This window comes from Quercus suber, unplaced genomic scaffold (assembly GCF_002906115.3).
Source record: "Quercus suber isolate HL8 unplaced genomic scaffold, Cork oak 2.0 scaffold_550, whole genome shotgun sequence".
NCBI classification, from domain to species: Eukaryota; Viridiplantae; Streptophyta; class Magnoliopsida; order Fagales; family Fagaceae; genus Quercus; species Quercus suber.
In genome coordinates this window covers 278,310-340,287 of record NW_027069998.1, presented here as the reverse complement: position 1 = coordinate 340,287, position 61,978 = coordinate 278,310, and the positions used below count along the sequence as shown (strand labels likewise).

The window sequence follows — 61,978 nt, the reverse complement described above, 5'->3', positions numbered from 1 at the left end:
CAGGGGTAAGGGTGGCATTTTTAAATGTGTAAATAATATTGTTTGATTCAATTTTAAAGTTAATTTTATCAAATTTTGTATTTGTGAGTTTTGTAAACAATGCAGAAACCCATTATTTAATGCAGACATGAGTTTGAATTTCAATTATATTCAAACTCACGCTAAGTTTTTGTGTGTGTGAGTGTGTGTGTGTGTGTATATATATATATATATTGTGTTGAGAATCAACAAATAAAAAGGTTGATAGACTTGATACTTCTTAAAAAAAAAAAAAAAATTAAAAGTTTTATACCGAACTTAACCTGAATGAATTATTTGGTCCTTGATTAAAAATTAATAAATGAGTTATTGGTCCAGTTTGGCATATATTAATCACCAATATTCGTACATAATAAATAAATAAATAAAAGAAAAAAAAAAAAAAAAAAGAGCGGCTGGTTTTAGTGTTATACTATAGGCAACATGATCGATTCGAAGAATAATGATAAAATTATTCCCAAAAAAAAAAAAGGGGGGGGGGGGGGGAACAATTTTAGATGAAAGTTACAGATACGAGAGAATAAGCGAATTTTTGGTCATTTGGGCCCAAAAATGTTTATCTAATTGTTTGGGCTGTTGTCGACATCTATAAAAAAAAGGCCCAAAACAAGTTACACGAAAACTCATAATTTCAAATTGAAAATTAATGCGGATGTCATGGATTTAATCTGTACTACCATTTAAGGACTGCACTTATTTGGACCAGATTTTTTTTTTGCTTCAAAATACCCTTACACCCTTATATTCACGTAGAGATAAAACTAAAAGATAGTTCAGTAAAAATATATGTTTAACTTGCACTAAAATATTGCCTACAAAATAAAAAAACTCTTTCACTAATTAACTTCTTCAAACCAACTATATGTTTATTATTTTTTTAATAAAAAAATAGATAATAAATTATTACATCAATTAAATAGTTTTAACTATAATTTTTTTTTAAATCCACATCCGTCCACTTCTTCTTTTTTTTTTTTTTTTCTTTTTCTTTTTTTAATTCTAAAAAAAACACTCCCATCTTTTGTGCAAATTAAAAAAAAACAAAAATCAGGGACAAACACATATACAAATCCCAAAAATCTACCTCCCACTAACCAATGCATAAAAAAAAAAAAAAAAAAAAAAAAAAAAAAAACCTCCCACTAACTCACATACAATTCATCCGTTTCCTCTTGCGAAAAAAAACCTCCCAAGTACACTCCCATCTTGCGAAAGTAATCTTACATTTCAACTTGCTGCAACCCTTAAAGGCCACACAGATGGTATAACATCTTTAGTTGTTGGAGGCAACAGTCTGTACCTAGGTTCCAAGGACCATATAATAAGGGCTAGTTTTTTCTCTTTAAGATTTTTTTCCCTGTTGTTCTATCTTTTATGTTATGAGTAGTTAGAATTTGAAGGACTGTCAGTGGATGGTATCTCATTTAGACATGGTGCTAACCTTTTGTTTTAGTGATTCTGTATTGTTCTTGTAGAGACCGGGTTTGAGCACTTCTACGAGTTGAGAGAGTAGACCCAAGCCCAGCTTGCCCTTCAATGAATTTATAGAAAGCGGGCTCAAGAACTAGGCCCTAGTAAGGAATGCAACTGCCATGCATGGTTGCATGTGGGTTTATCAACCTAAACTTGAATTGGGATGCACAATAATGCTCCTCGGACTTGCCTTCCGGAGCTTGGAGTTCTTCTTATTTTTTTGAAGATTGATTACAAGGATTGAGAGAATACAAGTTGCTACAGTACTTCTTAATTCAAATTTTTCGTCCGCCTTCTAAGAGAGACTCCTTACATTATATACACCTCTCTCAACTGATCCTAACTCTACATTCGCTGATCAGCCAAGCCACCACTTGAGAGCCTGTCCCATCAGTCGCATTCTCATTCCTCCTGTGGGTTGCAGCACCCAAGACAGCACTGTTCAGGAGTCCTATCCTCATTAATGCGGCCAGGACGTTAGTTGAGGGCATTTAATGCGGAGGTCACAGCTCGCCTTAGACTTGCTCCTTCACCTCCCGTCGCTGACGCGTGGCGCTTGCCTTTTCCTCCTCGGACATTCAAGAAGATCCCTCTTTGGTGGAGTGGTGCTCGTGTACTTCCAAGGTCTCGGATGTCCGAGGACGGGGTCGTCCTCGGATATGTTCCTTGGGCCGGACACCGTACTTTTATCCTCAGACCCCGCATGCATCCTCGGCATGGGCCTCTGGGCCTGGTTTGAGGTGGGACGAGGCTGCCTGATTTTCTGGCCCCACAATAGCCCCTCAAAATCTTGCTGCACCCATCCTCGGGCGGGGAGAAGGATTTTGACATCCTCGGGCCTGCTCTGTGCCCAGTTGAGCCTTATCCCCTGTCAGTACTGGGGTCTATTCATCTGCCCAAGGTGCGTTGCTGACGTTTCGGAGCACGTAACGTGCCCTTCATTAAATTCAGGCGGCTCTGTACTCCCCACGTTCAACGAGGCGTTACCAATCTAATAGTGGGGATTCGCCTCGCATTTATGGGCGGGAAAACCCGCATGGTTCTTCGATTTGGGGTATAAATACCCATTCGAACTGCTTTTTCCTGTTTCTTATTTGCAATCAAGAATTCTCGCGCGCCTATCCTGAGTTCAACCAAACTCTCACTTACAACTCCAGCACAAAAAGCTTGTTCGAGGAGCTCTTCCCCTTTCCAGTAAGTCGCTCTATCCCTCTCTAAGCTCTCTTCCTCTTTACCCCTTCTTCTCTTTCATTTGTTCTTTCTTAGTTCCTTTAGGCGTCACTTGGGATGGGTAGATTTAAGAAATATGTCTACACTGAGGAGGCGATGGAGAAATTCATTGCCGACTATGGGATACCTAGTAATGTAGGCCTGAGGTATTGTGAGGATGGGGAGTGGCACTTTCAAAGACAGGAAAGCGAAGTGGTGATTCCCATTATCGTATTCCTCGAAGGGGGTATGAGGATCCCCATGGGGCCGGTGACGAGGGGCTACCTTACGCACTTCCGGATAGCCCCCACCCAGTGCGCAACAAATGTCTTCAGGATTTTGGGCTGTGTGGACGCCCTGAACGAGAAGATGGGGCTGAGGTTAACCCATCACGACGTGAACTGGTGTTACAACCTTCAGCTCCTTAAGGACAAGTCGTATTACCTGAAGACAAGGAATGACAGGGTACGGCTCATCCAGTGCCTCCCTGAGTCCAGCAAGGGGCTGAACGAGGATTTTCTTATCGTGTCCGGGGAGTGGCATGATGGCCTTCACTGCCCAACGATGGAGGGAATACCAGATGGGGCAGTGGGAATAGGATGGGGCTCAAGTTCTCTTTTTTTTTTTTTTTTTTTTTTTTTTTTTGCTTTGTTGGGTTACTAATGTGAAGGTGTTTTCTCCCTGCAGACCCGCACGCCTTTGAGCGCCACTTCCACCTGGTCAACAGGGAGGATTTGCAGAAAGTACTGAGGGCGCCAGTTTTTGTAAACGAGGACAACCATCAAGTTAGAGCCGCCCACAAAATCTTGGGCACACTCCTGTTCAGAAATCATTCCCGGTTCCGAAGCACGTGATCCGAGCGAACGATCCCTGGCTACAGAAAATTACTGTGACCGAGGACGGGTTTCTGTTCCCCAAGGAGCCCTCTGATCCAGAAGTTGTCACCTTAGCCGTCCCCTCTTCCTCCCATATATTCGCCGAGGCTACAGAGGAGGATCTAGAGTGGGAAGAGGAAAAGGCCGATTTTGGCCCCGCTGAGGAAGAGTTTGACATTTTCGAACAGTTCGATCAGTCCGAGGATCCTCCCGGAGACTTGGGTGACCCTTGTCTGACCGAAGCAGACCTTCTTACTTCAGAAACCCCTCCTCCGCCAATGATGGGTTACAAGAGAAGAACCCACACCAGCCTGTTGGACTTGATCGAAGGCCAACCAGAGAAGTCCCAACAAAGCTTCTCCCTCCTCCTCCCAAGACCAGTCTATTCAGACTAGGTCGACTTCTGCCCAGCAGAAGCTTCCCCTCCTCCTCCTCCTCAGACGAGCATGCCTTCTGGGTCCGTGCCCGCCGACCCCAAGAAGAAGAAGGACAAGGGTAAGAGGCTTATGGAGGATAAGCCAGTGTCCTCGCAAGATGAGGACAACACTCTGCGGCTTTCCAAGTAGATAAGGATAGGCGGTAATAGCCAGGATAGGCAGGTTGTCACCACCCCGTCTGAGGCTCAGGCCTGGCTCCCTGCCCAATGCTCCATGGGGAGCCCTTGAGGGACGACGCCTCCCTCAGAGACTTTAATGAGGGTGAAGGTGCGCACGTGGCCGACGCGCTGGAGAGATGCCTGCTGCTCTCGGTGGATATGGCCGAGCTGGATTCTTTGAGGAGCAAGCAGGTCCTCCTCAGCCTCAAGCGTTACCTGGTCCCTTGTGATTTTCTTGATTTCAACTCTTCCCTTTTTTCCCCCCTTCCTTTTTTGGAGTTGGGCTTATAGTGCATTGGTACTCTGGCAGGCTGTCCAGACTACCTATAGGTTGGAGGTGACGACCAACGACTAGGGGAAGGCCCTCGACCTAGAGCGTGAGAGGCGCTTTCAGGCCACCCGGACCCTCAAGACCTCCGAGGCTGACCTCGCACGGCCAGGGAGGAGTTGAAGGCGATGACCAGGGGCGGGACAGCATGAGTCGGGTCTCGCTGGTGCCCAGAACCAAGCCAGGGAGCAAACGAGGCGTCTGGGCGAGGCGGAAGACCGGCTGAGGATCGCGAAGGAGCTGATCGCAGATCTAAGGCTCCGGTGGCTGCTGCCGAGGGGCCCAGAGAGAGGCAGAGTGGGCCAAAAACGAGGCCTTGCAGGCTAAGGCCGAGGCAGATTGGCAGGAAGGAGGCCTTGGCTGCCAAGGAGGAAGCCGAGGCTGCAGTTTATGCTGAGGGGGTGGCCAGAGATAGAAGCTGCTTACAAAACTCAAGTTCCTGGGGTATGTAGGCACTATTGCTCCCAGGTCTGGGCTGAGGTCCTCAAACAAGCCGGGGTGGAGGCCTCGTCTGACCTGTGGAAGGCGGAGAGCGTATACTACCCCCTGCCATCTGTGAGGCCCCCCTGATGGGGCCAAGGTTGGGAGGTTGTTGAGGAGGTAGGGGCTGCTGAACCAAGGGAGACCCGAGCGAGGAGGCGCCCCAAGAGGTAGCGGACATCCCTTCTGATGCCCAGATCCCGCCACCGAGGAGCAGCCATATTTGTCATACCTCTGCAGCTATCCCCTCAGGCCAGAGCTCAGAGGACCCTGATTTGCCTCTATCCATGCCATCTACCGAGGGTGAGACTGAGTAAAAGGAATAGATTCCTTCGTCTCGGTCCAATTTGCCTTTACCATTTTTTTATCTTTTCCTCTCTTTTTGTTTTTTGTTGTTTTTGTTTTTTTTTTTTTTTTTTTTAATTTTTTTTATGTAATGTGGCTCTTGCCATGCAATTTCTATTGGACTTATTTATTTAATACGAGTTTTATTCCCCTGTTGCTGTTATCTTCATGTGTGTTCGAGGTTCCTCTCCCTCCTTACACTTGTCAAATAGATCACTTGAACCTCCCATACTCGCGTTTGATCAAACCTCTTCGGATCCGAGGACTCATGTCTGCTCGGACGTATGAGCATCTCCTCGGATGGTATACGTGTTCGTCTCCAGGCATCCCCCATTGGCGTGGGCTTCCGACTGAAGGCTTCATCTCCTCGGATGAAGAATGTTCCTCTTTTAGGGCCTTGGGCCGAATAAGCTGGGCTGGGTTTTTCTCCCCCCACAGTAATAATCTCAAATTATAATAGATACAAATTATTAAATTTTACCCCAAAAATAAAAGAGTTTCTGAGCACGCGCGTGAGCACATGCTCAGAGGTTAGTTTTAAATAATACAAAGCAAACAACAAAATCTATCAAATGATGCATCTCATGAATGTTTTCTGTTAAATTAGAGATTTGTAAAATATAAAACCTAATTAATTTTTTTTTTTTTGGGAAAAGATGAAAACTAATTTGATAAGAATTAGTCCGTTGGGTTATTTCTATGTAAAACAATGGTAAATTCTAATTAATTTAAACTATTACTCCTATACTTTAATAATACTTGTAAAACTAATGTTAAATTCTTTTTGTAGTTTATATTCGTTAATTAGTTAGATAAGAGTGTCTTAACTTTGAAGTAAGTAAAAGTTGAGTTTGATTTCATGACTTACTTATTTCAGATAATTCAAACGAGATTAAAATCAAGTCATATTTTGGGGAAAATTTTTGTATTAGCTGGATGTGCACGCGCTTTATAACACGACTTACTAGATACTTTCTCTGTGTTTTAGGCATCTATCTAAACATTTGACCCCGGACAATTCGAGAAACGTTAGAAAGAGAATCAAAATGGAAACAAGAAAAAGCCTCGTCGAATGGCTGAGAACCACACCCGAAAACAACAAATTCGGATCTTTTACGCGGTGTGTGTGTGTGCGTATGAGAGAGAGAGAGAGATAGTATGTTACTGGTCGGGTGGAGAACTCTGTTTAACGCATGAATCATGATAAGTGAAGTTACACTTCTCTATGCTTTACTTTTGTTTGGCTCAATATGTACCTAAAGACAGACTGACTTTATCAACAAAGGGCCCCAATTACGTATCATCGCCAATGATGAGTCACAGTGAGCAAGACAACAACCTGAACAAACAAAGAAACAGCAAGGCAATGAAGGCATAGACCCCGTCTTAGAGCATCTCCAAGCTAAACACAAAATCCTCCCTAGTATAGAGAGTAAATCCACAAAATAAGTTTTTAGACTTTCTATACCCGGAATTTTTTTTAGCTCATAAATAGCAGTTCATCAAGTTTGATGGGATACTGTTCATTCTTCAAATATTTTTTTTTCTATTATAATAATCAGGTATTGAATAAAAAAAATATTAGAAAATGTGTAATTGTTAAAAAAAGAATAAATAATGAATGAAGAGATAATATTTAAATGAGATAGAGAATTTGTTGGAAAATATATTTGAAAAAGTGAGTAGTTAAAAGGTAAAAGTTACCATTTATTTTCCAAACAGTACAAAAATGTGCTTGAAGATGCTCTTAGGGGTCTGAGAATCTGGTCATTGATAGAGACAAAACTAGTCCCCCCCCCAACCAAAAATTTTAATATATATATATATATATAGTAATAGTATACACATTTAATGAATAGTTTAACAATTGAGCCCAAAATAATTATTTTTGGCCCCCCTCCTCCCAATAAGTTACAAATTGGCCCATAAAAATGATAAAACCCAACTGGCAAACAACATACTACAACATCTGTGTTACTGTATTGGTTGTTTCTTACTCTTTCTTCTTAGATCCAAGCTATTTTTTTATGAGTGTTAAGATTGACTATTTGAATTTTTGTGAAAAAGATATGACTATTTTTGCTGAAAAGAAAAAAAAAGCGCAAAAAAGAAGAAGAAAGATAGACGAATACAAATTACAAACCAAGTTAATGTTCTTGTAGTGAGTGAGAGTGGGGTGCATGGGTGGCCATTAATCAGTGTGTGGGGTGGGATGGCAAGTGTGTTTGGCTATTAATTTTTAACTTAAACTATTTATGTATTTTTTTTATATTTTTACTTACTACTTACTAGTTGGTTGTTTATTAGTAAATTAGTTTAATTTTATGTGGGGTATTATAGAATTGAATAGTTGTGTTAATAAATTGGTGCTAATGTGTAGTGTACAGTCATTAGTATTACAAATTTTATTATATAAATTTTATAAATTCATGTATCATTAATCTAAAGAAAATTAGGATTGAAAGGGAGATTGTTGTAAAATTTAGTACAAAATCAACTATAGATGATTTTTGTTATTTAAAAGAATGTTGAATTCTATTTTTAAATTATTAATTTGAAATGTATTAATAAACGGTTATTTTGTTTCTCTCTTTTGTTGATATTTTCTTAACATAAAATATATGCTAATGTCTATTTTAAAGAATTTTTTTTTATTGAGGTTTTGGCCCCCCCTAAATTTTGATCCTAGTTCCATCCCTGGTCACTAACAATAAGGCATACATAGATTTCTCTTTCTACTTTCATCATCTCTCTCCTACACTTTGGCAACGATCAAGTCTCTATATGGGGACCATTCATGGATATACAAGTAGAAAATAAAGGAAAATTATGATTTTTTTCCCAAAAATACAAAAAAAAAAAAAGGAAAAAAAAATCTTTGCAGCATTTGTATGCATTTTTCCTAAGTTTGCATGAAAGACTCATTTGGTTAGGCATGTTGAGAACTTAAAAGCATGTATTTAAAACTCAAAATTCTGTTTCGTAACCTAACCCGTGGTAGCTTTTATACAAACATTCGTTTTAACCCAAAAACCCTATTTTGCAACAATTTATAAAAAAATTTTACTAATGTATGCTCTTAGGGTACACATTAATTTCTATTTTTGAAAAAAAAAATTTCTCGAGAATTAAAAAAAAAAATGACAGCTTTTTCAATTCCTAAGAAAATATTTTCAAAAATAAAAAGATTAATGTGTATTTTAAAGGCACATATTAACCGGACTCTTTATAAAAAGGCACCCTAAGTAGAACCTTTGAAACGCAGAGTGCATTATTTTATGAAAAGCATTAACTTGGTTATATGTTCAAGGAATAGTAGTGAAACAACGCATCATGAATCGGAGATTATTGGTTCAAGTTATAATATCTCCAGTCTTTTTCAGCTTAATTCCTCTCCTAAAAGAAAAGAATGAAAGGTTAATCGATGAGCTCCACAACGTGGCCTCACGATGGACATATACCACATGAATATTTGAGAAACAGTAATTATTCGTATGAAATCAATTTGATTTGCTTGTTCATGCTTATCACACACATCATTAATAATAATATCACCAAAGCCAATAATAAGGCTTTTTAGTCCGTAGACACCTATGCTTCTCATGTATCCCTAGCCTTCGACGAACACGACTTGCCTCCTCCCTCCCCCAGCAAAAATAAAATCACAAAAAAAACAGGTAAACTATACAAATCAACAAACTGTACACACTACCAACTACACTGAAACATGTATCATCATCTATTTGATTGTATCCTATTAAAAATCACCAAAGCTAATGTTGCCATTTACATGACCAAAGGACTAAACTATCATACTACAACATTAATGAGAAGCAAACTATCAACTATTTTCCCCGGAAAGAAAAGAAAAGAAAAAAAAAATCATAGAATCATATTGCAATCAAGGTATGAACAAAGCATTCCAACCAATCAAACTGTATACACATAGACCAATTTTGGTTGGCTCCAATTGATGACATTCTTTTTAGGAATAATTCTTCCCCAAAATGAAATTCTGACAGGTTCGAAACTCCTGTCTTTTTTTCCCAACAAGAAACGTTTCGAAACGTTATTATGATCACCGCCCATCTCTCTTCTCCGAACCCGAGTCAAAAGAATGGGAAACTTTGTTGCTCTTCATCCTCAAGAAACCGTACAATTTCCTAAACTCCCGACCCGTATGACCAACACCACTGCCACCGCTACCGGTATCGCTACAAAAAACGCCACCCGTTTCGCCCACTTCTTCAACAAACTTCTTCGACCGTCCGATCTTCCCCGACACCCTAGCATCACCGTCCGTTTGTTGCAGCGCTGTGATGACCGATTTGATAGCTCTACTGGGTGAGTTCCTATTAGCAATCATCAACTCGCCAATTTCAGCTTGGCTCAAAGTAGCCCCAGTTTGAAAAATCTCCCCCACCTGAGCAAACAGCTTGTGATCTTTAACCCCCAAATAAGTACTAGCCAAAGATTTAAACCCCGAAAAATCGCACAAAGGGAAATGGATGTGAACATCGATTCGACCCGGTCTAAGAACAGCCGGGTCAATGAGCAAATGTTCTTTACTATTCATTGTGAATACCATCAATCTCTCTTCAGCGACGCACGAGTTCAATATCCCATCCATGAACTTCATTATCACTGACAAATTCTCGGTCCTTGGTTTCTCCATCAGAAACCGATCAAAATCTTCGATCACAACAATAGAACGACTCGTCGTTCCTAATAATAGCGAGTTCAGATCCGAATCTTTCGCGACCTTGGAGACATCGATGTCGTAAACATCGTAGGACAAGAAGTTAGCCATGGCTGCCACGAAGCTCGATTTCCCTGTCCCCGAAGGACCGTACAAGAGAAAGCTGCGCCTCCAAACGCGGCCTAGACGGTGGTAATACTGTTTGCCTTTGAGGAAAGATTCGAGGTCGGACTTTACCTTGTTTTTGAGATCTTCCTCCATGGAAATGGTGTCGAAAGTCGAAGGATGCGTGAAAGGAACAGATCTCCACCGTCCGTTGCCTTGCTGGTCTTTGACGTTCATGTACAGCTTCAAATCTCGAGGCTTTATCTGTTCAATTTCGTCGGATACCGTGTGGATGTGTTGGAGATAAGGTCGGAGGATTCTGCGTTTGTCGGCTTTTCTGAGACTCAAAACGAAACAGCTCTTGGAATTGGTCCAGGTTACCTTTGCGCCGAGGAAGTTGTCGTCGATGGTCTGGTTCGGATCGAGGCATAGAACGATGTCGTTCGGCTTCTTACCCGTGACGAGGTTGGTGAAGTCGGAGTCTTCGAGCGTGGGCAAGGAGTTTAGGTAGAGAGAGACTTTTCGATAAAGCTGATTCTCCTGCATGCTCTCGTTGAATTCGGGGACTTTGAGAACTTGCTGTACATGAATAATGTTCTCTATACATCTCCACCATTTCTTCACCGTGTAAATCAACCCGGTTTTGAACAGAAGCATCCGAAGAATCATCACCAGGGAACAAATTATCACAAACCCAACAAGAATTTGAAGAATCATGGTCGAAGATTGTAGCTTTTTTCTTCTTTGTTTGGGTTTGTGTTTGTGTTTGTGTTAGAATACTCTTTTCTTGGGAGAACACATAGTTTTTTGTATTGTTTGGGAACAACAATGAAGAGAGAAAAAATATATATATATATATTGAGAAAGATGAAAGGTGGAGTTTTTAAGAAAACGTGGGGTGTTGAAGATAAATGGTGAAAAGGAGTATCCAAATGAGATAGAGAGACAGCTACAGTTGCCGGCTAAGTGTGAACTGTGTGGGATAGGTGGTTAGAAAGAAAGAGAGAGAAGGAAAAAGAGCCAAAGAGGGACTGAGAAAGCTTGGGACTACGAGGTGGATGGAAGGGAGGTTTTTGTTGTAGAATCTGCATAATGAGTCTCCTCTTTCTATTTCTCCGTCATTGCATTCGGGAGGCCTTCCTAGCTACTTTCCAGCCAGGATGGTAATTTGCAATTCACCCAATGGGCTTTTTATATATTTTTTTTATGTATAATTTTTTTTGTCAAATTATTATTATTTTATTAGAAAGGAGTTTAACAGAAAATCCGGTGGCATTAATTTAGGAAATATGTATAGAAACTTTTTATGAAGATATAAATATATATATATATATATATTTGAGTTTTTTTAACGAATTCTATACAACCGAGTACTAAACTTAAACTTTTTTTTTTAATAAATTCTATAAAAATAGCTTTAAAACTTTTTAAAAACGGCCTATTAATAAATGTTATGAAAACATCCATAAATTGAGCCCATATTATTATATTATATATATTTTTTCTTTTATAACAATTATATTATATATACTAGATTACGTCCTTATAAAGAGTTATTATGGCCCACGTTCAGGTTGTATTAACCATCAATTTTATCATTCATATGTATATCCATCATATAACATCCCAGTTTCTTCTCGAAAAATATAATATGCCAGTTTTCCGTATGATTATGATTAATGCCACCTCACCTTTCTTTTATTTATTTTTTTTTGTTTTTTATTTTGGTGGGTGTGCTTTGCAGGCTTGCTGCTCTCAACAATCAGAATTGTAGTTCAGCTTTTTTTCTGTAATTAATTATTTCCTCAAATTCAATCCAGTGCAGTATTATACTGCACTCTATAGGCTAGATGCCATGATAGCCCTCTTCTCAGCATTTCTTCTAATGGGCCCACATATCATTGGCATATCAGCCATGCTTCCAAGAAATTGATTTGCGTACATCACATTTCAATTTCAAATTGTGACCATAATAACAAGATAATTTTTTTTTACTACTAATAATTAACGGTTGAATTTCAAAGTGATCTTCTTCTAATATATTTAGAGAGTGTTTAGTACATAAATTTAAAAATATGTGTTTTATTATTTGAAAATATGTGTAAAAATATATGGGGTAAAAAAATATATAAAAATACGTGTAATATTATTTAAAAACTGAAAATTATTATTTGAAATGATATACCAAACACCTCTTTAATTATCATCAAATTCCAAATAACTAGACGTATCTCTCATTAAAATATATATGTGTGTGTGTGTGTGTATCATGTTTGAACAGGATTATAAAGAGAGAGCAGTTCTAGGACTCCAAATTATTCTACAATTTTAACGTGGCCGACAATAAGTGGTTAACTATCACTTATACATGGATCCATCATTTTTTCTTTACCAATCACATTTTGTCATGTTACATTTTTTTTTAATTAAAAAAACTTCCTATGTCACAGTTGTAGTAAGAAGTTGTAAAACAGTTGTAGCAAAAAGTTATAAAAAATTTTGTGGTCCTAAACTTTCCATAAAGAACTCCTCGTTATTTATTTCAAAAGGGCTGATAGAAGGTTAATCTGCACTGCAATGAGTGTGGAGACGTCAGGACATACATTTTTGATGGAAAGACCTCAGGCATATATTGGACAAGTTGGTATCTCATGCGCCATGCTCATGAGAGATTTTTCCATATTTAGACATACCTCAGCGCATAGTTGACCATTGTTATTTATAGGAACCAATTAACAGATTTTGAGCAATGTTATATACAAACTAAATTGATTTGCAAGGTTGTTATTAATTCTCATCCTTTGACAATTATTGACACTATAGCTTACCTTCATTACTTTTTTAACTGGAATCTCCTTTTATTTTATTGAGAAATTGTCATATCACTCACTAATTAAATAAAATGTGGAGATTAAAACTAACTACTATTTGTCATTGTATATTTAAAAACAACAAGAGATGTATAGTTAAAAAAGTACTAGAGGTAAGTCAAACTTTTTTATTATCTACAAATTATAACGTGTAGGACTGTCCAAGCAACCTATGGAACCAACCCATCCGCCCTAACTGACCTGATTTGAGCATACCGTCAGCCGATTCGACACCTATGGCAGTTGGTGACAGGTTCTCACCCATAGAAATTGACTTTGGCAAGTCATCGTATAAAAATCCAATTCCAATCGATCCGACTAATTTCCACCATCACAGGTCATCATTTTCCCAATAGTGTAGCATTTCTCTAGCCAGATTTTGTTGAGATATGATGAGATCTTATCATATTTGGCTAGATTTGGTCGAGATTTTGACAAATCCTTCATTATAATTTTGGTACATCATATTTTCTTTAAATGACAAAATATATAGTTTCATATTTTTTCAAACACAATTATAAATTTATAATAAATGTCTAATTCTAGAATATATAATTCCATATATAAACTTAATCATAATAATAGTTGTGGGACCTGTTAGTTAAAAAGGTATAGTAATCCTCAGAAGTGGGCTCGGGGCCCAATGGCCCAATCCGAGGACACCTAGTTATTCGAGGACAGCCTAAAAAATTTTTATTCTTACCAAATGGGTAATATAGGAGGAACGAGTAGATATTATATATACAGCGGCATAACACACGTCCGAGGACACCAAAATCCGAGGTGAATGCAACTTTCATGTTAGTGAAGAGACTCCGCCAAGTTGTATTTGAACTGGAAATTGGATGTAGCTTAAGGAGGCGTCGGGGAAGGTAGCAAATATCTTCTAAGGCCATCACTTCCACATTAAATACTTTCCAGCTAACACTCTGGCCGCATTAATGTGGAGGTGATACCTGAACAGCAACTAAGCAGCTTTATGGCCACTAAGCTGAAGGTTCCGGTAGGTACTGGATGGGACAGAAAGGAGCTCCCAAGATAAGAACTACACGTGTACGATGGAAACAGGGGGAAAATGGAGTATATAACATAGGAACGAAGGAAATAAGGAGGATTTTTGGGAGAAAATAGAAAAAAGAAGAGAGAGATTGACTGAAAGAGAGCCGAGGAGAGTTTTTCTTAAGAAACGAACTCAAAGTATCCCTTGTTACTTGATGAGTAGAACCTTTCCTGTTAAACAGTACTAGTTCTTGGACCCATACTCAAAAAATTTATTGTTTGGGCTTGTTGGGCTGAAAACCCATTCATATTCAGGGTCAATCCAAATTGAGTCCCTACAATAGTCTATTAATAATACTCATAATTATCAACTTTCATATATTTAGAGAAAAAAAAAATAGAAGATAAAAATCATATTATATTAAAATTTTATGTGCATTGCATTGTTATTGACTAGTATCTATATACAACTAAAGACGTTTGATTTTTTATTGACCTCTTAATATTGTGCCACATAAATCTTTAGATGGCTCTATAATTTTCACATAATTATTCTAATATATATGTTTAATTAAGTTTAAACTTTGTATAATTCCTTATAGAATCTTCTATTTGTACATATTTCATTAGAATATTGCTACATTATATTTTCATTAAATAGTTGAAAAAATATTTCATATAATAATAAAATCATTATAAATATAATATCAATTAATAACTTTCATAATTATTTATTTCGCATATAATATTAATAATTATCACTATGCAGTTTTATTTCACATATAATATTAATAATTATCACTATGCAGTTTTGGTGTGATCAAGGGAGGGTGGGCCATGATCCCGCTTGACTTTTCAAAAATCCTTTCTCCCTCATGTATTTTTGATATTAAAAAAAAATAATTTTAGACATAAATTTCAATAATGGCCCACCTAAATTTTTCCTAAAAACATGTAATGCATTTTTTATTCTCTCTAAATGTTCTTATGTTATACTCCCTCCGTCCCATTTTTTTTGTCCTCTATTCCATTTTTAGATGTCCCAAAATATTGTCCTATTTCTAAAAATAAAAGTCATTAATTTACTAATGTTCCTATTATACCCCTATTAATTTATTAATTCAATTTTTTAATAAATTTTTTTAAGGGTAGTTTTGGAAACTTATACATTTTTAAAAGGTAGACAAAATAATAAATGATGTTCCCTTAAAAAGTTTGACTTTTCAAACAGGACAAAAAAATTGGGACGGAGGGAGTATACAGCTCATTAAATTAAAATTGAATTTAATGTATACCATACATAGTTTTATTTTATTTTTTATTATTCAATTGACTTGTATATTTTTAGACATGTCAATACTTATTTATTTATTTTTATTTTTTTTGCAAAGATGTAAATACTTATTTGATTGAAATATTTTGTTTCGGTAAGAAAATATCTTATGTTAAATCAAAAATACAAACAGTCCATGTGTATGTGTGTATGTGTTATTCTTTGGATTTTTTTATTTATTATATATTTAGCTTGGCCCCTCTTGAAAAAAAATTTCTAGCTCTGCCACTAGGTGTAATGGTATTGGTCACTTACTTCACAAGCACAAGTTCATAGAAGTGTGGGGGAGGGGGGAGGGGAGAGGGGGGATAAGGATCAAGATTCAAATCTCCAAAAGAGAGTTTTATACTCATATGACCTCAGTTTATTGACTAGTTTTTAATTTATAAAATTATATATATATATATATATAACCAAAACTTTTAACTTTTTATTAATCTTATCTAATGTTGATGCATCAACTTTTGAAAGCTCACACTAATATATATTTTTAATTGATTTTAAATTCTACAAGGATTTCCTATAAAATCTTCTCCACTTAGAATATTTTCACAAATAATTAATTCAATGTACAAACACAATCATAATAAATTACTACTATTAACAATCATAATCCCCTACTCTCGCGAGCCTGGGTTCAGCGGAGAGGGTGTTACTATAGTCACGCCCAAGTGAAAGATGCCAAATCAAATTGTCCCCCATACCCATTTTTTTCTTTCATAAAAAAAATGAATGACCATCATAATTTTTAAACTATACATTTAAAAAATAATTATGATTACTAAACTATTTTGTTGAATTTTATCGTATTACATGGATTACTAATTGGTTGAAAAGAATATTTGTGATGTCAAGAAACTTATAGTTTAACATGTCAACACTTCTTGATGTTTCAAAATGAAACATTGAGGTCCCATTTGGTAGTGGAGTTCAAACACATGTTTTCAATTTTTAAATAACATTACATGTATTTCCACACACTTTTTCACCTACACATATTTAAAAAAAAAATTAAAAATTGTTATTTAAACACACGTAGGCCTGTCCACGGATTGGGTTTGGGCTCAACCCGCATTTGACCTGACCAGATTGGGTGGAGAAACTTTCAACCTGCTACTGACCGAGAGGATGATTGGTTCAGACAGGTTGGAACATCAACGAGTGGCGGTTGGGTTCGGTCAGAGTCGAAATTTGGAAAATAGAGGAAATCTGGGTAGCAAACTCGCCGAATCTAGCCAAAGAACATCTCAAAACTCACAAGATGATTAAAAAAAGGCCAAAATCCTTTGAGATTTCACCAAAAATAGCCAAGATCTCGACTAGATCTGGCGAAATCTCACCGAATTTAGCTAAGAACTCGACTAGATATAGCAAAATCTCGCCGGATCTAGCCAAGATTTAGCCAAAAAAAAATATCAAAACTTGTTGGATTTATCAAATAACGTTGGAATATTTGTGGGTTGGTCGAATCGGGTTTCTTGGATTTTGAAGAAGGAGAACCGACGTCTGACAGTCAAAGTCGGGTTCTGGAGGAAGCAATCTGTCGCTGATTGTCGGAGACGTTGGTTCGGTCAGCGGCGAGTCGGGTTCAGTTGGCAGAGGCGGGTGGGTCGGGTCCGACGATTGACTGGACAGCCCTATACACACGTGCCAAATGGGTCCTGAATGATGAAAACTTGAAATTACTTTTTTGAATTATATATATATATATATATATTTTATGACATGGACAACTCAAAGAAACCCTTGAATGCTTGATTCATGATAGTAGATGGGATTGGCCTCCAGTCACGTCAAATCCACTTGTACTTACTCACAGTAGGCTTACTAAGACAATACTTAGTGTCTGTTTGGGAATAGTTTATTTAGTTGAAATTGAAATTTTTTTACTGAAAGTACTGTAGATAAAGTTAAAAGGTAATTGAAATAGTATAGTAAGACATAAATAATAGTAAAAAGTGCAATGAGACCTATGAATAGTAGCAAAAAAGAGAGTAAATAATAAAAAATGCTAGCTTTTTAAGTCAATACCAAATGCACACTTACCATTAATAAAAAGGATACTTGAGAAGCTATTAGAAGAAGGGAGCAAATTGTGGTAATATATGGCAAAAAAACTTGTGGTTTTCCATATTCATCTTAAGATTCGAGAATGCATTCATTACTTGCTAAGCCTTTTTTTTTTTTTTTAAAAGGTAATTGAAATAGTATAGTAAGACATAAATAATAGTAAAAAGTGCAATGAGACCTATGAATAGTAGCAAAAAAGAGAGTAAATAATAAAAAATGCTAGCTTTTTAAGTCAATACCAAATGCACACTTACCATTAATAAAAAGGATACTTGAGAAGCTATTAGAAGAAGGGAGCAAATTGTGGTAATATATGGCAAAAAAACTTGTGGTTTTCCATATTCATCTTAAGATTCGAGAATGCATTCATTACTTGCTAAGCCTTTTTTTTTTTTTTATTTTATTTTATTTTATATACAAGTTATAAATTCTATTTTAGCTTAATTTAATCTAAGTGTAAATGTGTGTGAAACTCTCTCCTAGAGACTTGAACCCTAGCCCTACCTCTCACACCTCACAAACACTTATACTTGTGGAGTGACTATCGCACCAAGAGTGTGCGGTGGTATTACCTACTAAACTAAATCAAGTACAAGTTGATCATTAGAGACAGGATAGGTGGAGGTTTTTTTTTTTTTTGATAAGTAGTTAGTCAATTGGGGTTACTATTTTTTTTTTTTTAATTTTGTATTATTTTTTTAAAAAAAAGTGTTTTAGAAGTAAACTTCAAACAAGAGATAATCTTTATTTTAAGTGTTTTTTTAATCTAAGGCTGTGGAGGGAGATAGTATTTTTTTTTTAAAAAAAATTAAGCATCTATTTGACATACACCTTGATGTGTGCGAGGTTTAAGCTTGCATTTAGGGTTTTTTTTTTTTAAAAAAAAAAATTTTAAATGAAAAATAAATCAATTTATAATATCGGCTTCACAGTAATTGTTTATTTATTTATCATCATATCGAGATATTAATTGTTTTTTGCTATTTGGATGAGTTTATTGTGTAAAATTATAGTCCTACCTTAAAAAATGTACTACTTTAAAATACTGTACATTATATTTTAAAATAAAAGTAAGCTCATCCAAAGGAATGCTAAATGGTGATAGTTTTGGGAAGGCTATGGTTGTGTTTGGCATTGGCTTAAAAAGTTAGTTTTTCTTATTATTCATATTTAAATGAAAAATAAATCAATTTATAATATCGGCTTCACAGTAATTGTTTATTTATTTATCATCATATCGAGATATTAATTGTTTTTTGCTATTTGGATGAGTTTATTGTGTAAAATTATAGTCCTACCTTAAAAAATGTACTGCTTTAAAATACTGTACATTATATTTTAAAATAAAAGTAAGCTCATCCAAAGGAATGCTAAATGGTGATAGTTTTGGGAAGGCTATGGTTGTGTTTGGCATTGGCTTAAAAAGTTAGTTTTTCTTATTATTCATAGGTCTCATTACATTTTTTGGTACTATTTATGAGTTCTATTATACTATTTCAACTACTTTTTAATTTTATCTATAATACTTTCAGCAAAAAAAAAAAAAATAAATAATTTCAGCTAAATAAACTGTTCTAAATAGACTATATATATATATATATATATGAGTAAGTTGGCTTGCTACTATTTTATTACCTTATTTTTGTGATAATAATATTCTGTAGGTTATTATTTCCATTTTTTGTTGTTTTTACTTTTTATGATGGAGAGTCTTATGTACTCTTTTGGTTCTATTTCTACGTCAATTGTTAAAAAAAAGGAGGGTAGTTGTTGTAGTCCTGGTTTTGTTTAAAATAATAAAAGTCATTGTGGCCTTGTGGGTGAGTGATTAAAAATGATTATGCCTGGTGTTCTTTTGTCCTTTTGGGACTGTTTATCCTGCTGGTGTAGGTTGTTTAATTTTTGGAATGGATTTGCTTATTTATCAAAAAAAAAAAAAAAACTCAACAGGTTGCTTGAGTCCAACCTAAAAAACTTGAAATTGATACGGGATATTGACTAATTGTAACCTCCGAATATCCCTTTATTTTCCTTTCTAAACTTAGCAACAATCAAACAAACAATCAAGTAAACTATAAACAACAGGTTTCTTGCAGAAATTTTCTTCATGTGGGCGGTCGAACCATATTGTTAATTTGTTACTTAGTAGACTGCCTAAACATTTGAACGGCTTAAAACTTCGGGGCTAATTAAGCTAAAAAAGTTGGTTCTTCAGATTTTCAAGTCAATGCGTGTACATGGCGTGTAATTCTAAACTGAATCAGTCAAAGTCACAGAGCACATCTGGGCTTTACAGTCATGAATGAGCGTTTACAGTTGAATAAGCAAAATGGAAGACCTTTCAAAATTCTCTTAAAGAGGACAATTGGCCCAATAGCATTAACTTTCTATTTCTTGGCTTATTCTCACATTTTCTATTACATACTCCATTACACAACCTTACTTTAACTGTTCATGTACCAAATTAATTAGTCTTTGCAGAATCTGTACCCTATATGAGGAACAAATGGCCAAAAAGAAAAAGGGGGGAGACATATGGGTGGATTTTTCATATTTTTTTCAAAACTTTTTAGAAGTCATAAAATGGTTATATACAGTGTGCTGGAAATTTAAAATTATTTTACTATTTAACTTATTTTTACTATTATTTATGAACTCTATTATATTTTTTGGTACTATTTATATGTCTCACTGTACTATTTCAACTAACTTTTACTTTTATTTACAGTATTTTTAACAATAAATTTTCAGTTTCAGTAAAATAAGCAGTATTCAAATACACTCATAAGCTCTTTTTAGTGTGACCTAAAATTTTTCAAACACAAACTATCATATCGACCCAAAACTGGTGCCTTCTAGCTACCATCAACAACCCCGACGACCACTATGCAGGAGGGAGGTGGGAGGGTTTCTTCAAAACTTGTAAAATATTTTATTGAATTTTTTTTTGGCAAAACATTTTATAAGTTTTTACATATAGATTTTTGGTAAAATATATATATATATATATATATATTTACAAGTTTAACTATATTTTTACAAGCCTATCAAAAAAAAAAAAAAAACTATATTTTACAAGCAAACAAACATCCAACAATGCGGAAAATACTTTTCCAAAAATAAAAATGGAGTAAAGCAACGCGATGGAATAAAGACCCTTTTGAGAAAAATGATGATTTTGTAAAAGGTTAACGAAATTGCATCCGCAACCGGCAGACACGCAAAAAAGTGACGAGACAAGTTCCCAACATCTTTGTTCCTACGGCACTTCAAGAAGGTGGTAAAGATAATGAATATATATATAAAATATATTCTCTGTCTAACTGCGAAACGTCAACCTATTTGAAACTTTTTACACACGGATTTTACACGTTAAATTGTGGTTCATGCTAATACAGACACAATGAATTTTTTTTTTTTTTTTTGGATAGATACAAACACTAGTAAAGAAGCGTGACGCATTAGACCCCTATGGAGTTCCACAAATCCCCAACAAACACCTCCTCCTCCCCCCAGATAATTAGAATTAGTATATATATTTTATAAAAGGATTATAACAATAATAATAATAATGTTTGGTGATTCTTTCATTTAATATTATAGTGCCTTAGTGTCCGAATTAAATTGTGTCATATTCTATAATCATAATCAATAATCACAAGATTCCAAAATAAGGAAAATTATGACGACACCAACTATCACCACCACATTCTCCAATTTTGGCATTCACACACTCGTCCTCTATTTTGTGGAGTTCTAGGACATTAATGGAATCAATGTCAACTTGGATTTGGGTTTTCCCCCCAATTTATTGAGTTGAATTTGAAAACAAATACAATTTTTTTGTCCTAAATTTTTGCGATATATTTTACTCTTCATTAATTATGATTTGTCATATATTTATTAAAAAATGTTAATGAGTGTCTTTAAAGAGCTAGTTAATAATTCATTTAAAGAAAGTTTTTATGAGAAATGAAAAAAAAATTAATATTTTGACAACATTTTTCGTTTTTCATAAAAGTGGTATCAAAACTTTCCTAAAATAAATTATTAACCAGTGTTCCAAAGGAACTCGTTAGCATTTCCATATTTATTTGATTTTCTTTATATAATAATTAAAGTTCAAAATTCAAATTAAAAAAAAAAAAATCAATCAGGCATACCATGATTGGTTGAGTATAAAGTAAAATACAAAAAATAAAGCGAAAGATTTTGTATTTGTTGAGAGCCGTGAAAATTGATTCTAAGGGCAATAATTTGGTTAACGCGTGAAACAAATATGGCATGTATGGATCTAGAATGGTGGTGGCATCTAAAGGAGGAGGGGTGGGGTCAAAGGAGAAGACTAAGTGAGGTTGGGTCTGAACCTATAATGGTTGGAGAATGATGGAAATGGTGACAATTTTTTGTTTGAGATAGGAAATCGGTGCGATGAGTAGGGGCGGTCTCTTTGATTTTATTTTATTTTAGTTTTGAGTTGAGAAACAAACACACACGCATGCACCCACATGAGAGAGAAGGAATAGGGTTCTAAAGAATCTTAATTATTTATTTACTAATTCTAGGTTATTTGGTGTATTATAACTTTAAACAAACACACACACGCTATGATATTATTCATTAAAAGAAAATTGCTTTGACATTTAGTATAAATTCAATCATAAATAATTTCAAAAACATAAAAAAAAAAGTTTCATTTTCATAAATGATTACATTGTAATATATTAAGAAATAATAATTTTGTGTCTTTATTATTATTATTTTTACGGACTATTAATACTAAATAAATGCTTATTTGGAATTTCATAATAATTTATTTATTTATTATTATTATTTTTGTTTATGCTTCAGCCTCCTTCACTCCAAAATTTAGCTCCATCCCTTCCAAAAAGTGGGTCCAAGTTGCTAAAACTTTAGTGGTGCGATGTAGAAGACCCTATCAATGACATATAGGGATGGCGGGTGGTCTTTGCTATTGCTGTGATTTTTTTTTAAAATTATTATTTTTAAGTTGTAACTAAGAAGAGAGATGTTACATCTACAACAATTTTATAATATTTTTACAACAAATCACAGGTAGTTAGTTGTTATTGGTTCAAATTTGAAACTAACACTAAGATTACTTTTTTGTTCTAACAATAACAACCAGTAACAACCTGTCACTTAGAATTTGTTGTAAAAATGTTATAGACATATCATTTCTCAACTAAGAATGTGATTATGTTCTCAATTTATTTGAACACATGATGCTGTATTATTGATTGAAAGTATTACTAGATATTACTGATGTGGTCCTTCTAGTGTACAGAATAATTTTTATCTTTCCTTCTTTATATGTATATATATATATATATATATACTTTTAGGTTGCATGTGAAAGGCATATGGTTGATTTTTGTTTAAAGTTGCTTTCCCTCGGTCCCCTGAAAAAAAAAAAGAAAAAGACATGACAAGACATTCAATGGTTTTAATTCTAAGGCATGTTCCAATTTTATTTCTGAAAGTATAATTTGACGGCAAAATCCAAAAAATCATGAGAAGTACATAAAACAAAAATGTCAATGAACGAATTTGATGAGTTGCAATCTGTATGATAGTTTTGCCATTAATTCTTAAGATTTCATTGACGCATCTGTCTTTTAGCCAAATTGTGGAGGCAGCTGTGAATTGAATAGGATACACAAAATATTAATTTGCAAATGAACCACAAAATTAGGCGGTGCCAAAAAGGCAAAAACGTAGAAGCCAAGCTGTGACCGTGAATCAGATGTGTGATGTTGTGGAGCAGCCAAATGTACAAGTTGCTTGAAAGTCCGATCAGATCAGATGGGCCACAATCCACATCCAAATCATCACGTTTGTAATCCACCACATTATTTTAGTGGCTTCCGTCTGTCTTCTGCGCACCACGATTCCTTTTTGGATTGAGATTCCCCTCCTGTAATAATACTTTTTTTTCAACGGTTGAGTTCAAAAGTTAAAAAATTTAACTTTTGATTTCAACATTTAGATCAAAAAAGTTAAAATTGTAAAAAAGTGAATAATTTAAAAAAAAGTTAAAAAGTTTGAAAAAGTTGAAATTTTTGTGCGAGGGATTGATTTCAATCCATCCTTTTATGCTGTCTAGCATTTCTTTTGCAGTGTTTGGATGTCAATGCTAAAATATGTTCTAATGCTTGAATGCTTCAGACACAATTGTATTATAAGTGCATTAAAATTTAAACAAATTTTATTTATTTATTTATTTTAAAATAAGAACTTAATTTTTCTATTTTAACTAATGATTTTTCAGTTCACTTATACCAAAATCTAATTGGTATTTTACGGGGGTGGAGCTAGAAATTTTACTTTGAGAGGGCTGAGGCAAAAAAAGAATGTATAATATAGCAAAAATTTTGTTAGAAATTTTTAATCAATGTAATTCTTATTAATACCCAAAATACTAATAAAAATAAATGACCAACTGATCATTTTAAGGTCATTTTTTTGCCATTGAGTTTCACCTATACCTTTAAACAGTTATAGGACCATAACATTCATAGAAATAAAATATAAGTATATAATAAAGCTAGACTACATGTCAAGAACAAATAATATTAATAGAAATTAAATATAACAAAATAACCGTTAGCAAGCATAAAATAAATTGAATCTAAATTCAACCAAATTAGATTACTATAGTGAAACAATAAATTCAAGATCACTTTGCACCTCTCAAATATATATAAATTTAACTTAATTGGAAAACCATAAACCTCATAAGATTAGTAATTAAAGATTGAACTATAATAGAAATGAAAAGACAAAACAAGAATTGTGTACCTCTTAAAACCCCACTAATACACACAGCTCAAGCCCTGGTATCTCAGCCTTATATTAAAAAAGCAGTTATTATAGAGCGGACACCATAAATAAGAATTTAGTTGCATGTGTGTATATTAATAGAACACTTCTTAAAACACTGTTTGGTAAATGTGTTGAGCAAATAGTTCGCCTGAGTTTTCGGATAACATTCTTTCAAAAAAAAAAAAAAAAAAAAAAAAAACTTCCACAAACTAGTCCTCAGCCAGGCCAACTTTCGCCTGAGTTTTCGGATAACATTCTTTCAAAAAAAAAAAAAAAAAAAAAAAAAACTTCCACAAACTAGTCCTCAGCCAGGCCAACTCTAATACACAGTTAAGCACCACCAATAGATTCCATCCCAGTTGCATTTCTGCCATCATCTAGCTTATCATTCGACATGAGAGACTGTAGTTTTGACATTAAAGTCTTATTAGAAATATCGAGAAAAGCACATAAAAATTCACTTCCTTGATCATTTAGTTTACTTGAGTCCCTAATAGTACTCTTGAAATGCAATTGTGCTCGATTACTGCTAAAGACTTTTTCTTTTTCTCCAAAACTTGTTAAAATGATAGTCGAGTTGTGGGCAGTTTGACTTGACCTAGATTTGGCACATTCTTTAAAAATTCGGAAACTCATCATGGAGTTAAGTGGACATGCTTATTACTAATTTGGTTTTAGCTCACCTTTGTTGTGTTTTTTTAAAAAAATTTTGATTACTGCAAATTAATCTTATAATACTTTTCAGTTTTTAAACAATATTATAAGAATTTTTACACATTTATTCACCCATACATATTTTTAAAAAATAAAAACAACATTACCAAATGGCTTCGAAATTATTGTGAAGATTTCTTGACAAAGCCAAGAAATAGAGTAGTGAATATTTTTGTGTTGTACTTAGATCCTCCCCAAAGATCCTCCTTTTGTGTGGATTTGTTGTAAACCAATTGCTGACGGCTGCTTGGGTGTTACGTACCTTAGAAGCTGGATTAGACTGTGCATGACCTGTTTGAAATAAATTTAAAAACTTGTTTAAGACTATAAGTGATAAATTGTGATTTGTTTTTAATGAGGTATATGCTTTTTATTTTATTTTAATTTATGGTATTTGCTCTTGATAATAGCTATTTATCATCAGATCAAAATACTAATTGATTTTTAGTGTAAGCGTAAATAGAATTTCAGATCTTTTATTCAACCATCAAATCAAAGAATTAACCAGTTGAACTAACTGAATCTCACATAAATTATAATTTATTTTTACATAAACTTATTATTAGCACAAATTTTATTTTGCATTAATTATGTAACTCGTCACATCAATCATTGCAAAGATTTCCCTGTCCCTAAACTTATTGGGCTCAATTTTTCTAATTATAGCTTAGGTCATGGGCCGTTAGACGGCCCTTCAACGTGGCTGTATCATTATGTTAATTATAACAATTATTAGAAGTATCAACACAACTTTAATTCATCCTTAAATGAGCAAAACTTAATGATTAGCCCATATGTGGAGAGCGCACAAAGTGGTAAAGAAGAAGTGAAGCTAGTCCTTCTCATAATAACGTTTTATGAATCGGTTCGAGGAGACATATATAGAATAAAAAGCTAGTCCTTGCTAGGTTCAACTAGTGCACTAGCCTTATAATTACTGGCAATTGGGTTTATAATTATACCTAATAAACACCGAGCGATTAACCAATACGGCTCAACAAAATACAATACAATCACTAATTTATTGGCCCACAAAACAATTAACCAAAAACGTCTACATTCTCTCACTTGGGCCATGTGGGTGTTTTTTTAAGTGGGGGAATTGTGAGATTTGTATCTCTATGGAAAAAATAATTTAGATTATTGGAAAACAATTTTTTTTTTAAATTTTGGATTGAATTATTTTTTATATGAGATTAAATTATTAATAAAAAGGCCACTCTTTTAGCACCGGATAAAACCTAACTCTAAATTAGTTTGGAGTTATCTTCTTCAATCCACTACGTGGTAATTTATAAGATTATTTATGTGTATTATTAAAAAAGTCATATAATTCACTAAAAAAATCAAGTGATTAAAATTACACATGAATAATCTTTTCAATTGTCGCATAGTAAGTTGTAGCAAGATAATTACAAAACAAGTTTGCAGCCAAACATTTTCCATCCATGTGTATTATTTAAACAAGTGACATGATTCATTAAAAAAATTCAAGTGACTAAAATTACATACAGATGGTTTTTTTAATATCCACATAATAAGTTGGAAAAAAAATAGCTCTAAACCTGTTTGGAGTTAAACTTTTTCCTTACAATGGCTTATATTAGATTGAAAAAAATTTAGATTCAAATTAGTTTGAAAGTATTTCTTTTAACCTATTATGTGATAATTTATAAGACTATCAATGTTTATTTTTTAAACAAAATACATGACTCATTAAAAAAGTCATGTGACTAAAACTATATATAAATGGTCTCTTTAATCACACATAATGAGTTGGAAGAAAATACCTTCAAACCGGTTTGGAGCTAAATTTTTTCCTTTAAGATTAATCTTAATGCTTATATTAGATCTAATAGACTACTAACACAAGTCAAAAAACTAGTGTCAATGATCTTTAAGTCGACAAGCACTTCTTCGTATTTTTAATGAAGATATCAATTATACAAATCACCCTCCCACTTAAGATGTATATATTTTGAAATAGTTTAGAGTTTAAATTGAGTTGAGTTTCTATTGACCCAAAATTTTAAGGGACTACTTAGAGAAGTAAGGGACAAAGTGCAAAACCCAATTATACCTAAGATAAAAATTAAAAGTGATAACTAGGATTGACTATTTCATAATAAAGATTAAGTATATTAGTCCTATTATCAATTAAAAATGAGATGTTACCAAAACTTTACAAAATTTTACTTAGAATTTTGCATCAAAATTAAATAAATATCATAATAAAGATGAAGTAGACTACTCATTTTATCAATTAAAAATGAAGCTTACTTAGAATTTACATCAAAATTAAATAAACATTTATGATTGATATTTAAATATAAGAAGATAACTTCTTCTCAAAAAAATATAAGAAGATAACTTACTTAAAATAATTTTTTAAACCCTAAATTATATTGAGTTACCCCAGTCTAGAATGCAGACGTCAAAGGTGCAAAAGATTTCTAGTCAAATAACATCTTACAAAAAAGGAGAGAAAAAAAAAAAAAAAAAAAAAACCAACATGAACAACACACCCTAGGAAAACGTCTAGTCAAATAACATCTTACAAAAAAGGAGAGAAAAAAAAAAAAAAAAAAAAAACCAACATGAACAACACACCCTAGGAAATCGAGAACCCAGTGACTACCTATTTGAGGGATAACTCGAGGAAAAAATCTTATGGTAAAGTGACTTTGGATGCTGTCATGCACGAGACAGAGCTTGAAGACGCAGAAACTGAAGTGGATGAGGAGGTAGAAACTGAATTCGAGGGGACTAGCAAGATAGGGGAAGATGAGGTGCAGCCCAGGGTCGCTGCCCAACAGGAACAGAACTAGGATCAAAATTTAGGGGGGCCAAAACCTCAATAAAAAAAAATTCTTTAAAATAAACATTAGCATATATTTAATGTTAAGAAAATATGAACAAAAGAGAGGAGAAACAAAATAACCGTTTATTAATACATTTCAAATTAATAATTTAAAAATAGAATTCAACATTCTTTTAAATAATAAAAATCATCTATAGTTGATTTTGTACTAAATTTTGCTACAATCTCCCTTTCAATCCTAATTTTCTTTAGATTAATGATACATGTATTTATAAAATTTATATAATAAAATTTATAATACTAATGACTGTACACTACACATTAGCACCAATTTATTAACACAACTATTCAATTCTATAATACCCCACATAAAATTAAACTAATTTACTAATAAACAACCAACTAGTAAGTAGTAAGTAAAAAAAATAAATAAATAGTTTAAGTTAAAAATTAATAGCCAAACACACTTGCTACCCCACCCCACACACTAATTAATAGCCACCCATGCACCCCACTCTCACTCACTACAAGAACATTAACTTGGTTTGTAATTTGTATTCGTCTATCTTTCTTCTCCTTTTTTTGCGCATTTTTTTTTCTTTTCAGCAAAAATAATCATATTTTTTTCACGAAAATTCAAATAGTCAATCTTAACACTCATAAAAAAATAGCTTGGATCTAAGAAGAAAGAGTAAGAAACAGTCAACATAGAAACACAAATGTTGTAGTATGTTGTTTGCCAGGTGGGTTTTATCATTTTCATGGGCCAATTTGTAACTTATTGGGAGGAGGGGGGCCAAAAATAATTATTTTGGGCTCAATTGTTAAACTATTCATTAAATGTGTATACTATTACTATTACTATTTCTTTTTTTTCTTTTTTTTTATTTATAAATTTGGGGGGGAGGGGGGGGGGGAATGGCCCCCCTTTGCCCCTTACTAGTTTCATCTCTGCTGCCTAGGGAAGAGGACCAAATGAATGAAGCGGAGTGGGAAATACATGTGTTAGCAGACTTGAAGCGGAAAATGTCGGGACTGTGGCAAACTAGCATTATTTTGAAACTTATGGGTAAACAGCTTGGATTTCGCGCTTTGTAAGCCACGTTAGCTGGTATATGGCACCCAAACGCATTGAATTGATATCGGATATGGATCTTTATTATGAAATTTGATGCCCTAAAGGATTATCATCATGCTCATGGATGCCCTGTGGTTTGTGGGTGAACAATACCTCCATGTTCAAGCATGGGAGGCGGACTTCCATTCCAGTATAGCCAAAGTTATGACTACAGCTGTCTGGATAAGATTGGAACAATTGTCCATAGAGTATTATCATTGAGATTTTTTAAAACAAGAGGGAAATAAACTAGGGAAACTTCTTAAAATAGATGTGGTCACGAACATAGCGATCCGAGGGAGGTTTGCTCAGTTATGTGTCCAACTAGACGCCATTAAACCTCTTCCTAAGCGTCCTAAAATCGGCACATTTTGGCAAGATATTGTGTATGAAAATGTGCTGTGACGGGACTGACGAACTCATTTACCGAAGACGACGATCATAATACCGATGAAGATATCCCTGGACGAGCAAATTAATACCCACGTCATTGATGAAGGCAGGAAGGCCATTCAATGTAGCACAATTACACCCAGAATGGTTACAAGGCCAACTGTATGAACCGGTGGAGCACATTAAAGCCACATTACACAGCACCAAACGTTACTAAGAGGAGCATTAAGACTTCCATAACTACCCCAACGGCTAGAAGCTATGAAAGCATATATAAAGCCCACACATTGCCAAGTACAAGGTACATACACACATAGACACTAAGAGATCTCGTTCATTCTGTTCAATTACATTGTTTATTCCTAAAGAGCTTCTTATACTGACTTTGGCATCAGAGGCATTGTGGCAGGCACCACACCGGTGACCACCTTTGAGAGTACGTTCATACAGGCTGAGAATTGCTTCCATCTGACCAACTCGACTGAAGAGCTTATGCTTCATCAGTATAACTCTATCGACGAACTTACTCTACTGACGAACTTACTTGACTGACGAACTTACACTTCATTAGTTTGGTGTCGTTTGTGGGAACGTGACGTTTTCATTTTCATATTCGAAAACGCTGCTTCCATCAACTTCAGTATTTAGATGGAGTCCAATCAAGATTCCGCAGCCTTGGCTCAGCAAGTCCAAGCTTTTGTGGCTATTGTTGAAGAACTTACTAGGCAAAATCAGGAAATGAAGCTACGGCTTCAACAGGAGGAGAATCGATCCGAAAACAATGTAGAGGACGAGGGAAATAGCCATAGAAGGAGTGACCATCGAAGACCCATTACTTCTGCAGAACAGAATTCAGAACTTCTTCAAGAGATGAGGAAGGAGATGGACAAGTTGAGAAATGCCATCAAAGAGAAGACAGACCAGAGCGTGGGCAGAATGGTGAGGGTAATAGACTTGCCTTTCATAGCAGCGGTCCTAGGATGCCCAGTACCTTCGAAGTTTTGGCTGCCACAACTTGAGCTGTTTGACGGGCTCAAGGATCCCCAGGACCACCTCAACACCTTCAAGATGACACTGGACCTTCAATAGCCCCCTGACAAGATAATGTGCCGTTCTTTCCGCACCACTTTCAAAGGAGCAGCGAGAGAATGGTTCACCAAGTTGCTAACATCGTCCATCGATAACTTCCAACAGCTAAGTAGCGCCTTTTTACGTCATTTTATTGGAGGACAACGTCCTAAGAGGCCGGTAGATCATTTACTCACAATTAAACAAGGAGGGAAAGAAACCTTGGGGTCCTATGTGAAATGCTTCACTCGAAAAACCCTGAAAGTGGACGAAGCTGATGATAAGGTGCAATTGACGACCTTCAAAGTGGGACTGCGATCCCGGGAGTTCATTTCTTCACTCGCAAAAAATCCTCCAAAAATGACGCCGGAGATGCTTCTGAAAGCACAGAAGTACATGAAAGCAGAAGAAGCACTGGCTGCCATAAGGGACGTGGAAAAACCAGGGAACAAGGAAAGGAAGGAGGATGAACGTAGAGGACAGAAAAAGGACCAGCCAGATCGTCGGTTTAGTGACGAAGGTGAGTTTAAAGGGGGTTTCTCCTGTCGGGGTTCTCGCTGTGGTTTTGTAAGCCCACATGGGAAGGACCTTACTGAGTCACCTACTACTCCAGACAAGGTAGCTATCACCTGGAAACCCTAGATGGACAGAGGCTCCCGAGGCCATGGAACATCGAGCACTTGAAGAAATACAACCAATAGATGTAACAGAAAATGTATTTGTCATTGAAATTAATAAATGAATTATTCAGCTAATGTCTCCATAACAAGCAGGTCTGAGTAGCTACAAGTCTCAAAAATGGCTAAATAACAAGATTCTGCCTCGACAGATGTAAGTTACCGACGATGACAAGATCCCTAAAAGGGTGTAAGTCATAAAAGCCAAAAATGGCTAAGTAACATGATTCCACCTCGATGGATGTAAGTTACTGACGATGACAAAATCCTTAAATGGGTGTAAGTCACAAAAGCCAAAAATGGCTAAGTAACAAGATTCCGCCTTGACGGATGTAAGTTATTGACGATAACAAGATCCCTAAAAGGATGTAAGTCACAAAAACCAAAAATGGCTAAGTAACAAGATTCCGCCTTGACAGATGTAAGTTACTGACGATGACAAGATCCCTAAAAGGGTGTAAGTCACAAAAGCCAAAATGGCTAAGTAACAAGATTCCGCCTCGACGGATGTGAGTTACTGACGATGACAAGATCCCTAAATGGGTGTAAGTCACATAAACCAAAAATGGCTAAGTAACAAGATTCCGCTTCAACGAATGTAAGTTACCGACGATTACAAGATCCCTAAAATGGTGTAAGTCACAAAAGCCAAAAATGGCTAAGTAACAAGATTCTGCCTCGACGGATGTAAGTTACTGACAATGACAAAATCCTTAAAAGGGTGTAAGTCACAAAAGCCAAAAATGGCTAAGCTAAAAATGACTTAAAAGGGTGTAAGTCACAAAAGGTACTGACGAAGTTATAGACAAAAGGTACTGACGAAGAGAAGGAGAGAAGTTTAGAAAAAAAGGCTCAGAAAACTGAAAACTAGCGGGAAACCCAATGGTCACACGAATTAGAGTTATTTACAGCCCAAAACCTTTCACATTCTACGGCCGTCATTACAAGTCACGACGACCACAGAATCGGGGGGCATCTGACGGGACTGACGAACTCATTTACCGAAGACGACGACCATGATACCGATGAAGATATCCCTGGACGAGCAAATTAATACCCACGTCATTGACGAAGGCAGGAAGGCCATTCAATGCAGCACAATTACACCAGAACGGTTACAAGGCCAACTGTATGAACAAGTGGAGCACATTAAAGCCACACTACACAGCACCAAACGTTACCAAGAGGAGCATTAAGACCTCCATAACTACCCCAATGACTAGAAGCTATGAAAGCATATATAAAGCCCACACATTGCCAAGTACAAGGTACATACACACATAGACACTAAGAGATCTCTTTCATTCTGTTCAATTACATTGTTTATTCCAAAGAGAGCTTTGATACTGACTTTGGCATCGGAGACATTGTGGCAGGCACCACACCAGTGACCACCTCTGAGAGTACGGTCATATAGGCTGAGGATTGCTTCCATTTGACCAACTTGACTGACGAGCTTACGCTTCATCAGTATAATTCTACCAACGAACTTACTCTACTGATGAACTTACTTGACTGACAAACTTACGCTTCATCATGCTGGTGTTATGCTTTCGTTGTGGTAGGATAGGATATAAAGAACCACTTTGTTTGGAGTCCATAATCTTGAGGAGTGATACGTTAATGTCCATCTTGAACCTGCATGGTGAGGAAACCAGGAACTCAGGAAGTGAGTTGTCTCATTCTCCATGGAAAATTGTCTAAAACCGTAGACAAAGGACACGTGGAGCAGGAAAAGAGAATGCAAATAGAATCCTAGTTAACTCATTTGTATCTTCCCCACCGAATAAGCCGAGTGACATCCAACCCAACCCTTCTTATAATTTCCATTTGTTGTTAGCTGAGGAGCATGAAATGGTGAACAAGGTGTCCACTGATGCATTATCTTGGTTTCTAGCTAGTAGTAGGCATAGTGATGCAATGAGGAAGGGTGAAAATCTAGAGTTACCACTGCCAAATGGGACACATACGGATTGCATGCAATCCTTAAACATGGCCCGCTGTCCCTGTATGAGCAAGGTAACTCCACGTCTAACCTCACTGAGTGAAACAGAGAGGGATAAGATAGGCTCTGTTTTACCCATGCAAAAACAGAGTAGTCTAACCGATGCACATGGTACCCTCCTCTGACCAAGGCTCCACGACACCCACACCAACGAACTCGGACCTTTACCTTACACCATCCTTTCCAGGGAGCCCGTCTCACCTACCTCAAAGTCCCATACACATGAACCTTTCCCCTGCCCACGACCAATCCTTCTCGATGAAGAACTTTGAGCAATTATGGAGCTGATTGTCAATAGAGAATTCCAATGACGAGAACGTGAGCTATGTGACAATCCCAGTGCGCCCACGAGCTGTGATAGCATGGAATCAAATGACCCACACCCCCAGTCTGCCACTTCGCCTTGAGCCACCTTCTCAAACTCAACCTTGGAGGTAAACTAAGGTGTATCTTCGAGTTCAGCACATAATGCATCCTTACCAAGCCCCATCGGTCAGACAAAGGAATATCTAGGAGGGTTTTGACAACGTGATGTCTTTGGAGCGTCTGCCCAAAGCAATTTTTCGCTTTCTGGACCTAAGTGAAGTAAACATCACATTGAGGGAAGGGGAACCAAAGTTATACATCATCATGTTCTCCAACCCAAGCCTACCATTTATCGTGTTCGCCACGTACTAGGCAAGGCTAGGAGAGCTAGAACCAATGTATAGGATCAAGACAACGACAACAAGGCATCAATGCATTACTCTGTCCACAATTAGGACTTCGAGGACTGTGGGGGTCCCCAATGATTATCTTAACCCCAACTTTTCCTCCATGAAGTTGGTAGCATGGAACTACCAAGGCGCAGGTGTGGGCGCAAGGGAAGTTTGGGTAAATCGGAGTTGCCATCTTGTTATATGGTCTAGGAACCATCAATATAGCATCCTTATGAGGAAGAACCTTTGATCTTACTATGAAAGTTTGGGTTCAGAATTTAGATACACTCTTGGAAAGGTATTAGGCACCCAAGATTGCCCAACCCTAAGGTTGGCCTCCCATCATTATGTCATATGTTTTAACTCCATTAAAAACTATCTAAATACTTGTATTCTAGACTCACACACACACTAACATGCATCTAACAAACAACATGGCATCTTTAACCCTAAGCAAACATATTTATCAATTGTTGATGGTCATTTTTGGAAGTCAAAAGAAAGAAAGGAGCCCAACAACACAGGTAGAAAGGAATTGGTAAACAGATAAAAAAAAACCATTAAGCCCGAGTGGCAGGAATAATGGGGCACAGGTCCATAAAATAAGCAAATGGGTCTTGAAGAAGCAAATGAGCTTAAAAGAGCCTAGTAAGAGAAATAGCAAACCCATGGGCAATATATGATGTAGAAAAGTGAGAATGGGCCACAGCAGACCCGAAGTAATGCAAGTAAAGAAAGTAAGGGGTTAATGGTAAGCCCATGAACCCTAAGGATGAGGACAAGATAATTGGGTCGGGGAAGCCCAATGAAGTTAGTAAAAGCCCATGAGAACATAGAATTAGGAAAAGGGTCAAGGAAATCCAAGAAAAGCAAATGGACTAAGGATGCCTAAGAGAAAGCAAATGGGACACAGGAGCCCGCAAGTAATGTGATAAAAAACCAATGGCCATACTGAGCCATTGGAGAAAGAATAAACAGCAGGCCCAAAGAGGTCCAGCAGGATTGGGTCAAATAAATGTCACAGCAGGAATGATAGAGTGATATAGTAGAAAATGGTAGTAGTTAAGGAGTAGACTGAAAGAAGGCAAAGTCCAAACATTAAACAAAGCCTAGCTCCTGAAAAGAGCGGAAAATCATAAAGCAGCCCACATAAAAGGTCAAAGACGGACGGCAGACTGTGTAGGCAAGCCTCCAGACCGAGGCGAACGCATAAGCAGCAGACAGATTTTGGATATACATGAAAGAGAGGCATGCGCAAGGCCTAGACATCCCCAGCATGTACCCAGCCAATGTGGGACATGGTGGGGTCATGGGTCAGAGGTAAGAGGACATGGTTTGACGGTGGGGAGAGGGAAGAACCTATTCTGGGGTTCCTGCTCAAGCTCTTTTGAGGGATACGTCCAGCTGGGATGACATACCACCTTAAAGAAGCAAGGCTGAGTTGGAACCACTAGGTGCATGCCATGAGGGATAGGGAGAGAAAGCACCCACACTGAGGCAAGAAAGGGTGCCATGACAGACTAACAAACAAAATAGTTTTCCTTGTTTGGAGATAGGGAGTGGCACATAAACAGACCAGTGGTGGTCGGCAAGTACACCCAAACCAGACAAAGGTGGTTAAGGGCTAAAATAGTAAAATCCAGCCACGACAGGCACTATGAAGGGAGACCCTTGCCGTGCGCAAACAACACACGGAATCATGGTAACAAGAACTCTTAGGGAAAACCAGGAAATAGAAAAAACAAGTGTGGAGGAAAGAAAGAAAAGATAAGAGGAAATTTAAAAAAGGAAGAAAGAAAGAATTAGAGAGTTAGATCGGCAGGCATACACCAATAGGTTCATTCCTTCTTTTCCTTTCAAAATCTTGCTCTCTGCCGAAAGTAAAAGGGTTCCTTTGGGTATCAACCATTCAGATCTGTTTTCCACAAAGTGATTAATTTTCACGGCAGTATTTCCCTGGGAGATTAATTGCTTTGAGAAGAAGCGTTATTCCCTCTCTAGTTTTGGTCTAGCGGACCAGATTTAATCTGATTTCTTTCCTCTTTTGATTAACCCATATACTACTCATTTATTTTTCCTTGCTTTATTAAAGTAATTGTTGTTAAATTGTGATTATTTTTCTTGATTTGGGATTATCTATTCACCCTGATTAAGGAGTCAAAGTACTCTCTTTTGTCTTATTATTATCATATCTGCCTGCTACGACTCATCTAAAATAGTTTTGTCTGCCGTAAGTATGCTCTTGGCAAATGAGGCATAGTTTGCGCACAAGCCGGACCAAATTGAGTTGCAGTTAGATCAGTCTCAACTCCTTTACTCAGAATACTTGGGTCTAGTACCGCAGGAGGTAGCTCAGCCCAGTATAACAAAAAGGCCTACCACATCAATCTTCCCAAACAAAAGAGAGCCAAACAAAAGAAACCCTAATCATACATCTAACATATGAAAAAACTCTATCTAAAACAAAACATGGCAGCAAGCATATCATCAAACAAAACATATCAAATACAAAAATTTAACATGTTAGAAAGCCTAACCATGCATCTAAGAAAACCTAACACAAATGCTTGAGCATTGCTAATGCATGACTTACCCTTTTACTTACCTCTCAACAGCACAACACCTATGGCATCAATGCATGAACATGTGAATGAATGACATTAAGATGAAGAAACCCTAGACTAAACCCTAATCTAGACATATGACAACAAACAAGCATGTTAAAAAGGTTAGCAAACATTTTATGAGGCTTAAAAACATGTGAAAAAGAGGCTATATAGAGAAACAAGTGAAGGCAGAATCATGGCAAACAAAAATTAGGATTTTTTGGGTAATGACAGCATGCACGCTAGAATAGGTATGCATTCGCATGAGTTTAGCCTTCATGTGCAGGCTAGATCATGCATACACAGATCCTTACCTAGAAACCCTAATCAACACAGAAACAGAGCAAAAACTTAAAACGTACAATCTAACAACCTATCATGCTTAAAGATATAAAGACAACCTAAAACTAACCTAGGCAAACATAAATTAAACAAAAGAAGCAGATTAAAACAAAGATTAAGGCAGGAAAAAAAAGGGTTTTAAAGCTTACCTTAAAGCAAAAGCTCTTAAGCTTGATTTTGATCGTTCTGCTTAGTCAAATCTATCACAATTCAATGAAAGAGTGATTAGTGATCTTAAACTCAAGAGGATTGGGGCTAGAAAAGGTCCCAATCCAAAAATAAAAAAAAACAAAAATAAATTGAGGGAGTTTTATGAAGAACTTCCTTTTGATTCACTATTTTCTAGTGAATCTTAGGTTTTTCCCGTGGGATTTTTATGTGTTTTGAAAATGTACCATGTAAGGCCTTTTCTAGTTGAAAAAATGGGATTTGGAATGGCTCTTAGACGATGTGAGATTTGTTCCAAACATCAGCCATTATTGCAGAAAACTTGTCTTTCATATGCTTCTGAAACCCTAGTTACATACACAAGAACGTGCCTGTGTACGCATGCTTTAGCTCGCGTACACAGGCTGCAAATTACGTACGTAGGCCGGGGGCTACTTTGGTCATTTTATTTCCAAAAATAGATTTTTGCTCATTTCAAAAGGTTATATTTTCCATTTTAATACTCATCAATTTAATTTAATATTTGATTGGGCTCTAAACTGGCCTTGGGCTTTAGAGTTTGAGCATCATTGAAGTGGAGATTCTCACCACGAGTGAGTATAGCATACATGTGCTGGTTAAGGTACCTTCTCAATCCCATAATTTTCTTCTCATTGCTATTTAAGCTTCTCCTAATTTTAATAAGATAAAAATGTTATGGGAATATTTAAAGAATTTAGCTCCATTGGTTAATTTACCTTGGGTTCCATTAGGAGATTTTAATGAAATGCTTACTGAGGATGAAAAAATGGAAGGTTTACCTTTAAATGGAAATAGAATTTTTGCTTTTAGAGAGTGTATTGATCAATGTGGGCTGATGGATTTGGGTTTTCACGGACCCCAATTTACGTGGTCAAACAAAAATCCGATTTGGTATTGCAATACAAAAGAACGTTTAGATAGAGGTCTAGGAAATATGGAATGGAAAATTCATTTCCCAGAACAAAAATTCATCATCTTCCTCGTACTAAATCTGATCATTGCCCCATATTACTGGATACTGATCCCTCAACTTGCAGATTGCCTAAGCCTTTTAAATTTGTGCAAATGTGGCTCACAGAACCCTCCTTCTCACACCTTGTGAAACAAAGTTGGACTTCCTCGAAAGCTCACCCATCCTCCTCCTCTTCTTTATCTAGGTTTCCACAACGCCTGAAATTTTTAATATGTAGTATTATCGATTGGAATAGAAATATTTTTGGAAACTTATTTCAGTAAAAGGACCATCTTTTAGCTAGGATTCAAGGTATCTAGGTGGCTTTATCAAGCAAACCATCTGCCTTTTTATATTCTTTAAAACAACAACTTATTTAGAAATTCAATGATACCCTTCACCAAGAATATTTGTTTTGGCAACTTAAATCTAGAATCTTGTGGTTAAATTAGGGTGATGCTAATACAAAATTCTTTCACCAAAAAATGTTACAACATCGAAACTAGTCCTGTATAGTCACCCTTAAAGATGAAATTGGGATATGGCTATCAGGGGAAGAATTAACGCTACATATTCGTGACTCATTTAAAACAATGTTCACATCCCCCTTGTCTCCTCATAGATCTAGGACCTTTTAGAGAGTGTATTGATCAATGTGGGCTGATGGATTTGGGTTTTCACGGACCCCAATTTACGTGGTCAAACAAAAATCCGATTTGGTATTGCAATACAAAAGAACGTTTAGATAGAGGTCTAGGAAATATGGAATGGAAAATTCATTTCCCCAGAACAAAAATTCATCATCTTCCTCGTACTAAATCTGATCATTGCTCCATATTACTGGATACTGATCCCTCAACTTGCAGATTGCCTAAGCCTTTTAAATTTGTGCAAATGTGGCTCACAGAACCCTCCTTCTCACACCTTGTGAAACAAAGTTGGACTTCCTCGAAAGCTCACCCATCCTCCTCCTCTTCTTTATCTAGGTTTCCACAACGCCTGAAATTTTTAATATGTAGTATTATCGATTGGAATAGAAATATTTTTGGAAACTTATTTCAGTAAAAGGACCATCTTTTAGCTAGGATTCGAGGTATCTAGGTGGCTTTATCAAGCAAACCATCTGCCTTTTTATATTCTTTAAAACAACAACTTATTTAGAAATACAATGATACCCTTCACCAAGAATATTTGTTTTGGCAACTTAAATCTAGAATCTTGTGGTTAAATTAGGGTGATGCTAATACAAAATTCTTTCACCAAAAAATGTTACAACATCGAAGCTAGTCCTGTATAGTCACCCTTAAAGATGAAATTGGGATATGGCTATCAGGGGAAGAATTAACGCTACATATTCGTGACTCATTTAAAACAATGTTCACATCCCCCTTGTCTCCTCATAGATCTAGGACCTTCTTAGGTCAGTGCCATAGTCAAAATAGTCATTTCTTAGTACATCACCAATGACTCACTAGCATTCCCCAACTTGAGGAGATAGCCAGGAATATGTTCTCTCTTCCTCCTTTGATGGTCTCCGGACTGGATGGATATCATGCAATTTTTTTTGAAAAAAGTTGGCATATTGTAGGCCCCAGTTTGATTTAGGTCATTCAAGAAAATTTTGAAAATATGACTATCCCGGTTGATGGGGGTCTTACCAACCTTGTTCTCATCCTGAAAGTTCCCCATCTAGAGATGATCACGCAATTTTGGCCGATTAGTTTATGCAATACTTTATATAAATTGGTCTCTAAAATTATCCTTCAAAAACTCAAACCTTGTATTGCAGATATTATTAATCCTTGTTAGGCAGGGTTTGTCCTGGGTTGTAGAACTAGTGACAATATTATTCTGGTTCAGGAGATTATTCATACATTGGTATGTAGAGGCGGACAAAGGGGTTACGTAGCTCTAAAGCTTGATCTGGATAAAGCCTATGATCGCCTAGAATGGCCATTTATCCAAGAATCGCTTAAGTTCTTCCAAGTCCCGCCAATGTTAATCACACTTATTATGAACATGATCTCCTCTACTCGATATTCTATTCAATGGAATGGATGTCCGCTTTCGGAAGTGATCCCTAGTAGGCGAGTGCGTCAAGGAAATCTTTTATCCCCATATCTCTTTATTTTGTGTTTAGAATGCCTCTCCATTCTATTGGAAGAGGTGGTTAGGGACAACATGATCCACCCCATTGTGTTCAAAAGGAAAATTTGAATATCACATTTATTCTTTGCAGATGATATATTTCTCTTCACCAAAGCCAAGTTAACAGACTACCAGAACCTTAGAAACATTTTACAAAAATTTTGCCAGTGCTCAGGCCAAATATTTAGTACTCATAAATCACGTATCTGGTTCTCATTGAATACCCCTCGAAGAAGAAAGGATCTGATTGCCGGAACATTAGATATCCTAACCACGATGCAAATAGGAACCTATTTAGGAACCCCTATTTTTACCACACGCTGTACGACCAACGCATATCAATATCTTGTTGATAAAATCTAGAAGAAAATTGAGGGTTAGCAAACGAAATATCTATTTGTAGCTAGTTGTGTCACATTGATCAAATCCTTGGCGGCTTCCATCCCCCTCTATACTATGCAAACAATGTTGCTCCCAAGGAGTAAGCCAAAATCTAGATAAAATTAATTGCAAATTCTTATGGGGAGATATGACACAACACAAAAGTTGCCATACTGTTAGCTGGGATACTATTGCATCCCCGAAAGAGGCCAAGGGGCTGGGCTTAAAAACGAGTCGACATATGAATATGGCTATGCTTATGAATCAGGTTTGGAGACTTCAACAGTAGCCGAATATGTTGTGGGCTCAATTTTAAAAGCCAAATATATTCCCTACACGAACCTTTTTGAAAGTGTTAGGACTCCCCGAGGGTCCCACATTTGGAAAGCCTTACATGAAGGAATACAATGGTTACAACGAGGGATAAGATGGATCCTAGGGGATGGTTAAACTATTTGTGTGCTCTTTGCGAAACAATCATGCTTGGACATTAGATGTCCTTTAGGTCCCCCTCCCTGTGCAACTCAAGCAACTTATTAAAGGTCTCCTTGTGGCGCAACTTACTAGGTTACCTGATTCCTTTGTGTGGCCCCACAATAACGGTCTTTGGTCGGTTAGGTCAGCCTCAAAATATTTATACCAACAAGCTTAGGTCTCTACAAATAAGCAATTGATAAATTGGATCGGGAAGCTCCACTGTCCCAAAAAAAAATCCAAATTTTCATTTGGAAAGCTATGCACAATTAGGTTCCCACAAGACAGTATTTAGCCTTCTCTCGCCCAAATGTGAATATTATATGTCCAAGATGCAACTCTCCGAAAACCACAATCCAGATATTAAGGGATTGCCCTTGGGCTAAGGATGCATGGGGTAATTCCCCAGGCATCCTGCCATTATCTTTTTTTTAGACATCCTTACAATCTTGGCTTTAAACCAATGCCATCTCCGATCGAGTCATCCTATACTAGCAATTGCCTTGGAATATATACTTTCCATTCCTATGTTGTCATTTATGGTTAGTAAGAAACGAGCTTATATTTAAAAATCAATCTACCTCCTAGCATAGAATTGTCCACAAAACGATTCAAGCAGCTATCAAATTTTTTTACTTGGCTAGCCCTATTAAACTTATTAGGAATAGTATTCCTCAAATTATTAAGTGGATTGCCCCAACTGACCCATTCACTAAGCTAAACATGGATGGTAGTGCTTTAGATAACCCGGGAAGGGCCGGGGTAGGGGGTCTACTTCGAGATAGTTCAAGTTCATGGATATCAGGATTTTCTCTAAGTATGGGTATTACTATTAACAATATGGCGCAATTGGGAGCTATGCGTCAGGGTCTCATGTTGGCGTGGGATTTGAGTTTCAAATTTATCCAACTAAAGCTTGATTTTGTGATGATATTATCCTGGTTAACTGCTTCAACTAACAATTTCCCTCCTGATGTTTTTCCTTTAATTTGTGATTGCAGGAGTCTTATGAAGTAGGCATGGGTGGTCCAGGTGTACCACGTCTATTGTGAGGCCAATGAATGCGTAGATGCATTAGCGAAACGGGGAAACCACCACCAACAACTTTTGATCATCTACGACACTTGTCCCAATTTTGTATACCACTGTTTTGTAAGGGATACGACAGGCCTTGGGATTAGTAGAATATGTCCCGTTAGGTTGGATATAACTGCGTTTGTATAAACTCCATTTTAATTAAATAAGACTTTACCGTTTCTACCCAAAAAAAAGAAAAAGAAAAAAGATGTCAAAGTTGCTTCATTTGTTAAATACACTTGTATTTTTCTTGATTAAATAATTAAAAAAAAAAAAAAGAACCAAAATAGAAGATATTTGATATTTCTTTACCAAAAAAAAAAAACCCCTCAACTTCAGGAGAGTTCTCGTGGAGTCCTCGTAGAAGTCAAAAAAGGGATGTGGTGGACCGGTATACAAGGTAAAGCGAATCACAGAACATCAAACCAAAACCTCTCATAATCTCACACTTCCTTATCTTTTGTTGAAAAATGTAAAGCCCTCTATTTCTGCCCAAGAAAGTGTAGATACAGAAACAGCATGGCTGCCACACTCAGCCTCCTGAAACTCTCAATTCTTCCTCAACAACCACACCAATCCAAACTGCCAATTCCCCACAGCAAACCAACAAAATTGAATATCTCCAAAGACTCAACAACCAACCCACAAAGCCTCTTACATGATATCATCCTTGATCTTAAATCAGCTTCTCTTCCTCTCACAGCACTCACAATACCTTTCTTTCTTGACCCAAAGGCAAGTTACACACCAGTATCAGATTTCTAGTGCTTGTTTTTTACTTTTGGGCTTGAATTCTGATTTTCTTGTGTCAATGTGATTCAACAGGATGCACTTGCTGTCGGTGGAGAGTTTGGAATACTGGAGGGAAGGACATTTGCACTCATACACCCCATTGTGATGGCTAGTTTGTTCTTCTATACCTTGTGGGCTGGGTATTTGGGTTGGCAATGGCGCCGAGTCAGGACGATACAGAATGAGATTACTGAACTCAAAAAGCAAGTGAAGCCTGCCCCAGTTACTCCAGAAGGGACACCAGTGCAAGTGGCACCCTCTCCGGTTGAGCTCCAAATTCAGCAACTCACTGAGGTAGGTTTGCTTATGAGAGATATAATTATAAGAAGATTCTTTGAAATAAAAGGCATTATTTTCTTGAACTTTGAACTGTAAAGTACAATAGCAATGTTGATCGCCAGATTGCTCTACAGGGGATTGATGATTATATTCTTGTATGTATGAAATTTCTGGTGACAAAATGTGTATTTGTATGACCCTGCAATAGTTCTAGTAATATAAGTTTGCCAGATTATTCTTTTACACAGAAATTTGGTTTTATATATGTCACATAGTTTATGTATCCAAAAAAAGAAGTAAAGTTTTGCTACACCTTTGTTCCTCAATTAAGTTAAAACATGTGATTGCATTGGTTAATAAAGCACATGGTTGAATTTAGTTGTCCTAAGGAAAGATAATATTGCTTGTACTGCAGTGGTCAATGCCCAATGCTATCATTTGATTGAATTTAATTGGAGAGTCTAAGATACCACACTTAAAAAACTGTATCTAATTTTTTCCAAAAAGAAAAAGGAAAAAGAAGGGTATAATGCTCACTATAGCCTATAGGAGAGGCTAATATATTGGTTTGTCAAATTCAGGAACGGAAAGAGCTGCTGAAAGGGTCCTTCAGGGATAGACACTTCAATGCAGGGTCAATACTGCTAGGATTTGGAGTGTTTGAATCAATTTTCGGAGGAGTGAACACATGGTTTAGGACAGGAAAGCTATTTCCAGGGCCTCATTTGTTTGCAGGAGCAGGTAAATCTTTAGCTTTTCATTTGAGCAAAACTGAACATATCATGGAAAATAGAACTCGTTTAGCCAAACCTAAGTATTTGACGGAAGCGTTGCTGTCCTGCATTTGTGCTATCTAACCTGATTTTGCTGGTTTAATTTATGTGAACAGCCATTACAGCACTATGGGCAGCAGCTGCGGCTCTTGTACCTGCAATGCAGAAAGGAAACGAGACGGCCAGAAATCTTCACATAGCATTGAATGTGTTGAATGTTCTACTCTTTGTGTGGCAGATCCCCACTGGAATCGATATAGTTTTCAAGGTTTTTGAATTCACTAAATGGCCATGAATTACAGACCTTGCAATTGTGAGCTCTCTCGTACTTTCTTTGTTTTTTGGTCACCTGTGTTATCTGCAACTTCCAATTTTTTGTTCTCCCCCCTTTTCCCACTCGTGTTTCTAGTGTATATATCTTAGACCCAACCATATATAATTATTTTACGAGGGGCGTGATTTTGCCTTTGAATTAAGGTGAAATTCTTTAGATTATGTTAAGCAATTCCAAAATACATGAACTACATTTCTATTAGGCATAAAAGACATTAATGTTTGACCGCATAATGGTTACACTACTATATTTTTATTTATTTATATATTTATTTTTGTCGGTAATTCAATAGTTATAATGGGGATGGACGGTTTTAACCTTAAATATTTTCATTGGGAATACGGGGAGGTGTCAACAGTTGAGCTATAAAGCTCTTGGCAGTTACCCTACTATTTTGATCACAATTTTGTTGATGGAAATCTCTCATAGGGAGACTGTTGAAAATAGAGAATGAATTGCCTGACCAAATGACCTTGTACCCTATTGATAGATTAGATACAAGGCCTTAGTTTCATGATTGGATATCTCAATACCGGCTCTTCTTTCATGAATATGAGGATCCTTTTTCTTTTTTTTTTTTGTGGCTAATATAAAACCTTGGATAAGAAATCAGTACAACCTAGCGGGATTGGATTTGGGCCAAATTAAGCCATTTACATTTTTGCAAGAAGCCCATTTAGCTAGAAAGATTTTTTTTTTTTTTTTGGGAGAAGGACATTTAGCTAGAAAGATTAGCCATCCTATTTCTATCTCTAAGCTTCTGAATGTTTTTTGGGTCTCGATTTCCAAAAGTTCCTCTGTTACATGATTTCATATATCTATGCTCATCCTCTTTTGTACCCAGTGATATTGAGTTCGTGCCCATCGTGTATAAATTACGCAATTTTGATGTCTTGAATAACCCCTTGCTAGTAATGAATTGAGTTTTTTTTCTCGAGCAAGAGTGCAAGACCATTCATAGCTAATAAGTAGAAAGAAAGTTCACACAGCTAGTGTTAGCATGTTTAGATTTTTTGAAGCCGAACCATTTTCCACCAAGCAGTTTATACATCATACGTAAATTGGGGATGTGCCGTAAACAGGGAACAAATCATGTACAAATATCTTGCATTACTTGCGAGTTTATTTAGAAGTACAATATCATTCACAAATTGACAGAAATGGTTGTATTTGTTTGGAAGATTTTTGAAGTATCATCATCTTAGAATCCTACTTCAAGTAACTGCAACAATATCAAGCAGTAATAATCTCACCATTCAGCTAGCCCATATCTATAATCCTTGAAATGGAGCCTGCATAGCAATGATACTTGTTTCTTGTTAAGTGCTAAAATCCATCCTCTAACCTGCAAATTGGGCTACGATTGTGGGCAAAGTCTGCAGACAGATTACTTCATTTGAGTAACAAACCTTTGAGAGTATATGGACCATAGAAAAACATTTTTTAAATGACAAAATTTAAGTATAGTACTTAGATAGTGCCATTTTAAAATTCAGCCATGTGGCTTTTTTTCTTATAGAATGAAAGTGTATTTTTAGTTAAGTACTGCCACATGACTAAATTTTAAAAGCGAAACTTAAGGAATAACACCTAAGTACTATACATAAGTTTTACCATTCCTAAAAAAACCAACATGATCGTTAGAACAATGTTTTATATAAGTTCTTCCTGATGTTATTGCACTTCAACAATCAACATTCAAAACTGTAGAATCCATTAAAAAAAAAGAAAAAAGAAAAAACTCTGAACATAATTTAATGGTAAATATTGAATTCTCATCTTCATTTTACAATGTGGGAGCTAATTTAAAGATTCCATAGCATCAATTTTATAAGGAAAAACTGAAAAACATTTATAAAACCATCTTAATTAATATACTACCATATAATCAGACTTTTAACTATACTCATAAAAATAATCATAAAAAACGAAATGATGCCTTATTAGAAAACTTGGCAAATTATAAATTGGGGAAATTACGTATTTGATCCCTAACCTTTACATTATATATCGATTTGGTCCCTAATATTTCATCTGTTACGATTTGATCCCTAACCCTTTAGTATTGTGTCAAAATAGTTCCTGCAGTTAAATAATGGATAAAAAATGCTGATGTGACTAACGGCAAAAAAAAAAAAAAAAAAAGCCATATCAGATTAAACATGTACTAGTGGAATAAAAAAAAAAAAAAAATTAAACTAAAGAAAAGCATAAACTATTTTCTCAGCCCTTCTCAACAAGTATTTTCTAGGTTAACAAACAAAAAATAAGTAAATAAAAAAAATAAATAACAAAAAGAACCGATCATAGTAAACATAGAAGCAATTTTGAGATTAATTTTTGCAAACCCATTTGTTTCCTCTCTTTGTATCCAAACGGAAAGGTGCTTCCCTCGATTACAAGAACCATCGGGTTCCTAGCAAAGCTGCTACAATGTCCTTTTCCCAATCTTGAAGCAGCAAAACAGTTTCATATTGAGAAATACACTTAAAACAAGAGTTAGACCACAAAAAGAAACAAGAAAGAAAACAGGGTTTAATATAAGGTTTGCAGAAGAGTGATCTATTCTTGAAAAGTTGAAATGAATGTACCTACATGTGTCTAGAAGGGATCAAGAACTTGGAGAAATAAAAGAGATGGGTGTGCGTGTGAAAAGTAAAATTACAAATTTGAGATATAGATGCAATGATTGAGTAAAGACTCTACAAGTTCTAGGAAGTGTGCCCCAAACTACTCCTTCACTCTCTAAACTCACGATCGACAAAGAGAGGAAACAGATGGGTTGCAAAAATCAATCTGAAAATTGCTTCTACTTCGTTTATTGTGATGGGTTACTTGTTTTCTGTTTGGCTACCTAGAAAATAGTTGATGAGTGGGGTTGAGAAAATAGTTTATGCTCTTCTTTAGTTTAATGCGATCTCGTGTAGATTTAATTTGTTTTATTTTTTTAATTTGCCGCAGATGTCCATTGATGTGGCAAAAAAATAATTTTTTATTTAGACTATTTGCCACATCAACAATTATCATCTAAGAGATAACGGTAATGACTAAATTGACACAACATTTAAAAGGTTAGAGACAAAATTGAAAGGTTAAGGATCAAATTGAAATATGATGTAAAGGATAAAGACCAATTTTGTAATTTACCCTTATAAATTAAAAAACAAAAATCTTCTTTTAACATGCGAGACGTGCTAATGCTATGTCACCCTTCTGCTAATTTTATCATTAAGTTCTTAGTGTCAAATTGAAATCTTCTACTTCATAGGAATTGATATTTTGAATAATTTTCTTTTTAAATACATTCTCTTCAAATACCAAAACCTAAAATTCTTCAAGACCAAAATAATGACAAAATTACAAATTTTAACCCCAGAAATTTAATAGGGATTTGTGAGTTATAGACTCACCATTGGATTTGATTTCAATTTGATCTCCCTCAATTGACTCATAAATCTCAATCAAATGATATAATCCTCTCTAGAATCTCTCTCTTTTCTTATTTGACTCTTGTATATAATCTGAAAAAGAAATTATTGGTTTGTTTAGGCCCAAAAATACCCAATAATAACCACTTTAAACACACACGATATGATGATCCAAGGAAACCAAACCATCCATTCAATTATTTAAAAAAAAGAATAATACGACATGATTCTAATAAAGAGAAGGTTTCTTAGGTTTGAACAAAGTTAAAAAATGACAAAATTTAGCTACAAAATTGATTGTAGCCAAAATCTATAGTCTTACTTAATAAAATAAACATTACTATATATTTTGAAAATCTAATCGTTGAATTGCATGTTCTTTATGCATTTAATATTCATGTCAAATTTTGTGTCAATCGGATATTATTTATTATATGATTTATAAACTTATATTTTCTGTATAATTTTAAACTACAAAATTTGCAATTTGAACAATTTATTAATGATATAACTATTGATATTTAATTTTTTAGAAAATTTTCAAGCATGAAAAATATAAGAAGAAAATATCATTCATTGGTGGATTTGTTAAAATTCACATTCAATAAAAGGATATTGAGTAAGGTTATAGCTTAAGGCTATAACTAATTTTGTAACTAAACTTTATCCGTTAAAAAATACATGTATGTATATATATACATTATATATTGCAACAAAAGATGGTGTGACTATTACGTTTAAGTATTATATTCATTGCTTTCTCAAGAAAAAAAAGGTAATATATTCATTGATAAATCAAGAGTTTTAATCTACATACTCTACAAGATCTAAGAAAATAAAATGCATAATCATAGCCCCTTTATAAATTAAATTGATGCAAGTGGAAAGCCACAAGAAATAGAATACATCTTGGGTAAGATAATAATTCTTGAACCCACAAGGGGTTTCTTGAATCTAAAAGGAAAATTTCAAAACCACCAAGAAAGAAAGAAGACAAATTCTTTGAAATTTAATTTATGAAAATTTGAATTGCCTTGGAGGCTACAATATGCTTAAATAGGAAAATAATCCTAGGGTATTAGGAGACCCTTAAGAAACCAAGGCCTAAATTTCTCCTAAGGTTGCTACACCCTAATTTGTGTTAACTACAAAATTAGGCTAGAATATAGGAAAAATCGTCAAAAAAGGAAAAGTTGAGAAAATTATTAATTCATCATATCCTATGAACTATAGGAGATGTCTCAAAATAGATGGACTTTATTATGACTTTTAAATTAAAAGTTATAACAAAAAGAAAAATGACTATAAATAGCAAAAATGAATACTTAAAGGCATAAATGAATGAATTTTCTTAAAAAGCCGCATAGGTTAGGGTCGGTAAGGTAACGTTGTTTTGATCCTTATGAAAATTCCCTTTAGGTCACTAACTTTCATGCAATTTTGTCGGCAGCTCTAATGATTTCACTAATTTTGAAACCTATTAATTAATGAGTACTACAAGAATAAGATGGAGAAATTGTGAGTTTTAAAAAATTCACGTAAGAACATTAATAAAAGAAGTCAAAATTCTAAAATTTTATACATATTATAAATTATAACAAAAGATTGTGCGAATGTTGCTTGCAAATCTTGTAGTCATTGATAAATTAATAAGATTAAAATTATGAACCATACATATACACTCAATATGGAGGGAGTAAGAACATTAATAAAAGAAGTCAAAATTCTAAAATTTTATACATATTATAAATTATAACAAAAGATTGTGCGAATGTTGCTTGCAAATCTTGTAGTCATTGATAAATTAATAAGATTAAAATTATGAACCATACATATACACTCAATATGGAGGGAGTAAGAACATTAATAAAAGAAGTCAAAATTCTAAAATTTTATACATATNTCTGAGGTTGTGATACCAAAGGGGCTGCAGGAGCAGAGACTCTCTGAACTGGAGACGATGGAACTGAGCTAGTAGAGAAAATAGGACGTGCTGATATTACTGGTGCTGGTGCTGGTATTGCAGTAGCAAAGGGTCGTGTAACAGCAGCGGCTGGGGGTGGAGCAACGGCGGATGCAGGAGGAGCAGCGGCGGGTGGTGGTGGAGTGGGTTCTTGAGGTTGAGTTGGCTGAGAGGGGGCTAATGGCCTAAATGTCGGCCGAATTACTAGGGGTGGACGTGGCTCCGGAGCAGGGGCAGGGGCAGGAGCTGGGCTGGGGCTGGGGTCGGGGTCGGGGTCGCAGGGCGGGCAATGGAAGCTAAACGGAACCATGGACGAGCTGGGGTGGGTTGGTTTGCCATATTGGAGAGGAATTATGCAAAGTGGCTCAAAGAGCTTGAACGAGAACTAAAAAGAAACTTATGAATGAGCACAAATATAGATGGCTGGAATGTGTTGTTATTTATAGTTTTACAAGCAATGAGAATTCTACTTTGGAAGAAATTTGAAAAAGGGGGATGGGGGAGCATGAGAAACACGCCGCAATAAAGAGAGAGGGGAGAATAGGAAAGGCATCAGATTCAGCTAGCACCTACAGCCGACAAAAGTTCACAAAGCAAGATTGGTATCCATTGGGGTCCTTTAATTAGAAGAGTTTACTTCTTTCGCGGCCCTCTAGGGGCGACTTTGCATACGGTGGGAATTCATTCGGCTTGTAGTGGTTATAATTCATGTCAATTTAGTAATTCCTGCTTGAAGAAACCATAGAAACCACCAGTTTTAAAGTTACAACTTTAAAAGACTGGAGACTCATTCCAATCAACCGTACTAGAGAGAGATGCCATTTTCATAGAATTTTACATGAGTAATTCGTAAAAAGATGTCCAGCAGAATAATAGTAATATTCTTCTAAAGGTAAATCTTTCTCTTGAAAATTTAAAAATGGAACCTTAATGAAACTATTAGTCTGATCCACCACCACCCGCCGCTGCTCCTCCTGCATCCGCCGTTGCTCCACCCCCAGCCGCTGCTGTTACACGACCCTTTGCTACTGCAATACCAGCACCAGCACCAGTAATATCAGCACGTCCTATTTTCTCTACTAGCTCAGTTCCATCGTCTCCAGTTCAGAGAGTCTCTGCTCCTGCAGCCCCTGTGGTATCACAACCTCAGACCAGAGTTTCAGCTCCTTCCTCTTCAGTTCAAACCTCTCCAGTCACTAAAGCAGTGCCATCCTCCTCTTCGGTTCGTACTTCTCCAATTGCTAGAGAAGCACCAACACAGAGTTTTCCCGATGTCAAAGCAGCCACCACTAGGTATGATACCACCACTATCACCACCGCCCCATCTCCAAAAACCATTAAGCCTGCTGCTCAAACCCCACCTCAGTCCCCAAAACCCAAGCCCACTGCTCCACCACCTTCTCCTCTAAACCTTCCACCTACACGATTGAAGGCCGAAACTGAGACAGAGCAGAAGATCCCACTGGAGGCAGAGCAGAAAACTGTGCTGGTCCAAAAGACTATTGAAAAGCCTAAGCCGTGGCTTGGTGGCAATGCTGACTCGCAGTGGGAACATAGCGAGCATTACAAGCCCAGCTATGTCCATAGTGGAAAGCAAGAAGGGCACAAAGAAGTTGAAATCCAGGAGAAAGGTAGCTACAAAAAGCTTTCGGATTCAGAGGAGGGGGGTACGAGGGTCATAACAATTGCTGGCGAAAACAAAGGTGCTTTCATGGAACTAATTCGATCCCCAAAGAAACTTGATGGTTCAGAAAAATCTAAATCTTTGCAAGTTAAGAAGGGCATTACTACAACGGGAATCCAAGGCAGTGACTCGGAAAGCTATAGCAGTAGCGATAAGGAGGGAAATCCAAAGAAAGATAAGAGTCACAAAGGGACCAACTCTGTGCCCATGAGTGCATTCATGAACAGCAATGTGCAGGGTATTAACAACTCCATTGTGTACAATTCCTCATACAACCACCATGACCCTGGGGTGCACCTTACTCTCTCCAGGAAAGCCTCTGGTCGGTTCCAGGCCAAGGAACGCGTTAATGGCGATCGGGATTAGAGGGAGACGATGATACTTAAAAAGAAGTTTTTTACTTATTTAATTTGAATTTCAAGTTTTAGGGTATAGTACGTAAGAGAATAAAGGTGGAGTGATATCTGAGTGCTGGTGAGAAAAAGAGCATGGATTCTGATTCTTCATTGTTAGGTTGCACTTCCAGTGGAGTCTAGCTGAAGATTGTCCATTGCCTATGTTTGGTAATAAAAAGCGGAAGTTTGCTATGTATGTGCCGATATATGTATGCTTATAATTATTTATTGAGCATTAATTGTACTTTTATTACCAGAATGGAATTTGTCCATCAATTCCATGATGACAATGGCCATGTTATTAAAATTGCATGCAGAGTGGTTTCCTTTTCCTTGCTGTATGTGTTGAGCTTGGCGTTTAATTGCATGTGTACATATACATATACTTAAATGTTGATGATGCTGTGTTAGATTCATATACTTATTTGAAAATGGATGAAAATGAGTTTAAGAACTCAATGATAACCTAAAAATTCTAAGACATCCTACTCTTATAATACTAGGATTGTTGGAAAAGTGAGCCTACAAGAATGATCACTTCCACAAGTGTACCAAAAATATTTACTTTGTTTTTACTGCTGAAGAAAAATAGTATGACTTTGTTATAGGGCCAAACAAAAACTTATCAGTACGTGATTAGCGGCAATCAGCATGGCTCATGAGACCCAGCCAGGCAATTTTCACTTCAAGTATCTTATCAGACCAATATATAGTTTCAGAAAATTTATTTGGCATAGCATCACCACTCAAGTCTATACAATAATGCATGAATGGCATTACTCTTCAAGGTCCAAAACAAAAAGGAGTAAGCCGATCTGAAGAGCACTATAATGTTAAGCCCAAATATTTTTTGGCACACAAAATATATTGCCCCACTACGTATTATATGTATTGATAATTTTACATTGTTGATAATTTTTTATTTATTTATAAATATTTTTTAATTATAAATGTCTACTATAAAATATTAATCTCAAATAGTATTTGCATGACTAAAGTATTTCTTGATAAATTTGTTACTTGCATTATAAAAAATAAGGAAAATTACATAAAAGGCTTAAAATTTATATCATCTTTCGTATTTGGTCCTATGTTTATAATTTTGTCAATTAAAGTCCCTAATTTATGAAATCATTTCAATTTGACTGTACATGTTCTTTATTCATTATGTCAGGTTAGCTAGTAATTAACGGAGCAGAGAAAAGAGAGAAACCAACCTCTCTAGGGATGATGAATTCACCTCGGCGGTAAATGGGCTATCTTTTCTTAGCTATTGGTGTTCACTTACTGATGAATGGTCCACAAATGAGGGGCATATGACGACACGGTCTTTTACTACCGTCAAAATCCTTATTAGTGCTTAGGGAATCTTTAAAATTCTCTAGTTTACCTAGGATTAAAAGTCCTATCAAAATGGGATTTGTGGGAATAATGGACTTCAGCTTAGCTAAAGACATATTTTATTGGTCAAAGGATGGTCTTATAATATGCATGAATGCATGGGATGAAATTTAGTTAGTTTTTATTGGTCCTTAAAAGATTAATTAGTCAACTAAGGGTTTAATTCCCATTTATTAAGATCTAAAATAATTATAAACATGAACATAAGATTATGCTTAGAGATAATGTGCAATTCTTTGAATTATTAAAATAAGTTTTTATCTTTCAAGGATGAATAATTGTCTTGATAGTTTTAGAAATCAAGTTAATTTGGGTTAACCTAACCAGAAAAGAGTACATCACAATTTTAAAATCTTATTTATATATCTTAGTAAGATTACCATTATCTCCATGAAAATTTGACAGAAACCTATCAACCCCAATGAAATCTTATTTTTGAATGTTTTCAAGCTCTAGGAAATTGAAACTTTGTTCATCAATGAAGAATCTTTCTATTGACCTAAAAAAATATTGCTGAATGATTGCCTTTTATAGCACCAACAACCTCTTGTGCTTGATTAGAGGAAGTTTTATCAACGATGTGAATTTTGGGCTCACCTTTTATGCATAAGACTTTATCTTCATCAAACACAATTTTATCTCATTAACTATGTTCCACAAGATAGTCTTCATAAATTGGTAGAGATCCTAACCTATGACACCAACTCTTTCAATGTGTTCATCCATCTCTTCAATATTGCAATCCTCCTCCTCCTCCACATAACATGGATTTGGATGGCGGTTATGAGGTCAATTTCCAATGGCTAAGAGCATTCGCATCAGGACTTTTATAAATGTGTAAAATACACATTTTGACCACTTTTACACATTTTGCACCAAAAAACCTTTTACATCAGTTCTTTTAAAATCATTCAAATCTGTGTAAAACTATAAACGAGCTACAGTACCCGTGTAAATTTACACGGGTACTGTAGCTCATGTATTTATTTTTTTAATAGTTTTTTTTTTCTCTCTCTCTCTGCCACTCAGCTCCCTCTCTATCTATCTCAAACCATGCCCTCTCTTTCTCTCCACAACTTTCATCCTCAGTTCTCTCTACCTATCTCACATCTCTCACTCTCTCGTTCAAAGCGTGCCACCGGAGTTCACAGCATGCCACCGGAGTTCACAGCGTGGCGAGATCAGCGCTGTGGGTCACAACGTGGCGGCGATGATCGATGGCGGCGATGAGCGTGGCGAGGTCGATCGCAGCGATGATCGATGGTGGCGATGATCGATCAATGATTTTTTCTTTGATTTTAGGTGGAGATTAGGGTTGATTTGATGTTGCTTTTTCTTTGATTTTGGTTGATTTGTGTGGGTTAATGGCTTTTGGTTGCAGATGATGGTGGTGATGGTGGCTGGGCGGTGATGATGGTGGCTGTGGGTCTGTGAGAGAGAGGGGCAGTGAGGGAGTAATAATAAAAAATTGTAAAATACGGAATATTTTATTGAATAAATGTGGAAAATAGATAAATTGATGTGGGTGTATTGTAAAAGTGGTCGTGTAAAATAGAAAAAGTAAGTTTTTTCATGTAAAATAGACATAGAATTTACAAGAGCTGATGCGAATGCTCTAAGGCAGTGAGCTACTCTAATGGGACATCAAACCACTTATCCATATGATGAAAGAACACCTTTGCAACCTCATTGTATTTATACTCGTCAACTACGCCAACATGCCTTCTCCCACGTGCTCTTCTTTGTGCCATGGTAGGAATACTTAACCTTAGTTTAATAACAATTGATGTAGTGTTGTATGGCTCTAATACAAATTGATGTAGTGCAGGCGTGTAGAAGCAGAATTAGTAACATACAATAACTAAAACTCTATGCTAGAAGACAAAAGAATAGAGAAAACCTCTCAAAAGAAAATTATATTAATAACAGCTTCATAATAATCACCTAGTCCCTCTGAATTATATTTAGAGGATGAGATTTTCTTTCTCCTTTAAGAAAAACAAATAACAAAGTTCCACTTTTCCTAAAGAAATGAAACAACTTAATTAGGAAAATAAAAAAGAAAAAACATAAAATTCTTATTCAACTAGGAAAAAGGAAAGAACATAATCTAAAATTCTAATTTAACTAGAAAAGGGAAATAAAAGTCTAATTCAACTAGAAAAGGAGAAACATATAATAATTATTTTATGTTCAATCAACCAGTTTGCATTACAACCCCATATTCAAAACATCAAGCCTAGAAATCAATGTACCCTACAGAAGATTCAAAAAAAAAAACTTATGGAATCCCCACATATCTACAAGTAAGAATCTCAAAATCAACGGCAATCTCGTCGGACCTAACCCATGCCCAAGCTCGTCACCTATGGTCTTGTCATTCCTAATAAATACCCATGCTTGATAATGAGGAAGACTTTAGTTGATCTAAATTTGAACACTTATGTCTTTCTGGCCTATTAAATTTTCGGTGACGAGATCTAAAGATCTCTAAGCTCTCCAATTAGAAATCAGTTTAGCTCTTGCCCGTAAAACGCAGTTTGGTTTACGATTCACCCATCTTCTCTATATTGCATTGCAAGCAAACCCATTGGGTTGTACGGTGCCACGCATCTCGAGGGGGGGGGGGGGGGGGTTTTTTGGGGAAAAAATCCGTTTATTAACCGGGTCGGGTTCGGGTAATGAATATAGACTCGCGGGTCGGGTTCGGATATAAAGAAATCCGGCCCGAACCCGACCCGTTGCCATTCCTAGTTATGAGGTCAATTTCCAATGGCTAAGAGCATTCGCATCAGGACTTTTATAAATGTGTAAAATACACATTTTGACCACTTTTACACATTTTGCACCAAAAAACCTTTTACATCAGCTCTTTTAAAATCATTCAAATCTGTGTAAAACTATAAACGAGCTACAGTACCCGTGTAAATTTACACGGGTACTGTAGCTCATGTATTTATTTTTTTAATAGTTTTTTTTCTCTCTCTCTCTGCCACTCAGCTCCCTCTCTATCTATCTCAAACGATGCCCTCTCTTTCTCTCCACAACTTTCATCCTCAGTTCTCTCTACCTATCTCACATCTCTCACTCTCTCGTTCAAAGCGTGCCATCGGAGTTCACAGCATGCCACCGGAGTTCACAGCGTGGCGATATCAGCGCTGTGGGTCACAACGTGGCGGCGATGATCGATGGCGGTGATGATTGATGGCAGCGATGATCGATGGCGGCGATGAGCGTGGCGATGTCGATCGCGGCGAGGTCGATCGATGGTCGATGGTCGATGAGCGTGGTGAGGTCGATCGCAGCGATGATCGATGGCGGCAATGATCGATCAATGATTTTTTCTTTGATTTTAGGTGGAGATCAGGGTTGATTTGATGTTGCTTTTTCTTTGATTTTGGTTGATTTGTGTGGGTTAATGGCTTTTGGTTGCTGATGATGGTGGTGATGGTGGCTGGGCGGTGATGATGGTGGTTGTGGGTCTGTGAGAGAGAGGGGCAGTGAGGGAGTAATAATAAAAAATTGTAAAATAGGGAATATTTTATTGAATAAATGTGGAAAATAGATAAATTGATGTGGGTGTATTGTAAAAGTGATCGTGTAAAATAGAAAAAGTAAGTTTTTTCATGTAAAATAGACATAGAATTTACAAGAGCTGATGCGAATGCTCTAAGGCAGTGAGCTACTCTAATGGGACATCAAACCACTTATCCATATGCTGAAAGAACACCTTTGCAACCTCATTGTATTTATACTCGTCAACTACGCCAACATGCCTTCTCCCACGTGCTCTTCTTTGTGCCATGGTAGGAATACTTAACCTTAGTTTAATAACAATTGATGTAGTGTTGTATGGCTCTAATACAAATTGATGTAGAGCAGGCATGTAGAAGCAAAATTAGTAACATACAATAACTAAAACTCTATGCTAGAAGACAAAAGATAGAGAAAACCTCTCAAAAGAAAATTATATTAATAACAGCTTCATAATAATCACCTAGTCCCTCTGAATTATATTTAGAGGATGAGATTTTCTTTCTCCTTTAAGAAAAACAAATAACAAAGTTCCACTTTTCCTAAAGAAATGAAACAACTTAATTAGGAAAATAAAAAAGAAAAAACATAAAATTCTTATTCAACTAGGAAAAAGGAAAGAACATAATCTAAAATTCTAATTTAACTAGAAAAGGGAAATAAAAGTCTAATTCAACTAGAAAAGGAGAAACATATAATAATTATTTTATGTTCAATCAACCAGTTTGCATTACAACCCCATATTCAAAACATCAAGCCTAGAAATCAATGTACCCTACAGAAGATTCAAAAAAAAAAACTTATGGAATCCCCACATATCTACAAGTAAGAATCTCAAAATCAACGGCAATCTCGTCGGACCTAACCCATGCCCAAGCTCGTCACCTATGGTCTTGTCATTCCTAATAAATACCCATGCTTGATAATGAGGAAGACTTTAGTTGATCTAAATTTGAACACTTATGTCTTTCTGGCCTATTAAATTTTCGGTGACGAGATCTAAAGATCTCTAAGCTCTCCAATTAGAAATCAGTTTAGCTCTTGCCCGTAAAACACAGTTTGGTTTACGATTCACCCATCTTCTCTATATTGCATTGCAAGCAAACCCATTGGGTTGTACGGTGCCACGCATCTCGAGGGGGGGGGGGTATTTTAGAGTAATTTATTTTAATTTTTAAAAGTTTATTTATGTTATTTAATTGACATGGTGTGATAATTTGACTATCTTCTTTTAAACAATACGTTATAAGATTGCAATTTTATGTGGAAAAATTAAAGTTACCTTAACTCCAAGGATATAATTGAACCCTTCATTTGTTCAATAAAATAGTTGATTTGAGATTTTTCTTAAATTTTCCTTTCTACTTAAATTAAGTGGAGACTACCTTATAAGTCTCTTTGATAAGGAGAGCAATGTCTACAGTTGAATCTCCACGTTAAAATCAGTTATTGGGAAATTACTTAAAGAAAAAATCTTGGCCCTCCCAAATCCTAATTATCATAGAATAATTAAAGTTCTTCAATAACTAGTTTCATACATAATATCTTGTCTTGTTGCTTCTTTCATTTCTTTCATTTGTAGGGACCTGCAAGGCAGTGTCCATAAACGAACACCCAACTTTGTCCATGTAACCTATTTGGTAGATGCATGGATCCCCACTAAATTCTCGAGGCAGAAATGAGCCAATGGAATACTCCCTTAATGCACTTTGTTTGGTCTTCAAGTTAATACTATCAAACATTAGGTGGGTCTGTGTGTTGTCTAAAGCTTTGCACATGTGCATTGAATGACAAAGACGATACATCTATTGGATAGAGCTAGCATAGCTAGCTCTCTAGATTTTCTGGGTGGTGGATATTTGCAGTTCTCATAGCTATGCAGTGACCTGTTAACCTGTTATTGGTAAAGAAAACGATTCCGAAGGAAAAAGAGAGGATAGGCCTCTGCCAGATAATACCCTAATAATGATCAAGTGGATGGGTCACAATCTTTTTGAATAGATAAATGAATTCAAATAAGTGAAATAAACTTTATTGTTGCATTATTGAAAAGAATAACGGGTTGCCATATTTGATATACATTTCCCTATGCTAGAGCTCTATTTTTCTCCTCTAATTCTAGTGCTGCATTAGCATTAATTATGTTTTTTTTCAGATGAATTAGTGGGGAATGGGATTCACAGAAAATATGCTCGATTAATCTTAATTGTGGCAAAAGTGGTGATGCATGGAAACAATGTGACAGATATCAGGAAAAAAAAAATTGTATTAACATATTTTAACAATAAGTTTGTGCAAATTAGATCATGTTGATTTGCAGTTACAGTTACAAAGTTCTGTGTGTTGCTGTAGGTGCTGCTATGCTCTAGAATGGTGATGGAAGCGAATAACGTTTGTGGAGAAGGGAGAAAGCAGTGAGTTAATTTTCTTGGCTCATGTGGTTAGTACTTAGTAGCTGTGGGATCTTGAATTATGCCTCATGAAGAGTTCTTTTATCCCTTTATTTACACACTTATATTTTTTATGGCGATAACAAAGGAGTCCTCAAGCATAAAACTTCCAAGGGAAAACTTTATTTTAAACTCTATAATTTATACCTAATTTCAAAATAAACCCTATAGTTTAAAATCTTGCAAATTAGTAGTCAAACATATAGTTTTTTTTTTGGGGCCAAATTACAAATTGCACCCTCTAACTTTGCCTAAAATTCAATTCTAATCTCTAACTCCACTTTCATTTATTCAACTTTCAACTTTGTTCAATTTAGCCCTCCCCATTAATCTTTGTCAAAATTTAGCTATTAAGGACCCCCTAAAACAATGTAGTTTTAATGTTTTATATCGAACAAAATTGAAAGTTAACAACACAATTCTAACGGATTCTAAAGGAATCACTAAATTGAACAAAATTGAAAGTTAAAGTATCAAATTGAAAAAAAATAATGAAATAAATTTTAGGCAAAACTAAATGATGCAACTTGTAATTTAACCTATTTTTAAGGGGGGAAAAAACTTGCATAGAGTTCAAGCCCAAATTATTAATGAGCTTGTTGTTGTGTCAATCAATATCAAGCAATAACACCGACTTCGGTATGCCTGTTTCATTTGAATTTGAAATAGAACAACGAAGTGAGGTGATTAGCATATTTTGTTGGTGAATAACATTTCATTAGATAAAAGAGAAGTATTCCATTACAGACTACAGTCTACAGAGAAGAGAGGTGACAGAGATAGTTCCTTCCAAATTACAAAAGAGGGCATTTTGCCAACACATTACCTTCTCTAAATGCAAGAACTGCATCCCAACAAGAGAAAAAAGACAAAGCATTCTTGGCAGCAATGATCAAGAATTCAATGGACAAATGGATTATGCACTGTGGGGATTGAATTACATTTATTGCATTTCCTGGGAGAATGATGCTTACTAAACCAGCATCTCATACTTTGAACACAACCTAACTTGTTGCTTTTGACTCGGCCAAGAGAGGACCAATGTTTGATACCAATTCAGTCCAAAGACTCCAAACATGGAGAATTTCTGTCTTATGATTCCTACACACTGTTGCTAGACTTGATCTTTTGCCCTGAGTAGCTGCATCAAAGTTTATTTAATTTAGGGGGACCAAATCTTTATCCCTTTTCCTTTTTATTTTTTTAATAAAAAATAGTTATTAATTTTTTCAGAAAGAGGGACTAAATTCTTGACAATCTGTTCTGTGTGAAAGAAATTCCAAGCCTACAAGTGATCTAATAGAAAGCATTAATACTTTTAGTTACATGACATTTTTAATGAATCGTGCAACTTGTTTAAAAATTACATATAGATTGTCTTATAATTCATCACGTAATGGATTAGATAAAATTCCTCAAAATTAGTTTTCAAGCTAACTTCCAAAGAAATAGTTTTAGCCTTTCAATAATCATTAGTTTTCCTAATGATTTTCACTTGGCTTTTGTTAATGAAAAAGCTTAAGGACATAGCTTTTCCCACTACTATGAAGTGGTTGGCTATGAGTGGTTGAAAAAAAAGTAATGAGTCCATGTAAAGATGTATATCCACAATTCATAGTCAACCACTTAATTAAATTGTGGAAAACCTTGTGGCAAATAGAGTAATAGTAGAAAAACTGTTTGTTTGTTAAAGGGCCTCAATCATTGAAGTTAAACAGTATGTCCATTGCATCTATTCATGGGCATTGCAAATCGTACAGAGCTTGAAGGCCCTTAAAGAGAACCGATTTTCGTCTCTCACCCCAATTTTGTTTGTAATAATTTACAAATTATTGTAATTTCTATATTATTTATTTGTATTCTCACCAACAATTTTGAACAAATGAAAGTGCGTTTTTGTTGTAAAAGGGGAAGCATTGTTAATCAGTTGTTACCACTTTGGTGGGCTAAACTATCATCCATTTGGAAAAAGAAAAAGAAAAAGAAAAAGAAAAATGAGATATTAAAATTTGGTCTTTATAAATGAGGCTGATTTTTTAAAATTCTGGTGGTGATGACCTCCCAAAATTATATGCATAATTGTGTTTGGTTCAATGAAAATTGATTTCTAGAATTTTTTTTTTTTTTTTTTTTTTTTTTTCTCATACTTTGAACACAACCTAACTTGTTGCTTTTGACTCGGCCAAGAGAGGATCAATGTTTGATACCAATTCAGTCCAAAGACTCCAAACATGGAGAATTTCTGTCTTATGATTCCTACACACTGTTGCTAGACTTGATCTTTTTCCCTGAGTAGCTGCATCAAAGTTTATTTAATTTAGGGGGACCAAATCTTTATCCCTTTTCCTTTTTATTTTTTTAATAAAAAATAGTTATTAATTTTTTCAGAAAGAGGGACTAAATTCTTGACAATCTGTTCTGTGTGAAAGAAATTCCAAGCCTACAAGTGATCTAATAGAAAGCATTAATACTTTTAGTTACATGACATTTTTAATGAATCGTGTGACTTTTTTAAATATTACATATAGATTGTCTTATAATTCATCACGTAATGGATTAGATAAAATTCCTCAAAATTAGTTTTCAAGCTAACTTCCGAAGAAATAGTTTTAGCCTTTCAATAATCATTAGTTTTCCTAATGATTTTCACTTGGCTTTTGTTAATGAAAAAGCTTAAGGACATAGCTTTTCCCACTACTATGAAGTGGTTGGCTATGAGTGGTTGAAAAAAAAGTGATGAGTCCATGTAAAGATGTATATCCACAATTCATAGTCAACCACTTCATTAAATTGTGGAAAACCTTGTGGCAAATAGAGTAATTGTAGAAACACTGTTTGTTTGTTAAAGGGCCTCAATCATTGAAGTTAAACAGTATGTCCATTGCATCTATTCATGGGCATTGCAAATCGTACAGAGCTTGAAGGCCCTTAAAGAGAACCGATTTTCGTGTCTCACCCCAATTTTGTTTGTAATAATTTACAAATTATTGTAATTTCTATATTATTTATTTGTATTC

At 35.7% G+C, this 61,978-nt stretch overlaps 4 protein-coding genes across 4 annotated transcripts; 3 read left to right on the top strand and 1 right to left on the bottom strand.

Moving 5' to 3' along the window:
* Positions 1 to 9,060: 9,060 nt before the first annotated feature.
* Positions 9,061 to 11,316, bottom strand: LOC112035829 (AAA-ATPase At2g46620). Its single transcript, XM_024068666.2, has one exon. It carries the CDS (start codon positions 10,863 to 10,865, stop codon positions 9,423 to 9,425), a length of 1,443 nt encoding a protein of 480 aa, XP_023924434.1. The 5' UTR covers positions 10,866 to 11,316; the 3' UTR covers positions 9,061 to 9,422.
* Positions 11,317 to 30,415: 19,099 nt separating this feature from the next.
* Positions 30,416 to 31,021, top strand: LOC136063642 (uncharacterized). Its single transcript, XM_065764306.1, has one exon. It carries the CDS (start codon positions 30,416 to 30,418, stop codon positions 31,019 to 31,021), a length of 606 nt encoding a protein of 201 aa, XP_065620378.1.
* Positions 31,022 to 42,340: 11,319 nt separating this feature from the next.
* LOC112035835 (uncharacterized) lies at positions 42,341 to 44,390 on the top strand. Its single transcript, XM_024068673.2, has 4 exons — positions 42,341 to 42,663; positions 42,754 to 43,014; positions 43,581 to 43,740; positions 43,889 to 44,390. Exons 1-4 carry the CDS (start codon positions 42,448 to 42,450, stop codon positions 44,065 to 44,067), a joined length of 816 nt encoding a protein of 271 aa, XP_023924441.2. The 5' UTR covers positions 42,341 to 42,447; the 3' UTR covers positions 44,068 to 44,390.
* A 5,415-nt stretch (positions 44,391 to 49,805) lies between these two features.
* LOC112035818 (uncharacterized) lies at positions 49,806 to 51,547 on the top strand. Its single transcript, XM_024068654.2, has 2 exons — positions 49,806 to 49,823; positions 50,441 to 51,547. The coding sequence occupies exons 1-2, from the start codon at positions 49,806 to 49,808 to the stop codon at positions 51,545 to 51,547; spliced, it is 1,125 nt and encodes a 374-aa protein (XP_023924422.2).
* The last annotated feature ends 10,431 nt before the right edge of the window (positions 51,548 to 61,978 follow it).

Bases quoted from the DNA above. Each gene is read 5' to 3' on its own strand.
- LOC112035829 (XM_024068666.2), bottom strand. From the start codon at position 10,865: ATGATTCTTCAAATTCTTGTTGGGTTTGTGATAATTTGTTCCCTGGTG.
- LOC136063642 (XM_065764306.1), top strand. From the start codon at position 30,416: ATGTGCCGTTCTTTCCGCACCACTTTCAAAGGAGCAGCGAGAGAATGG.
- LOC112035835 (XM_024068673.2), top strand. From the start codon at position 42,448: ATGGCTGCCACACTCAGCCTCCTGAAACTCTCAATTCTTCCTCAACAA. The intron at 42,664-42,753 runs GCAAGTTACACA...GTGATTCAACAG, and splicing joins CTTTCTTTCTTGACCCAAAG to GATGCACTTGCTGTCGGTGG. The intron at 43,741-43,888 runs GTAAATCTTTAG...TTATGTGAACAG, and splicing joins TCATTTGTTTGCAGGAGCAG to CCATTACAGCACTATGGGCA.